This window comes from Mustela lutreola, chromosome 2 (genome assembly GCF_030435805.1).
Source record: "Mustela lutreola isolate mMusLut2 chromosome 2, mMusLut2.pri, whole genome shotgun sequence".
NCBI lineage: Eukaryota > Metazoa > Chordata > Mammalia > Carnivora > Mustelidae > Mustela > Mustela lutreola.
Window position 1 is genome coordinate 4627263 of NC_081291.1, and position 55187 is coordinate 4682449.

General features: G+C 52.1%; 2 protein-coding genes and 2 long non-coding RNA genes across 5 annotated transcripts; 1 reads left to right on the forward strand and 3 right to left on the reverse strand.

Annotated features, from left to right (window-relative positions):
• Positions 1-9580: 9580 nt before the first annotated feature.
• On the reverse strand, positions 9581-13145 carry TNFSF14 (TNF superfamily member 14). 2 transcript variants are annotated; one of them, XM_059159689.1, is made up of 4 exons: positions 12787-13145; positions 11290-11326; positions 10973-11014; positions 9581-10325 (listed from the first exon to the last, which is right to left on the reverse strand). In XM_059159689.1, exons 1-4 carry the CDS (start codon positions 13003-13005, stop codon positions 9898-9900), a joined length of 726 nt encoding a protein of 241 aa, XP_059015672.1. In that variant the 5' UTR covers positions 13006-13145; the 3' UTR covers positions 9581-9897. The 2 variants fall into 2 exon arrangements, with proteins under 2 accessions (XP_059015672.1, XP_059015673.1); XM_059159690.1 differs by lacking the exon at positions 10973-11014.
• An 86-nt stretch (positions 13146-13231) lies between these two features.
• On the forward strand, positions 13232-17428 carry LOC131823392 (uncharacterized). The gene is made up of 3 exons (XR_009350563.1): positions 13232-13288; positions 13362-13479; positions 17002-17428. It is a non-coding gene; the product is annotated as an uncharacterized LOC131823392 (long non-coding RNA).
• A 228-nt stretch (positions 17429-17656) lies between these two features.
• On the reverse strand, positions 17657-50495 carry C3 (complement C3). The gene is made up of 41 exons (XM_059159654.1): positions 50343-50495; positions 49770-49962; positions 49295-49457; positions 49127-49197; positions 47465-47559; positions 47296-47378; positions 47112-47202; positions 46868-46970; positions 46658-46784; positions 46299-46414; positions 46034-46204; positions 45433-45642; positions 45104-45310; positions 44588-44746; positions 44145-44274; positions 43804-43875; positions 43427-43630; positions 40321-40429; positions 39957-40042; positions 34294-34436; positions 33987-34199; positions 31260-31326; positions 31066-31152; positions 30246-30449; positions 29502-29577; positions 29058-29217; positions 28098-28196; positions 24818-24974; positions 23162-23325; positions 22098-22256; positions 21891-21950; positions 21677-21767; positions 21501-21552; positions 19946-20033; positions 19757-19843; positions 19071-19176; positions 18760-18849; positions 18519-18599; positions 18169-18252; positions 17938-18073; positions 17657-17846 (listed from the first exon to the last, which is right to left on the reverse strand). The coding sequence occupies exons 1-41, from the start codon at positions 50411-50413 to the stop codon at positions 17705-17707; spliced, it is 5007 nt and encodes a 1668-aa protein (XP_059015637.1). The 5' UTR covers positions 50414-50495; the 3' UTR covers positions 17657-17704.
• Positions 50496-51482: 987 nt separating this feature from the next.
• On the reverse strand, positions 51483-54016 carry LOC131823391 (uncharacterized). Its single transcript, XR_009350562.1, has 3 exons — positions 53929-54016; positions 52610-53199; positions 51483-52399 (listed from the first exon to the last, which is right to left on the reverse strand). It is a non-coding gene; the product is annotated as an uncharacterized LOC131823391 (long non-coding RNA).
• Positions 54017-55187: the final 1171 nt, after the last annotated feature.

The following is a 55187-nucleotide window of genomic DNA, read 5'->3' on the forward strand; positions in this document are numbered from 1 at the left end:
GTTGCCCAACGGGAATGTGCCTAATATGGGTGAACTTCCCACTTAAAAAACAGTTTAGATGGGTAAGTTTTATGTTGTGTATATTTTACCACAATTAAAGATGCTTAGAGAATCTGACTCTGTCTTTCTTTTTTTTTTTTTAAATATTTTATTTATCTATTTGACAGAGAAATCACAAGTAGATGGAGAGGCAGGCAGAGAGAGAGAGAGAGAGGGAAGCAGGCTCCCTGCCGAGCAGAGAGCCCGATGCGGGACTCGATCCCAGGACCCTGAGATCATGACCTGAGCCGAAGGCAGCGGCTTAACCCACTGAGCCACCCAGGCGTCCCTGACTCTGTCTTTCTTGACCCTCCATCCTTTCTCCCTCCATTTTTTTTTTTAAACCAATCACGAAAAAATCCTGTAGATTTCAGGGATAAGTGTGGGGATTTTGGCACCAAGGAGTAATAAAGAGGCATGAGAAGCCCCAAGCTTATGGAAAGGACAAGCAAAACCAACTACTCCTTGACTAGGGAAAGGGGCAGAAGAAGCAATCAGCTTGAACAACATGGGTTTGGGCTGTGCGAGTCCACTTACAATGCATTCTTTTTTCAATACATGTATCGGAAGCATTTTTGGAGATTTGTGACAATCTGAAAAAACATGCAGATGAACTGTGTAGCCTAGAAATATTGACAAGCTAGGAAGAAGTTAGGTCTGTCAGGAAAGTATAGAATATATATGCAGATTCTGGTCTATCTTACCATTTGCTACCATAACATGTACACAACTCTGTTATAAAATGTTAACATCTATCAAAATTTATGCACATGAACACAGACCACATATGTATGCTATTCACAGTGTATCCTTATGTAGGCATAAGGTGAGTGATGCTTAATATAAAATTACCAATGTATTGTTTTTCTTACTGTTTTATAACTTTGCTTTCAAAGAATTGAAGGAATCGCAAGTCAGCCTATCATCACAGGTGTTTTTTTTTTTTTTAATGCAATAATGTCTCAGATACTGTATCATGAACATGAGAGTAATACTGTCTGTCATTAAAACTTTGTAACAATTCATTCACTAGTGTATAGGCTAGACCACAGTGAGGCAGTGGTTTGGGTTACAGGAGGCCACCACAAAACAATCTTACCACGGCGTCTTTGTTACTAATGCATGAACCATGATCTTCGCAAAGAAATAGGAATTTCTTTTTCATATTATCTTTTCACCTCTGGTGTCTAGTGTTAGTAATATGTACCACATATGCAGTATTTTTTTTTTTATCATATAAAATAACATTGATGGATTTACTGATAGACGATCAGTCTTGTAAAGAGATAATCTAAATTTATGGTATTGATAAATACAGTCCAGGGCTGTACATGTGTTTTCTCTTCCTTATGATTTTCTTAATACCATTTCCTTTTCTCTAGCTTACTTTCCTGTAAGAACACAGTGTGTAATACATAGAACACAGAAAATATGTGTTGATCAATTTTTTATGTTATCAGGAGGCCCAGCGAGAGTAGTCTAGTCATAGTTAAGTTTCTGGGGAGTCAAGTCTCCCAGCGAGAGTAGTCTAGTCATAGTTAAGTTTCTGGGGAGTCAAGTCTCCCAGCGAGGGTAGTCTAGTCATAGTTAAGTTTCTGGGGAGTCAAGTCTCCCAGCGAGAGTAGTCTAGTCATAGTTAAGTTTCTGGGGAGTCAAGTCTCCCAGCGAGAGTAGTCTAGTCATAGTTAAGTTTCTGGAGAGTCATTTCTCCCAGCGAGGGTAGTCTAGTCATAGTTAAGTTTCTGGGGAGTCAAGTCTCCCAGCGAGGGTAGTCTAGTCATAGTTAAGTTTCTGGGGAGTCAAGTCTCCCAGCGAGAGTAGTCTAGTCATAGTTAAGTTTCTGGGGAGTCAAGTCTCCCAGCGAGAGTAGTCTAGTCATAGTTAAGTTTCTGGGGAGTCAAGTCTCCCAGCGAGAGTAGTCTAGTCATAGTTAAGTTTCTGGAGAGTCATTTCTCCCAGCGAGAGTAGTCTAGTCCTTGTTAAATTTCTGGAGAGTCATTTCTCCCAGCGAGGGTAGTCTAGTCATAGTTAAGTTTCTGGGGAGTCAAGTCTCCCAGCGAGAGTAGTCTAGTCATAGTTAAGTTTCTGGGGAGTCAAGTCTCCCAGCGAGAGTAGTCTAGTCATAGTTAAGTTTCTGGAGAGTCATTTCTCCCAGCGAGGGTAGTCTAGTCATAGTTAAGTTTCTGGGGAGTCAAGTCTCCTAGTAAGAGTAGTCTAGTCAAGTTTCTGGGGAGTCAAGTCTCCCAGCGAGAGTAGTCTAGTCATAGTTAAGTTTCTGGGGAGTCAAGTCTCCCAGCGAGGGTAGTCTAGTCATAGTTAAGTTTCTGGGGAGTCAAGTCTCCCAGCGAGGGTAGTCTAGTCATAGTTAAGTTTCTGGGGAGTCAAGTCCCCCAGCGAGAGTAGTCTAGTCATAGTTAAGTTTCTGGGGAGTCAAGTCTCCCAGCGAGAGTAGTCTAGTCATAGTTAAGTTTCTGGAGAGTCATTTCTCCCAGCGAGGGTAGTCTAGTCATAGTTAAGTTTCTGGGGAGTCAAGTCTCCTAGTAAGAGTAGTCTAGTCAAGTTTCTGGGGAGTCAAGTCTCCCAGCGAGAGTAGTCTAGTCATAGTTAAGTTTTTGGGGAGTCAAAAGTTATGTGTGGTTCTTTGGCTGGGTTGGTGAGGGTCAGTACCCCTAAACCTCAGGTTGTTTAAGGGCCAGCTGAACTAGTATCAACAACAAGAGCCAATATTTATTGAACACCTGGTATGTACCACAAACCACTCAACTAAGCACTTGACATGTCTTCACTGTGCTCAAGGAGTGGGTGGGGGTTGCATCATGAGGCCGTGGAGACATTATTATCCCTACTGTACAAACAAAGAAACTAAGAGAGAGTGAGAGGTTTAAGCTACCTGCTTAAGGTCACTCACCAGTAACTGATGAAGTAAAGATTTAGATCAGAAGAAGGAAAGGAAAAAGATCTTAAATTATTATTTCAGAACTATTATCCCTCCATGCATGGAATCTTCAAAGTGACTTCCCATGTTGTATAGCTGGGGAAACAGGCTCAGTCAGGTAGAGGGACATGACGAGGGGAGCACGGGGGAGCCCCTTAGGAGTGGGTCAAGTCAGTCCGCAGGGCCGGGTGTTGGTGAGACGGTCTGAGAAGTGGGAGGCAGGGTGGGGCACGCAAGAGAAGGGTTGGGGGAGGCAGGGATGCCAGACGAAGTCTTGGACTTGAGGTCCTAGGATGGAGGTCCACACACATAGGCTCAGAACCCTTCTGGAGCTCTCACGTAAGGGCAGCCAGGACCTGTAAGAGGGGGACCACCTGCACAAAAACTCATGATAAGGATATTCATGACAGCATGTTGTGTACTACGACGAAACAACCTATGTGTCCATAGATAGGGAAGTGGGTAAGGGAATGGGGTCTATGCATATGCTGGCGGGCCGTGGCGTAGATTTAGGAAAGTGGCTTAGACAAAGGCTCTAGGATTAGAAGTCCCCATAACTTCTTAGATGAAGGACTTTGGGCCAGTTGCTTCACCTCCCCATGCCTCGGTTTCCTCTTCTGTCATAACATTGATACCACAGAGTGATGGTAAGAGTTTAGAGGGATGACACATATCTAGCACTTGGCCCTTGGAAATCACTGAGCAGATCAGGTGTTGAAAGCTTTTTCTATGGATAAGGTCAAGTGGAAGCCTCCAGAATTACTCCCTTCCACACTCTTTGCCAATCAAGGGAGTAAATTGAATGCAGTGTTGCCTCACAATGCAAGGGCAGAAGTTAGTGCTCCTCTTGAAGGTGTAAAGGCATGGTGAGCGGGATCTCTGACCCCTCAGGCATGAGGAACTAGGTCACCTCCCCAGGCAAGCCACCTAGATGAACAGAAGCACTGGCTGAGGGGAGAAGGGAATCCGGAAGGAGTAGTTGGGGAGGGAGATGATGAACAGTTGGAGTTGCTAGATTCGGGGACAGCAGTGGATGGGTCCACTTTCTGACGTGATCGGGCGCGTTCAGGGTGGTATGGCCATAGACTGGGTCTACTTTCTGGATGGAGAGAGACCAGCAAGTCTCCTGCAGTGGCTGCCTCCACGCATGGTGAACCTCTCAACCTCTCTGCAAAGGACATGGACCCAAGTGGCATAGGGACATAGGGACGGACAGTCCTGGATGCCCTGGAGTACCTCCCAGGTCCCAGTGGGGCCAGCTTACTTTTGCTACTGTAACACATTGCTACAAACGCAGAGGCTTAAAACAATGCAAGTCTATGATCTTACAGTTCTGGGCTAACATCAAAGTATCAGCAGGTCTGCATTCCTTCTGGAGGTTCTAGGGGTGAATCTGTTCCTTTGTCTTTTACAGCTTCTGGAGGCCACCTGTTTTCCCCAGGGCTGGTGGAAGGCGGAGAGGGGGTGCATGGCTATGCCGGGGCTGCCATAGCAGACTGAGTAGCTTTAACATCAGAAATGTCTTTTTCCCTCACTTCTGGAGGTTGAAAGTCCAAGATCGAGGTGTCAGCAGGACTGGTTTCTCCTGAAGCTGCTCTCCATGGCTTGTAGATGACCACTGTCTCCCTACATCCTCACGTGGCCATCCCTCTGCGTGTTAATCTCCTCTTCTCATAAGGACACACATCCTATTGGGTTAACACCTACTCTAATAACCTTATTTTACAGGAGGAGCACTTGGCTGACTCAGCCAGGAGAGCATGCAACTCTTGATCTCAGGATCGTGAGTTTGAGCCCAGTAAGCCCCATGTTGGGCATAGAGTTTACTTGAAACAAAAAAAAAAAACAGCCTTTATTTTACCTTAGTTTTCTCTTTAAAGACCTTATTTCCAAGTGAAATCACGTTCTGAAGTACTGGGTACAAGAGTTCAATGTAAGAACGTTGGGGGACACCCTTCAGCACCCATAAGGGGAGAAAGTTCCCATGCTCTGCTTTTTTGAAACACACAGACCTGGAATAGAGGAAGTCCTCTAGAGATATTCTAGGGGCCTTCCAAACCAGAAGAGGCTTGGGTCTTGCTCTTCATTACAGAGCCCAGAGAGGTTGCAGGTCCCCAAAAAGGAAATGACTTGATGGTGTCTCTGGGCAGTTGATGCCACAGACAGCCTCAAAGAACTTCCGGTGCCTCAAGCTGGCTGAAAATCAGCCTTGCGAGCAAGGCTTAGGAGCAGCAGAGAATGCAGCAGTCTTGAAGGTTACAAGTATAAAAGTGGGGGACTGATGGCTCAGAAGCAGACTGGAGGTGGGCACCTGTGTGGACGCGTGGCTTGAGAATCAAACGGATCCCTCCCTTACCCTGGATGCCAGGACACTGCCCAAGCTGCCTGGAATTTTGGCAGTCTTGGGAAAGGAACATGTGGACAGGAATGGTTTCCAACTGACTGATAGTTCTTAGCATCCTGGTGCAAAGGGATCCTTGCACAAAGTAAGTCACATTAAGAATAAAAAAGAAGTTAAATTATTCGCACTCTTTGCAAATTACGATTTATGTATGCCACACGTGTGTCACAGGTTTTGGTTTCCCATAAAGGCGACTCTGATTAAAAGGTTTGAGGCAAACCTTTCTTTCAGAAAGAAGGAAGTCTTACTGACACGTTGATTTTAGTTCCGTAAGACTCTTTTCTGACTCCTGACTTCTAGATCTTTAAGGTAATAAATGGCAATCATTTTTTTAAAAGATTTTATTTATTTATTTAACAGACGGAGGTCATGAGTAGGCAGAGAGGCAGGCAGAGAGAGAGGAGGAAGCAGGTTCCCTGCTGAGCAGAAAGTCCGGTGCGGGGTTGGATCCCAGGACCCTGAGATCATGACCTGAGCCGAAAGCAGAGGCTTTAACACACTGAGCCACTCAGGCAGGAATGACTATCATTTTAAGTGGCAGCAGGAAATGAATACAACTCTGATCTCTTATTCTTCCTGAAACTCATTTATGTTCTCATCTCTGAAAAGTGACTTCATCTCTCTGTGCCTAGAATTCCCCACCCATAAGTTACCATGAGTCAGTCACCATGAGAATTAAATGAGTTATTGTGAATTAATACACTTAGCACAGTGTCTGGCACACAGTAAGTACATCAGAAGTATGACCTATAATTAGTGATCCTCATTGCTTTAAGAGAAACAACCACAGAAGCACGATGCTGAAAGACAACTGACATTCAGACTCTTGTGTGGGAGACAGCGGGGTGTAGTAGAGAATGAGGCTGAGCTGGTGAGCCCATACCTGGGTTGTGGTTCACTCCTTCCAAACTTCCAAGAAAATCCATAAGTTTGGATTTGTCCACAAGTAAAATTTTGTAATGTTTAAATATTGGCTACTAATTTTCCATATTAGAAACTCACTTTGGGGACTCCTGGATGGTTCAGTCTGTAGAGCAACCAACTCTTGATCTCAGGCTCATGAGTTAAAGCCCCACATTGGGCAGGGAGCCTACTTAAAAACAAACAACAACATGAGGCGCCTGGGTGGCTCAGTCAGTTAAGCCGCTACCTTCGGCTCAGGTCATGATCCCAAAGTCCTGGGATGGAATCCCGCATCAGGCTCCTTGCTTGGCAGGGAGCCTGCTTCTCTTTCCGCCTCTGCCTGCTTGTACTCTCTCTCTCTTTCTCTCTGACAAATAAATACATAAATAAATAGTCTTAAGAAACAACAACAACAAAAACAGACATAGTGACTAGATGTGGCTTGCGGATGTAATCATCGAGAAGAATCTGAACTTGAAATGTGCACAGGATTACAGTTTTGCTTACAAAAAGAGTATCTACTAAGGATTGAAGAACTCGCTGTGGGCCAAGCTCTGGAAAACTACTTGAACATTCAAGTCATTTCACCTCACAGATGAGGAAACTGAGGCCCAGAGAGGCCAAGGGTGGATCTTGAGATCAACCAGCTGGGAAGTGGCAGAGTGGGGATTTGAACCCTGGTGGCCTGGCTTCTGCATCCCAGTGCTGGACCACAGTGGTATTTAGCGGGAGGGATATAGCATTATAATATGAGATTCATCAATGACTTATCATCATTATTTTTACTTCTACCGCCTCCAGGTTTTGGCAGGAGATGGAGGGAGAGCAGGGGCTGGGGGAGGGCAGGGATGCAGACCTCAGGTCTGGAGGAAGAGCTAATTGTGGGGGAAGGTGATATTTGAACTGATGTCGGAGCACGGGATGTGAAAGCGGAAATCAAGCAGATAAACTTCTCAGAAGTTGTGAAGTAGGTCAGTGGCCTGGGCTGGGGGCTTCCCGCCCCATGCTCTATCTGAAATCAAGCTGGGTTCTAGATCTCCTACTGCGCCTGCCTCTCCACCTCCAGGGCTCTCTGTGCCTCCTCCCTCCTGCGTTCCCTCCCCTCCCCCTCTTTCCACCTCGCCTCCTAGCCCTCCTCTTACCCGCCCTCTGTCTCCTTCCACCGGCTCCTCCACCTCAGGGCTGGGAGGCCCCTCCCAGGAATGATCTTTGGAGGCTAAACTTAGCGAGAGGTTCCATCCCCAGGCGGAAGTTGGTGGCTGCCGGCAACTTTGTAAATAGGCCGTCCCCACATCTTGGTCGCATCAAAGCCACGGAAATAGAAAAATGGTGACAAGAGTAAAGGAAACTCTAGTAGGGGCTGGGGCTGGGGCTGGGGCTGGGGCTGGGCATTTGGGGCTGCCCCACACCTCCCACCAGTCCTCAAGGGTAGAGAGGCATGAAACTGCGTGCCTTTCTCTCTCTCTCTAGGTCTGGAACGTGCGGGCAACAGCAAGTCCTGCCCAGGTGTGTATATAAGGTTCTGACTCACACGAGATGCCTGGCATAGTGAAAGTGCCTGACAAACGCTGTTCTTAATATTTCTAAATCACTTATGTCACTCGTGCACTTGTGGAGCTCTTACTGTGTACCAAGCACCATAACAAATGTTTTTTTCCGTGCCTGATCTGATGTTCATCTTTACAACAGACCTAGGGTGAGGACTGGCATCACCTCCCATTTTGCAGATGAGGAAACAGAGGCACCAAGGTGGGACTTGCTTGAGGTCACACAGCAGCAAGTGGCAGAGGGAAACTGGAAAGCAGGACCACCTGATTGCAAAGCGTGTTTCCTTCCCCCTGTGCCGGGCAATGTGAGAACAGTATCAACAATAATAACAATAATCCATCCACTTCTGGGGACTGAGCCCTTATCTTTGGGTCCTGGGCAGCAGCCCCTCCCTTTGGCCACACCGGGATACCTGCTCATTTATACAGACCATCTGATTTGTATGGGTCTCATTACCTGCCCCTCCCCCCATACTCCCCCCATGCTCCCACTTGCTCCAAGATTCCAGCTCGCTGGCTAGACCACCACTCTGTCCCCGATGCCTGCCATAGGGGTGCCTGGCAGGAGGGAGCCTCCACTTGCTCAGGAATGGGAGACTCAGACTCGAGGGGGAGGCAGACCTGGGCATGACATCTCTGGACTCCCTCCCGCCCCCACCCCCACCCCCCGCCTCTGAGCTTCCTACATGGAGTTGGGCCAACCGGGTTCAGTTTTCTGATCTGTAAAGTTGTAAAGTGACTTCCACGGGTGATTGCATCTACCCCTGTGCCTCTGCGAGCCACCCTTTCCCTGAGAATAGACAGACCCAGGTGCAACATTTACTATTTATTTCCAAGACCCGTGGTCCGGGAGCCCAGGGCTTCAGACAGAGTCTGGTCCTCATCCCAGGTCTCGGGTGGGAGGAACCTTAGGCTGCATGCGTGTGTGTGTGTGTGTGTGTGTATGTATGTGATGCTGTGTGTGTGATGGGTGTGACCATGACACAGCACGAGGAAGTCCAGTGTGATGATCATGGCATCCCATGTGTCACACTTGGTGTGACTGTACGGCCCCTGTGGATGACTGCGGTTGTGATGATGACTTGGGTATGACTGTTCACATGTGGTTCTCACATAATGTTTGTGACGGAGTGTTTGTGATGCCATGACATGTGTGCAGTTGTGCGAGAATGCGATGCTTTGTGTGTATGAGTGCAGTTGTGAAAGCGATTGTGGGGCTGTGTGATTCTCTGCGACACCCTCGGTGGGTCTGCATTCTCGCTCCCTCCAGGGCCCTCCCCACTCCTTCCTTCTTCCTTTCCACCCTCCCTGCTTTCTCTCTGCAAGCCTTTTCCAGGTGCCTTCCGGGGGCCAGGCCCTGACCTGGGTGCTGAAACACCACCCTGACGTCCTCGTGGGACCGGAATGCGACAGAGCCGGGAGCTGGCCCCTAGGGGATGCCTTGGTAGCGGGAAACCAGCCGCCATGGGAGTAACGACACCAAGGAAATCGCAGATACTACAAAGTCTCTCCCCTCCCGGGAGAGCCGGTTGTCACACAATTACCGGCACGCGGCACACGGGCTGTGCAGAGTCTCTGAGAACAACCTCACAGGGCCAGGAGAAGAGGGGCCATGCAGCTGCGGGCGGAACTTGAATGTGTGACTGTGGCCGCCGGTGGGCCTGGGCTGGGCTGTCCACACGGAGGAGTCTTGATGACTTTCTCCCCCCGGCCGCCCACGCGCATGAGAGTGAGGCTTCCTGTCTTCAGCCAAGTCCCACTCTTCTCTGAATCAAAAACATAAATACCCACCCCTCGCCCCTTCTTCCTGAATATCAGGCAGATTAGCTATCCCCTCATTGGGGGCCTCCAGACCCCCGAGTCCCCGGGGGCTTTGTCTTCAGGACCGCCTGTGGCAGGGTCCCCAGGGTTTCCTTTGTTGCTCGCTGGGTCTGCAGCCTTCGGGGGTGGCTGGGTCCTCGGCCCCTGGAGGTGGCTGCCGAGCTCTTTGCTTGTTGAGTTTGGGGCTCCCCAGAGCATCTCTGAGGTTCCGCTGCCTGTCCGACCCCCGTGATCTGCGGTCAGTCCTTCCTTCACACCATGAAAGCCCCGAAGTAGGAGCGGGTGCCGTCGCGGAGTCGGACCAGGCGCTCCTGGGGCACGCGGACCACCACCTCCTCACCGGCGTCCAGGTGCACCACGCCCCCCAGGAAGCTGCTGTCCCACCACACGCGGGAGCTGGCTCCCCGCGCGCAGGGGGACCGCCGGCTGACCAGCAGCTCCAGCTCCTCGGGGTAGCGGGGCGTGCGCTTGTAGAGGCCGTGGGTGATGGGCAGGCTGCCGCTCGGCCCCGGCGGGCAGCCCACGCCTCCCAGCTGCACCTTGGAGTAGACGTAGTAGTAGCCGGCCCGGGCGATGACCAGGGAGCCCTCGCGGTAGCCGAGGCCCCTCAAGAAGGCCAAGCCCAGCTTCGTCTCCCAGAGCAGCGGGCCCCCGCTGCCCGTCAGGCTGGAGTTGGCTCCTGGGGATGGAGAGAGAGGGGGCCGGTCAGCACGTGCCGGTCTCTGGGTGAGAGAGCCTGACCACCTACCCTACCCCCTTCCCGTTTTAGGCTGTTTGAGAACTTTAGACGTATTAGGTCATCTTTACCCTCACTTTGCAGGGGGGAGGGAAATGGAGACACCCAGAGGCCAAGTCACTTGCTTCTTTTCTGTCCTAACTCGTTTTAACCACCCCCCCCCCCCGCAGGTGGGGAAACTGAGGCATGGCGCAATTAAGTGACTGGCCAAAAGCATGAACACTTGGGAGTGGCAGAATAAAGGCAGGGGAGATGGACGGAGCGCAGTCTGGTCCAGGAGGCTCATCTCCACATCCTCAGTCTCTTGCTCAGGGAGCGGGAGCTATGAGCCGTGCCTCCTCAGGGTGCAGTGAATGAACACGGCCAGAGGCCATTACCACACGGGCGACACCGTGAGCACGGTAAGGGGCTTATTCCTTAAATGAGAGGAGAAGTGCACGGGCGGTGCCTGTGGTCTGGGCTATGCTGGGAACGAAGAGTGATGGCACGCGTGGGCGGATGAGCGCTCTGACAAGCTGGCCGTCCGTCTGTCTGGTCTCCCCAGGACACCCTGCCCCCCTCCCCATGCCAGCACCCGGGGTCCCCCTCACCTGTAAGGTGTGCGGCTGGGTTGGTCTGATAGGACCTCCGCTCTGGAGAGAGAGGGGGAGGGCTGAGCGGCGACTGGAGAGGAGTGGGAGGGTCGGCTGCTCCCCGCACCCCCCGGAGGGGTCATGGAGTCTACCTCCTGGTGTCAACCCCACCCTTTCCGGAGTGGCCCAGACTTCTCCTTCTCGGGCCTGGAGGAGGGGCACCTGCTGGGCTCTGACCAGTTGTGTAAATCACATTGGGCAATGGGCTGAGGGGGCGGGGACAGCGTGGGAACCAGCCTGCCCGGCCCTCCCTGGGGCCCAGGACCCTGACTCACCTTGCATCACCTGCTTCCAGGATTTCGCATCTCCGTCCTGAAAAGGCAGAGGAGCCCAGGGTGAGGGCCTGAGGGGCCCACGCACTGGCATCCTGACTCATGACTGTGACACACGCAGACCACGGGTGCAGACACCACCCAGGCCCACGTGCACAGCCCCGCCCCACCCGGCAGCCTCAGTTTCCCCTCCGCAAATAGACATAGGGATGGTACCTCTCTAGGAGTCAGTGACTTCACGGGTGGAAAGTGTGGGCCAGCATCCAGCACATAGGAAGCACTATGTAAGGGTTAATTCAGTAAGTCCTATGATGGATACATCAGTCTGGACGGCAAGACACGCGGACATCGGTGCCAACGAGTGGGTACGGACACGGGGTGTAGGGCACAGACCTGGACACTAGCGTGACACACTGACAAGGCTCACGTGGACACGTGGACTCAGATACACGGGTGTGTTGTTGATGGGTCCACGCGGGTCTGTGCGCCACGCCAAGGCGTGAGCCACAGACAGGCCAGCAAGTGGACACGCGGGCACGCGGACGGATGCCGGACGGCAATGTGGAGTCACGTGAAGGACGTGCGCGTGTGGCCCTCAGATCCAGGCCCAAGGAGAAGTGACCCGGCGACACAGGACACAAAAGCGAGGTCATGTGGCCGTGGCGTGGGACACAGAGACACAGACAGATACATCCACAGTCAAGGGAAAACTGATGCAGAGGGAGATTCTCACAGACCCAGACCGAACGGGTTGGTGACGGTCCCCACAGTGGGGACCCGGGCACGGCTGGTCGTAATCAACAATGTCAGAGTGCCAGTGCCGGGGGTTACAGACCACAGGACTCTATTAAGAATATAAAACCTGGGGAGCCTGAGTGCCTCAGTGGGTTAAATCCTCTGTCTTCAGCTCAGGTCATGATCTTAGGGTCCTCGGATTGAGCCCCTCATTAGGCTCTCTGCTCAGCTGGGGGCCTGCTTCTCCCTCTCTCTGCCTGCCTCTCTGCCTACTTGTGATTTCTCTCTGTGTGTGTCAGATTTAAAAAAAAAACTTAAAAAAATAAAAAGGACATAAAACCTGCTCTAAGAGACTGATTTTATGGGGGGGGCACCACTAGAAGAAGTGATCATCACAGCACACCAAAGTTGGGTTTGCTCCCACCACAAGCGATCATATCACAAAATAAATGCCTCAGATCAACAGGCTGTACCCCTGAACGGGCAGAATGCATTTATGTCTTGATTTTTAAAAACACCTGTTTTGATGGATTGAACACTTGCCCCTGGCACCACACACACAGTATCCCCTTTCGTTCCCTGGGAGCTGAGCACTCTTATTACCACACCCATTTTACAGATGAGGAAACTGAGTTTCAGAGAGACAAATTGACTTGCTTGGGGCTGCCCTTGGCCTGTCTCCTGTTCTGCACATGCACGCACAGAGAGATGCCCAGTGACACAGGCACCGCGTCCCTGGCCACAAGCCCCGAGGCCCCCACTCACCAGCAGGGGTGTGACCACCGCCCCCATGCGCCAGTGCAGCTGAAGCAGGAACCAGCCCTGGACGGCCAGCCCGGCGGCCAGCAGCAGCAGCAGGAGGCCCAGGCCCAGCTGGGCTGTGCTGCAGGGCCGTCTCCGACGCCTGTGCCCCAGCCTCCTGAATGGAATGTCGGTCTGTCCGTCCACCGTGAACACCGAAGGTCGCACAACTGTCTCCTCCATGCCTGAGCAGATGAGGTCCTGAGACACGCGGGGGGCTGGGCTAGCACGGCTGCGTCCCCGAGGGCAGGGAGGAAACCACAATTGCCCAAGCCTCCTGGGCTTTGCACGCTGCAGACAGGCACCCGTGGGTCCCGGGGCCGCCTTTAAAGCAGGGGTTCAGCCCCTCCCCTTTCCCCACTGGCCCTCCTCTTCTTCCTGTCCCCCCACCCCCAGGCTGGCCCTGTCTCACTCTCACTCATGTGGCCTCTCACACTTTCCAGGGGCATCTGAAGATGTGACTCAGGTAGGGACCGAGCGGGGAGGCCCCAGCTTTTCCCTGCGGCTGCCTCCTTGACTCTGTTACCAAATATTTCTAGATCATCTCCCGTGTGCCGGGCACTGTTCTAGGTTGGAGGGCGCAGCCGTGAATAAGAGAGACCAAAGTCCCTGGTCTTCTGGACTCCTACTCCAGTGGCGCGAGAGACAACGAGCCTGGTAAATAAGAAGACACTCTACAGTGTGTTAGAGGGTAGTGAGAGCGGCGGGAAATACGAGAGTGGTTTCTCTGTGTGTGTGTGTGTGTGTGTGTGTGTGTGCGTGTGCGTGTGCGTGTGTGTGTGCACATGTGTGTGCATGCAAGTTTTAATGGGAACTCACAGTCAGGTGGTGGAACGATTGGTCTGGGAGTTGTCCTGGGGGACGCCCTGAAGTAGCCTGTGGAGCCCCATCTTTTCTCATCTCTCACATCCCACCTTTCAGCAAAGCCCCGGTGACTCAGTCTCCAAGGCAGACCTCCACCCAAGCCTCCCCGCCCCCGTGGGTATACCCACGGTTCCCACCTCGCCCCAGTGCTGTGAACTGTTTGTGTCCCTCCCCCAGTCCTCTGCTGAAGTCCTGATCCTCAAAGTGACAGTATGGGGCGGTGGGGTCTTGGGGGAGGGGACTAGGTCATGAACGTGGAGTCCTCCGGAATGGGATGAGTGCCCTACTGGGAGATCTGCTCTCTCTTTGGGTCTGCAAGCTGGGAAGAGAGCCCTGACCAGAGCCCGACCACGCTGGCACCTGCCTCTCAGACCTCCAGCTTCCAGAACGCTGAGAAATAAATGTCTGTAGTTTAAGGTCCCCCCCCCCCCCCGCAACACTGCCTCCCCCAGCATAGGGGTCTTGTTATAGCAGCCCAACCTGCCGGTTCTGGCTCGGACTCATAGTGGTTTGTGGCTCGACACTCTCTTTCCCTCTTGCCATCTCGTAATTCATTTTATGCCCTCTACCTAGTGTGAGCTTGTCTATTTTATTTTATTTTTTTAAAAGATTTTATTTATTTATTTGACAGAGGTCACAAGTGGGCAGAGAGGCAGGCAGAGAGAGAGAGGAGGAAGCAGGCTCCCTGCCGAGCAGAGAGCCCTATGTGGGGCTCGATCCCAGGACCCTGGGATCATGACCTGAGCTGAAAGCAGAGGCTTTAACAAACTGAGCTACCCAGGTACCCCTATTTTATTTTATTTTATTTTTAATTTCATTTCATTTTATGGAGGCGAAATTCACATAACATAAAACTAACCATTTTGAAGCGAGCAGCTCAATGGCATTTAGGATATTTACGATGTCAGGCAACTCTATCTCCTTCCCAGAGGTCTTCAGTGCCTGGGAAGGTGAGCCCCTTCCCATAAAGAGGCCACTCCCGACCCCGACCTCCGGGGCCCCCCAGCCTCAGGCAACCACTAGTCCGCTTTCCTGCTCTACGGAGTTACCTGTTCAGGACATTCCAGAGAGTTCATAAAAGCATAAACAGGCAATGTATGGTCTTTTGCGTCTGGTTTCTCTCACTGGATGTCCTGTTTTCAAGTTCCATCCACGTCGTGGTGCGTGCCAGCGCTCCCTTCTGTTTCAGGGCTGAGGAGTGTTCGAGTTCATCGACACATCACCTTTCGCTTGCCCGCTCACGCCCTGAGGGATGTTTCTGTTGTTCCCACCCTTCGGCTATGGTGCCAAGCTCTGCCAGGAGCACGTGTGCCCACGTATTTGTCTGGGCACCGGTTCTAGGTCTTTCAGATATAGCCTGGAATGGAACGGCTTCCATTGGCTTTTTTTAAAATAAAAAGATTTTTATTTATTTATTTGACACAGAGAGAGGGAACACAAGCAGGGGGAGTGGGAGAGGGAGAAGCAGGCTCCCCGTGGAACAGGGAGCCCGGACGCGGGACTCGATCCTGGGGGTCCTGGGATCATGACCTGAGCCAAAGGCAGCCTCTTAATGACTGAGCCACCCAGGCGCCCCTTCATCAACTTTTTAAGCACAAATGCCAGTCTTCATCTCTCCCCTGCTTAAAATCTTGCCATGGCTTCCCACTGTGCACCCAGGGGGTTAACCAATTACATCCTATGGACTAAATGCAGCCATTCCCTCTGTCTGCCCAGGAGCAACCCTCCAGAGAGAGCACTATAGCAAGCCACAGGTGCCCGCCCAGGGGGAGCCCCCTCTGTCTGCTCCCCACTCTGCTCCCAGTGTCCACCTCCCTGACCGATGGCCAGCATCTCACCACCTCCCATGGTCTGTACTGTCGTAGAGAGAATCCCAAGCCGACTGTGCTCTGAGCGTGGAACCCCACATGGGGCTTGATCTCATGACCCTGACATCATGGCCTGAGCCAAAATCAAGAGTCGGATCCACCCAGCTGCCTCATCTCTTTTCTTTCTCCTTTCCTCCTTCCTTCTTTCTTTTTCTTTTCTTTTCTTTCTTTCTTCTTTTTAGCCTCTATCTATCAACATCATCTCTCTCTCCACACACACACACACACACACACACACACACACACACAATTTATTTTTAGGAATTGGTTCTTGTTTTGTTTTGTTTTGAAGTAGGCTCCACACCCAACGTAGGGTTTGAACTCATGACCCTGAGAGCAACAGTCGCATGCTCTACTGACTGAGCCAGCCAGGAACCTTAGGAATTTGACTCATGTGATTTTGGGGTGTAGCAAATCCAAAATCCACAGGAGAGGCCAGCAGGCTGAAGATTCAGTTAAGAGTTGATGCTACAGTTTAGAGTCGAAAGGCCAGAAACTCAGGCAGAATTTCGATGCCACTATGTTGAATTCCTTCTTCCTCTGGAAACCTTATCTTTTCTCCTCTTCTGCCCTTCAACTGATTGGATGAGGCCCACCCACATTGTCAAGTGTGGCCGGAAAGTCAATTGACTATAGGTGTGACTCACATCTAAAAAATACCTACCTAGCAACATTTACACTGGTGTTTGACTAGGTTGACACAAGTTTGACACATGGCTAGGTTGACCCACAAAATGACTGTTATTGGATCTAAGGACTATACTGGTGGCCCCACGATAGGCAAGTGTTCTCACATTGCCCTGTTCTCCTTTCCTCTTCGGACATCCTCACTGTGTGAAATCAACTCCATGCTGTCCTTAGAATGTCAGTTTCAAAGACCCTGTCTCCTGTCCATCCTGGGGGACCACAGGTGCTCCAACAAAACAACACCCCATGTGCTAAAAAGAAAGGAAGAAAAGGAATCCCAGGTCAGAAGAAAGGGGAAATCAGCAAGCAAAGAAATGAGAAGAAAGACATCAAGCTGGGTGGACAGGTTGGCTGGGACACTTAGTGAGTGATGAGGATTTTGGAGTCTCCCCTTGACAGAGGTCCCTGCCAATCAGGGTCTGGAGGGGAGGGGGACTCTGGCTGTGAATCTATTTCCCCCATAGTCCTGGAATCAGGAGGTGGGGTTTACAGGACCTGGCGGGTCTTAGGGAAAAGGTGCTGAGAAGGGGCGACTGCAAAGCTTAGGGCTTTTCCCATGACGGAGAGCCGGGAATGGATCCCTCCCTCGAGTCCTAGCGGTGGAATTAACCAGAAGAGGCATCTAGGACCCCACTTCCCCTCGGCGGCCAGTGAACCCATTTGCCTGTGGCTGCTGCCCTCCACACAGCTCTGGGGTGCTGTGACCACAATGCCCCCGCACTCTCCGCCTTTGACCGCTGACTCAGACCTTCCTTCTCAGCTGGCTCCCTTGCTCACTCACCCTGAGCTCCCGTGGAAATGTCGCCCGGCCTGCCCCCTACCGCCCCCTCCTGGGCACCACTGCCCCACACCGAATGCCGGCGAGGGAGCAACCGGGGTTGACCCTTGAGCTGCAGGTGAGACCAGGTGAGAAAGCGGGTGGGGAGGCAGGTGGAAAGGAAGCTCGCGGAGCGTGTGGGTCAGAGCGTCGGTAAAGATACAGGCCAGCCTGCGGCGGGAGATGTCGGCGTGGGCCAGGCGGGAGTGCCCGGAATGTAAGTGGATACTACCGGGGCGTAGGTGGGACCACAGGTCAAGGTTCAGATGACAATATCGGTGGTAGGAACGCGGGTGAGGGTGCCGGCAGGGGCAGGTAAGCACGCAGGTGGGAAGGCTGGGCTGAGGGGCAGGCCAGGCCGGCAGGCGCAGGCTCCCTGGGGAGGGGGGAGGGCACCCTGCCGGGGGAGGGGGGAGGGCACCCTGCGGGCGGGGGGGAGGAGGGAGAGCACGCTGCGGCGCGGGGGGGGGGCACCCCGCAGGGGGAGCGCAGGCAGGAGCCCGGTGCGGCTTCAGGATGGAGCCCAGGGGAGATGCTGGTGAGGGAGCGGGGGATTGCAACTGCCTCTTTCCCGGTCAAAGACCTTCCCACACGGGGAGACACGCGGCAGAAGACTGCAGCTTTATTGTGGGGACGCGGGGAGGGGTCAGTTGGGACAGCCGTAGACGATCATGTCCTCCGCGAAGTTGGCCAACTCTTTGCACTGTTTCTCGTTCTCCTCGTCCTGGCATTCTTCAGCCTCGGGCCACAGCTCGACCCACGTGTCTTTGCCGATGATGTACCTGATGCTGGTGGGGGAGGGGGAGGCAGGACAGGTCAGGGGCAGGGCGGGGCTGGGAGGGCGGGGCGACCCTGGGCAGGCCCCGGGCTGGCACTCACTTGGGTTTCTGTCCCCACAGGTCGGAGGAAACGCCCCACATGAGGTAGCGCTTCCCCTCCTTCAGCTTCAAGGCTTCTCTGCACTTGATGTGGCTGATGAACTTGCGTTCTTCCTTAACCCGCACCTCGTCAGTGCCTGGAGGGCAGGCAGTGGGAGCTGAGCGCCGCAGCGGGAGGAAACTGGGAGGAGGGGGCGGGACTGTGCGGCAGAGGGCGGAGTGCAGGGCTGACCTGATTTGATGATCTGGTCGATGACCATGATGTAGTCGTCAAAGGCGTCCGAGGGCTCCTTTCTGACGAGTCTGGTCTTGTACACTGCGGGGGGGGGGGGGTGGGGGGTGGGTGGGGGCGTGGGGGTCACCCTCACCCACCAGCGCACCTGCGCACATGGCCTCCCCCCCAACTCCCGCCCAAGCAGATCCATGCTGGATCCCAGCCCATCCTGCAACAGTCCCTGCCCCCGCCCAGCCCATCCGCCACACACGATCCTATACGCAGCCACCTAGGACTACAGTCCCTGCACAACCACAGCCACAGACACTGCTGCTCACACGCACTCACGCGTGCAGAAACCCGCTTACCGTAGTCCACGCCCGGCTCGCAGGCCTTGTCCAGCCGGTACTCCTCAGTGACCTTGTCTGCCTGGTGCATGAAGCAGTTCTCTGCGGGGTGGATGAGTGGGGGGCGCGGCTGTACCCTACGTCTCATCCAGGACCCACCACTCCTGGGCCCGTTCCTCTGAGTGCAGTCCCCCCCCTCCACCCCTGAAGGAAGGAGGATCCAGGGGGTGTGGTCACCCCTTCTCCAACCCCCTGTGCTCACCCTCAGCACAGCGACACAGGTCCTGGTGGCAGAGTTTGCTCAGTAGGCCGTCGTCTTTCTCCGGGTGGTAGAACTGGACACAGTTCTCATCTGTGGGCATAGTGGTGCGGAAAGGTCAGAGGGCTCGGGCCTCCAGCCCAGAGAGCCGGGAGGCTTGGATTCCAGTCCCTCAGACCTGGAGATGGCAGGTCCCCAGTGCTGGGGCCCTCGGACCTGGAGATGGTACGTCTCCAACCCTGGGACCCTCAGCAGCCCCCACCTTTCAGATCCCTGGGACCCTCAAGCCCCCAGGTCCCAGGTCAGCTGCTCACCCAGGTTGTAATAGGAGTAGACCTTGACGGACCCAGGCTGGATCAGCCCCACATTGAAGTACTGGTGCACACGGAAGGATATACAGTGCTCCTGCTGATGCGGGATCTGTGCGGAAGGAGGAGGCCGGTCAGTGGGATGACACGGAGGGGAGGCCGGCCCGGGCACTGGGGGTTGGAGAAAATGAAGGATGAAGGCGGGATACGGGTGGGGAGGGTGGAAGGAATCAGAGGAAGCTCTGCCAAAAGATTTAGCAGACTTCAAAAAATTCATGTTCTCGTTCTCCAAGGCTCGCAACTAGTCTGCACTCATCGGCCTCCTTCCTTCCCAAGAGTGGCCATGTGGTTGAGTGCTGGCCAACGGACTGCCATCTATGCCCATAAAAACATCCCGTGCTTAACGATACTGAATACTTATTTAAAAGTTGCTGGGACACCTGGGTGGCTCCGTTGGTTAAATGTCTGCCTTCAGCTCGGGTCATGATCTCGGGGTTCTGAGTTTGAGTCTGGCACTGGGCTCCCAGCCCAGCGGGGAGCCTTCTTCTCCCTCTCCTGGGTTGACCACCTTTTTCCACATGCCCCTTTCTCCACCACCCAGCAGTAGGGACCCCATCTCCCCTAGCCTGGGCCTGGCCTGACCCAGAGGAAGGACAGCCAGCTAGAGGTCAGGTACCCATTGGAGGCTTTACCTTGTCCAGGTAGAGGATGAGGGTGTTCTTATTAGACAGCTTATTGTCCAGCTCATATTTAGAGAAGTATTTCTCGATACCGCTCAACTGGGGGAAGAGTAGAACTTGTGAAAATCCTCCTTAGTCTTCTTCCAGACCCCAGAGTTCTTCCCACTGACCCCAGCCCCCAAACCCACAAGCCCTTCATACATCATTGAGGTCATCAATGTCAGGAGAAAAGCCAGTCATCATGGATATATCCAGGATCGACATGGCAGCATCTGTTGGTCCCAGGTACCTGATTGGGGCAGAGAGAGGACAGTCAGGTCCCAGGGTGGGGTCAGCCCTGGGGGTCAGTTCCTGGACAAGGGGGGGAGTCTGATCAGAGGTTCCTAGTTCCCACATAGCAGCACAGAGCAATATTCGATTTTAGGAAACATTCCCCAAAGGGACTAAGGGAAAGGCAGTATGATGGTCAAGAAGACTAACAGCTCAGGCTCTAGAGCCCAATTGCATGGGTTCAAATCCCAGCTCTATATGACCTCTGATGAGTCCCTTGCCCTCTCCATGCCTCAGTTCTTCTAGAAAATAAAGACAAGAAAATGTTACCATGGTCTAGATCAGTAACACCGGGGTACAGTAATCACAACTGCATAAAGTACAAATCTTGTTTCTAGCTCTCCAGTCCACCAATCGCTTTGCAAATAACAGATGCTCATCACAGTCAATGACCAATCACACCACTTCTTTCAAGTCCATCGGTGCCAACTCACTGGGCCGCCATTAGTGCATGAACTGTCATGCACTGATAGCGTGACCTGTGATTGTGTTAATTCTTTATCAACCCACCTGATGTTTTGGGAAAATGAGTTATTGAAAGAGGGAACTAGCCAACAAAGATGAAAGCACGGCAGAGAAATGAAGACTGGTTAAAGACGGGTACTGCTGGAGGTAAAATTTGAATAGCACACAAACGGAGCTAGAGAAAAAACAGCAGGCTGCGGGAATGTCCCCCCTGCTGCAATTTGAGGGGCCGGCTATGCAGTGGGAGGAACCTGGGGGAACACGAGCCCATCAACACAAGTGAGAAGAATGGCTGTGACCAAAGGTGCAGCTGTCCCAGAGGAAGCAACACTGGCAGAGACGCAGCCATAACTCTTGGGTATCTCATGACACTGGCCACTGCAAGGATTAAGTGTTGGAAGTTGACCTAACTTAGAAGGGAACATGACAATTCACAACTTCATAGGAAGGATGCCTGCTTTATCCATAACCTAAGTTACACAAAGAGGAGGAAGGAGGTGCTTTCCAACCACAGTTCTTTTGATAAGTGTTTTACGAAGGAGAAAAAAAAAATCACTTCCATCACAATGTTCTGAGGTTTTCATTTACAGCATCTTAAACAAATTCTCGTCTTGCTGTCATTTTCATTTCTCTGTATCTTTAAAACCGGCAATATGAGAGTTTTTGATGTTGTGATAAAACACTTTCAAGGTCATGGAACAACTGTAACTTCCCCCATCGATTGTTGGGATTGCTTGTACCGTCTTGCCTCTGTGGCCATGGCTAGTCTCGGACTGCTGAGGGCAGTGAGGGCAGTGAGGGCTGTGTCCGTGGCATCTACCTCCTCGGGGGACTTCACACAATACCAGAGGCACAATGCGCTCTTGGAAAGGATTAGGTACCGCAGATATTATTCGTGAGAAGTCTTGTTATGGACAGAGGAATGGTCAAGATGACCCCCCAGTGAGCTATCGTCACTTACCTGGTACAGATGTTAAGACGCATGGTGCTCTTGGCGTCCTGAGGCTTCTTGCCTAGGAACACAGAAGACAGAAAAATGGGAGGGGGGGGGGTCCTTGGGTCCCGATTCAGGCGGGGGGGCAGACATTAGAATGGGGTTAAGGGAAGGATAACAGGTAGGGGCTTTACTCCATTTACCATCATCAGGGACTCGTTGAATGTTCACCCTGAGGTCAAAGTTCTTGCAGGAGGCTTGGCTTTTGGGCTTGGCATAGTACATTGTCACCACCTGGTGGAATAGTGCGGGCAATGAAGTGTCAGCCCACCTGAGTTGAGAAGGAGAGGGTCGCTCTGGGGCAGAGGGGTTGAGAGAAAGTGGCGGGCCAAGTGGATGTGTGTTCCTGTGTCTTACCGACAAGGTGCCTTCTCCTTTTCCTTTAGCTATCACTTCGAAATTCTCATTTTTCTTGGTCTGCAGGGAGTAGGGAGAAAGAAGAGAGGATGTCGGGAACGAAGCCTTCCCTTGGGTATAGTAATCATCTGCTCTCCTTCCTGCCTCTGGCAAACCCTGGCTGGTGTGCAGGGTGATAGCAAGGAGGGTTTGGTTCGGCCACTGTACCTCTTCTGACCGCAGGAGGCTAGCAGACTCCCAGAGGATGAGGTGCTTGATCTCACTGTTTCGGCTGGGCAGTTTGATGGACACCTCCAGGTTCAAGTCCTTGTGGCGAGGGACATCCTTCTGGTATTGGGCCAAGGCTTGGAATACCATGAAGGTGGCCTAGAACCCAAGAGAGAGGAAGAGACTCAGATCAGAGGGAGAAGGCACTAAGACTGTAGCCTAGGATGCCACCCCCACCCCCAGAGAGGGTAAGGATGAGATTGGGGGTTGTTAGACACTGAGGACATGCTCCACATTCTACAAGGGATAGAGGCTTATACCAGAACTTGGAGACACTGACAACAAGTCTTGTATTCACCAGAAATTGCAGGCATAAGACTGAGGCTGTAGCAATACCGAGAATGTGGCCCAGACTCATCCAGAGGAGAGTCTAAGGTAAGAGTTTGGAGCCAAATGAAAATGTGTTTAGAACCCACTTGTGAAAAAAGAATGAAGTTGAAGCCTGGGGTCACTGACCATATGACCTAGAATCCAAAAGGGATACTGAGAGTATGACTGACAGCTTGCCAGAAAGAAAGGGGGTCAAACCGGAGTCTGAGGTTTTTGAAACCATGGCCTAGAACCCACCAGGGAGAGAAAGGCTGGGAGTCTGGTGGAGCTGAGGACCTTGTCTAGAACCCACAGGAAGACAAGCTAACATGGAGTCGGGTGGAGCTGAGGACCTGGTCTAGAACCCACAGGAAGACGAGCTAACATGGAGTCAGGTGGAGCTGAGGACCTGGTCTAGAACCCACAGGAAGATGAGCTAACAGGGAGTCGGGTGGAGCTGAAAACCTGGTCTAGATACCTGGAGGCTCAGAACACAGCTTGGGGCATTCAGAATGTAGTCTAGATCCCATAGGTGGGTTCACAATTGAAAAAGCCTGATCTCTCAAATCCACTCCAGCCCCTCTGGCTTGTGGGAAAGAAGGACTTCCCCTCAGTCTCAATGTCTTCTCTTGGAGGCCAGTGGGAGGCCAGAGGAAGTAGGCATGCAGGTGCCTGGGGGATATGGGGTCACTTGCCTGGGTGGAGCCATAGCCACCTCCGTAGTATCTCTGCTCATTGAGCCAGCGCACGACAGGAGGTGCAGAGTCAAAGTCTTTGAGCAGCAGCAGGGCCAAGAGGGCATAGGATGTGGCTTCCACACTATAGAGCTTCTGGTTAGGCTCCTCCCAGCGTTCCCTGTCTGTGGAGAGAACCCCCACCGCCCCATGCTCACTGCTCTGTCCAGCCTGGAGATGGCTCAGAGAAAGCTCAGAAGACCACAACCCCTAGACTTCTTGGTGTTCAAGTATCCTTATATGCAAGGCCCTCAACCTGCTGGCTCCGGCCTCATTCTCTTCTCTCATTAACCTTTACTCTTCCACTTGAATTCTCAACTGTACCCCCACTGAGCTATAGGAGATTCCCTAAACTGTCTATTCTCATTATTCCCTCTCAGTCTTTTGATATTCTGTTCCCTCTACTTGGAGAACCTCTTCTCCACTTAACTCCTGTTAATCTCATCCTGCACAATTTGACTTCAGTGGTACCCCAAGACTGGGTGACAGACCCCTGTCTTTCCTTCTGTCTCTCAAAACATCCTACACTCTCTTGTTCCAGCATTATCATGCTCCATAGCAATCTATTAACTCACATCTTTCCTCAACTGGAGTGTGGGGCCATGATGGCAGGGGCTATACTGTATTCACTGTGATGTCCCAGGTGCCTAAGAAAGTAGTTGTGGCAGAGATTGTTATTAAGAACTGTTCTCTCCTCTTCCTGGGCACACAGTTGGACTACATCTCCCACATATCTTTGCAGGCAGGTATGTCCATATGATGGAGCTCTGGACAATGGAATGGGCACTGGCAGTGACAGGGACCCCTTCCATGCCTGGTCTATGTCCTTTGCATAATCCTCCTGACTCTTTCTCCTTCTACTTGGATGGAGTGGGTTCCAAGGACCTGGAGTGGCAGAGCCATGAATAGATAGAGGCTGGGATCTGGGCATTAGTGTATGGAGGAGATCCATCCATGAACAACACACTTCTATTGTGTTAAACCACTTCGGTATATCTTACATCATGTTTCTTGACTATGTTCCATCAATCAGGGCAAACCTGGTACAGATCATCACTGGAACCAATGATTAAGTGCTCACTAGGTGCCAGGCACTGTGATAAATTGCCCATGGCATTATCTTGTCTAATCCCAAAGACCCTTGAGATAATGTTAATGTTAGGACAACAGGAGTGACAGAGCCCTTATGGGATGCTAGACCTTCTACCTGCATTACTTGTTCAATCTTCACAACCACCTACGATGTAAATATCATCTTAAGATGAGGACCAGAGAGGTTCAGTGACTTGTACAAAGTCACACAGTGAGAACATGGCAGAGCGGGATCTGAATTGGGGTCTGTCTGATGTCAGAGCCCACGTCCTTGCTCCTGGGTCATAGCAAGTGCTCAATACACACTTGTTGAATGAAGAAGGCCACGGACCTTCTCGTGGAGCTTACAATGAGAACTTTGCACACCTCAGAGCCACCCACCCAGCATGGCTTAGCACCATCCACTCCAGCTCACCTTGAATCTGCCCATCGCAGCACAGCTTAGCACCCCGCATGCCAGTTCAAGATGGCCTCCCCCAACCCCAGCCATGCATTCCTCTTTTACCTCGTTAGGCTGCCCCTCACCTTTGGCTGTCCTCAGGAATTTTCTGAGGAGGTTTCCCTCCAGCTTGCCTATCTGGGCAAGGGCATAGCCAGCAATGGCCACAGAATAGGATCTCTGCAGGTTCTCGTAGTGGGCTTCAAGATACTGTCCTGCCTTATTGATGCTGCCCGGCAGGCTCTATAAGAAAGAGGATCGAGTACTTTGCTAAGTTGGACATTACTGCCACAGAGAGCTGGTAAGGATCACAAAGGCACCACTTCTTGGGTACCAGGATGGTTTCTGTCCTTGGGACACATCTGTCTTGGATCGATCTTCCCTCTCCCACACCCCCACTGGGTTTTCCAGACATTTTAGTCACCATGAGCTGCCTTGTTGTTGAATACCTAAAAGTTGCCAGGGACAGTTTATATAACCAGCAGTGTCCCGGTAGCTGCTTAAGGCCTCCAGTGTGTGTTTGGGGATAGGGGAGGAGGGTGGCTAGTTTACAGATCTCCAGTTACTGTAAGGGAAATACTCCCACTGTGGTCAGTTTCAAGCTACCACCATGACATGCCTGAACATGGAGTGGAGAAGAGATGTCTCAGGTAGGCACTTGTGAGCTAGTGTGAATGATTCAGCATCCTGCTGGGAGTTCCTCTTGTCTCATCATCAGCTTCCTAGCTAACACTTACTATATATGCCAGCCTATTTTTTTTTTTTAATTTTAAAAATTAACATATAATGTATTATTAGCCCCAGGGGTACAGGTTTGTGAATCGCCAGGTATACACACTTCACAGCACTCACCGTAGCACATACCTTCCCCAATGCCTATAACCCTACCCCCCTCTCCCTACCCCCACCCCCACCCCCACCCCCACAACCCTGTTTGTTTTGTGAGATTAAGAGTCTCTTATGGTTTGTCTCCCTCCTGATCCCATCTTGTTTCATTGATTCCTTTCCTACCCCCCATCCCCCCCAACGTTGCCTCTCAACTTCCTCATATCAGGGAGATCATATGATAATTGTCTTTCTCTGATTGACTTATTTCGCTCAGCATAATACCCTCTAGTTCCACCCACGTGGTCCCAAATGTATGCCAGTCTATTTTTATCATCATTCTTACTGCACAGATGAGAATACTGAGACCCAGAGAGAGGAGGGGTAGAGGAAGACTCGATCTGTAGTGTTTGCGGATTTTCATGGTGTAAATACAACCGTGGCCAATTTCAAACCACAGATGTGGAGGCAGTGAACGCAGAGTTGGGAAGAGGTGGGCAGTAGCACAGCGTCTGATAGTATTTCCACCATATACGTGTGCAAAGAACCTCGAGATGGATGGGTGTACCAAGGATAACGATGAAAGTGAATAATTGGGAAGTGATGAGTTTTGAGTGTTTTTTTTTTACCTGTTTTTTAATGTTTAATGCATCGTCTAATTTACTTAAATGTAAACTTCTATGACTTAATTTTAAAAAAGATTTTATTTATTTATTTGAGAGAGCGAGTGAGAGAGAGAGCACAGGCGCAGAGGGAGAGGGAGTGGGAGAAGCAGGCTCCCGCTGAGCAGGGAGGCCAAATATTGCTGTGTTGTAGTAGAAAATAACCCTTTTGCCTGCCCAGCTACCTCTCCTTCATCTACTTCCGACTTTTGTAGGAACTTTTCTTTCATTTACGTGCCACAATGGAAGTGGCCATATTTGCCAGTAAGATCTACTTCTGGCCTCAGCTGATTGGCCCAGCTGTGATCACATGAGCATGATGGAGCCAATCAGAACCAGTCCCTGGGGGACTCCTGGTTGGCTCAGTCATTAAGCCTCTGCCTTCTGGCTCAGCTCATGATCCCAGAGTCCTGCAATGGATCCCCCATGGGACTCCCTGCTCAGCAGGGAGCCTGCTTCTCCCTCTCCCTCTGCCTGCTGCTCCCCCTACTTGTGCTCACTCTCTCTCTCTATTAACTAAATAAATAAACTCTTAAAAAAAATAAAAGGGACGCCTGGGTGGCTCAGTTGGTTAAGCAGCTGCCTTCGGCTCAGGTCAGGATCCCAGTGTTCTGGGATCGAGTCCCACATTGGGCTCCTTGCTCAGCGGGGAGCCTGCTTCTCCCTCTGCATCTGCCTGCCATTCTGTCTGCCTGGGCTCGCTCTCCCCCCCTCTCTCCCTCTGATAAATAAATAAAATCTTTAAAAAATATATATAAAAAAAATAAAAAAGAACCATTCCCCGGGAATCTGATAGCCTTGATTAGGCTATTCCCCCAAAGAAGGCAGCCAGCCACATTCTGCCCAGCTGGGTAGGTGGCAGAGAAAAAGGAATTATTTGGCACAGAAGGGCCTGGGTTCCTCTTGGGGACTAAAGATTACCCCCCTCCCACCCCGGCTCCCTCTCTTTTCTGGGTTCCAACTAAGGGAGCAGCTGGCTGACGTGAGATCCTGGGCTTCTGGACTTGGTAAGCTAAAGGTCAAACACACTACTCTTAAAAACCCAGGACAAAGCAAATAGAGCAATTACAAAGACTCTCAGAAGCCAATCTTTCTAAGTTTCTCCTCTTCAAAGCCAAAACCAGAGGAAAAGGAAATAGCCGTAAGACAACATTTTTAATCATTTCCCTTTAAGGATCATGGTTCCTTTGAAAATTTCCTAAAAGACAGGCACCTGGATAGCTCAGTCAAACACCTGACTCTGGATTTCGGCTCAGGTCAGATCTCAGGGTCCTGAGATGGAGCCTTGCATAGGGGCTCTGTGCTTAGCAGGGAGCCTGCTTGAGGTTCTCTCTCTCTCCCTCTCTCCCCCATGTTCTCTCTCTCAAGTAAATAAATCTTTAAAAAAAAAATAGAAAGGAAAAGAAAATTTCCTAAAAAGATCTCTCAGACTAAGAAAATGGTCTTGATGTTTTCTTAGCTCTCTGTTGTGAGTTTTCTTTAGGGAAGCAGCAAGGATACAAGGCACTGATCTGGCGGGGGTGACGTGGAAAGTGGGCTTGAGCGGGCTTTGGTTGACATTGGTGAAAACTCTCTGAAAATGGTAAAGCAGGGAGAAAGGACCTGCTCTTTGATCTCTTTGGGTCTCAGTTTTCTCTTCTGTAAACTGGGGATAAGAAGAGTAGCCGACCTCTTGGGCTCTTACAAGGATTACAGGACTTAACCACGGGAAGATCTTAGATGAGCATCCTAGTTAATGACCCCCAAATGCTGGGTGTTATTATGGCCACCGTGGTGGTTGTTATTGCACTGGGGAGGACAGAGAATCACCCAGATGTAACACCTCACCTCCACGGTGGATGTGCCCTGGGTAGGGGAGGGGAGCAGGGCAGACACTTACGTTGACCTGTCCTTGGCAAATATCTTCAGCCTCTTTCAGTGCAATGAGAACAAAGGCTGTGAGGGACACGTCCTTCTCCTTAGAATCCCGGAAGCCACCCTAGAATAGGAAGCAGGAAACAAGGATAGGGTCACCAGTGTGTTCCCATTTGGTGACCAATCCCCTTGCCGGGTGAGTAGGTCAAGGCGGAGCTGAACCTCTCCTCAGCGTCTCCTTAGGAGGCTACTCTCTTCAGTGTTCATTCACTCAGCCCATGTCACTGGTGCTGTGAATAAGATGGTGGGAAAGAACCAGACACTAGCCCAACCCTCATGGAGCTTTCCGTATGGTAGGGGAGACAGACATGAACCAACCAGTTCACCGAAAGATATATCATTACAGACTGATGAGTGCTGTGCAGGAGAAGTGGGTGTGGGAGTGAGAGTGGACAAGGGGAGTGTGACTCAGCTGGGGAGATCAGGAAAGATGTTGCTGGGGGATGATGGCGTTAGCATGCCAGGCGGTGGGAACAGCATGTGCAAAGGCCCTGTGGCAGGAGAGAGCAAGGATCCCAGCAGTACAGATGGAGTATGGATAGGGGTAGGAGGACAGCTGTGAGACTGGACACCTGAAAGTTCAGGCTAAGGCAGTGATTCTCTAACTTATGCATGCATCAGCATCATGCAGGTGGGGTGGGGTAGGGTTTGTCGAAACTGATTCCTAGGCCGTCTCCCTAAAGTTTCCGATTCCATGCACCTAGGGTCCAGCCTGAGGACATGCATTACTAACCAGCTTGCAGCGATGCTACTGCTGCTGGCAGAGTGGAGGGAGAAGGACTTTGGTTTTGCCCTGGACTCTGAAGGCCTCTGGTCTTTGCACTGGAAGAGCGACACTCCAGGCCAAGGGGTAGTGTTTTCTCCTATGTATCCTGGGACTTCCGGGCGCCCCTTCCCCAGCCTGCCCTGAACTCCTGCCTCTTACAATCATCTCTTGGTGAATCACTGGCCCATCCTCATTGAAGATCCCGTCGGGCTTCTGCTTCTCCATGATCAGCCATTTGACTGCCCCACAGAGGACCTGGGAATCGATGGCGATGAGGTCGGTGGCCAAAGAGAAGACCTTGACCACGTAGGCCGTCAACCTGAGGGCAGGCACAGAGCGTGAGGCAGTCGCCTCCGGGATCCAGAGACTGCCATTTCAGCACACCAGTGAGCAGAGAGGGGCAGAGCCTGGCCGGGCTGGCCCCGCTTCTCCCTTCTAAGTGCAGACCCAGCCAGCTTAGCTGCGGGAGGCGCTTGATGACCGCAAGCCACGTGCCTCTACGGGCTGAAGCTCTAGAGCTGGGCACAGGGCTGTGTGGACGAGGCTCCCCGGGACCACACCAGGCCACCCCACCCCGCTCTGTGGGGTATGAGGATGACTTGCCAGGTGCTGGACGCCCGGTCCTTGAAGGCCGCGAAGGCCGAGTTGCCTTGTCGGAAGGCCAGCTGCTGGGTGTACCCTGCAGGGAAGCGAGAAGAGTCAGCCTAGGAGCAGGGGCTGAGTGGGGGCGGTGCCCGGCATGGGTATGTCAGCAAGGGGAGGGACTTAGAGGACAGGGGATCCGAGAGGAAAGAGGGGGCTCAGACAGGAGCAGGGAAGTCTGGGGGGAAGGCAGAGGTGAGGGTGCTGCGATCCGAGAGGGGAGGAGGAGGTTCTCAGAGGAGAGGGGCTTCCGAGAGGAGAGCGGTCTCAAGGGGCTTCAGGGAGAGAGGGAGCTCCCTAGGTCTCAGAGGGGCCCAGGGTCTCAGAGAGGGGAAAGGTCCCCTGGGAGGTCTTTGAGAAGAAGGGGTCCAGATCGGAGAGGGGCTTCGAGGAGGGGCGGGGCCTCGATGGGGGGGCCGGGTCTCAGGGAGGATACATCTTGGGAAGGGGGCTGAAGGGGGGGCGGCTCTCCAACGTGGGCTTACCCTTCTTCTTCTTCTTATTTTTTTTTTAAGATTTTTATTTATATATTTGACAGAGAGATCACAAGGAGGCAGAGAGACAGAGAGAGAGAGGAGGGGGGAAGCAGGCTCCCCGCTGAGCAGAGAGCCCGATGCGGGGGCTCCATCCCAGGGCCGGGATCATGACCTGAGCTGAAGGCAGAGGCTTAACCCACTGAGCCACCCAGGCGCCCCGCGGGCTCACCCTTCTTGATGATTTCCAAGGCGTCCTGCCGCTTCTCCAGGCCGAACTTCTCCCACTGCTCCGTCTGGTCCAGGTAATGCACCGCGATGACGGTGGGCGTCATGCCGATCATGTTTTGCTCCCCACAGCCCGACGGGGTCACGATGAGGTGCTGCAGACGGCCCCCATCGATGGCGTCCTCTGCCATCTGAGCCACCGGGGTCCCTGCAGCCGGGTGGGAGGACCGCGCTCAAGCACCATGGGGTCGGGTGAGGAGGGTTAGGGCTGTGACCCGTGATCCCAGGCTCCAAACAGGCTTGTGCTTCATAGGAGAACTCTGGGCCCTGAGTCCTCTGGTTACACCAGTGGAAAACTAATTCCAGGAGCAATCGTGCTTCATGCTGTTTGCCAAGCACTGTTCTAGAGAACCTCTCTAGTATCTCATTTAATCCTCTCAAGGCTCCTTTGATAGAGGTACCGTTATTCACCTCCTTCGCGGATGAGGAAACCAAGCGTCTCTACCCCAAACCTCACTGCTTGCAAGATGCCTTTCCAGCGACTTCTTTTCCCTTCTTGCAAAACTCCTCCATCCCAGGCATTTAAGTTCCAAAATTTCCTGCCTTTGAACTATACTGTTTCTCATTTAAATTTCTTTATCAGTGTTTGCTGAACTAAATACCGCCTGGGGTCTTCTACCAAACCCATCAAGGAGGTGGCCTGCTGTCCTAGTGGAAGTGGAGAGGGGAAGCACAGTCATAAATAGCCCCAGAATTAGGTGGGACTGTGTTCCCTTCTCCAGGGTTGTGCCCCCCGGGGTCAGGGCCAGTCAGTGGCGGCTCACCTTGCAGGAGGATCCTGGTTTCCAAATCTGTGTCTGGGACTTGGTCGCTGAGGTCTGCCGCACGGATTTCCACTTTCTGCTCTCCCCCTGCCGCGGAAGAGGAGAGAAGGATGCCACCGGCTGTCTCCCACCAGGCCACCACGCCCTCCGTCGTCACCACCGGGGCCTCAAACCCTCTGCTGTGTCTGACTCACCTTTTCCTTTCTCTTCTGGATTCAGTGTGTGAACAGCCACAGTCTGGTTGACTCTGACTCCTTCCGGCTGAACCATGTTGGGATGGGGGATGGCGGGGAGAGGTCAGGTGAATAAAGGAACAGAGACATAACTGGTCAGCAAAGACACTGTCCTTCTGGGGATTACTGTAGCACAGGCACAACGGAATCACCTGTCCTAGCTGTGTGACCGGGAGTCAATTCCTTAACTTCTCTGTGCCTTGGCTTCCTCCCTTTGAAAGAGGAAGCAATGCAAACATCTACTTCCTATGGTCATCCTGGGAATTAATAACCTTGCTAACAAAGTAACAAACCCCTTTGAAAGCTTCCTCTGTGCTAAGGAGCTTTCTTTACTCTCTGGGGTTAACCTTTTACCTTTGCAACAAACCCCGAGGGTTGAGTACTGTTAGTACAACTCCCATCTCAGAGGTGGGGAAACACAGAAAGGTGAAGTCACTGGTCCAATGTCACACAGCTGGTAGAAGAGAGCTGGGTTTTGAACAGGGAAGTCTGGTATTTTTGCGGGGGAGGGGATGGCAGGGGAGGTAGTCAGGCTAAATGTCCCAAGAAAGTCTGTGTTTTTAACTCCGTGCCTTGCAAACATCTCTAGAACTAAAGAATGTGCATAAGGTACTCAGCACAATGTCTGGCATGCAATACGTGCTCAGTTAAAACAGGGGCTGTCTTAGTGTCAGAGTCCCAAAGGATGCTTTCCTGTGTCTACAGAAAGACTTCTGCGGTGGACTGTAGCTGTTAATGCCTTTCCCGAACACAGTCTCCTTTAGGCTGATATTAATGCCTGAATTTTCCTTTGGAGACTAAGTCTCTTCCAGTGGCAAGCTGGTAAATGTCTGACACCCAACTCCCCGGGAAGAAAAGATCCATCTTTTAGCTCTGCTAATTTCCGTGTCATAGCTGCCTTCCAGCTACCAGCACCCGAGTGTGCAGAGCTGGGAAGTTGTGGGCACACTAGCTCTCGGGTGTTGGACCATGCATGCCCTAAGCACCCTCCTAGGTTTTCATCTCATCGGTGCCACACTGAACTGGGGCCCCAGGCCAGAGGGATAATAAGAAATGTGCCCGTAGGGGGCGCCTGGCTGGCTCAGTTGGAAGAGCGAGTGACTCTTGATCTAGGGGTTGTGAGTTTCAGCCCAACAATGAGAGAGAGAGAACTTAAAAAAAAATCTCCTAGATTTATATTTTTATGTATGCTTTAATGGTTAATTATATTCCAGAACATTAAAGTAGTTGAAAAAAAAAATGAGTTTAGGTGCCCCTGGCTGGCTGGCTGGCTGGGATGTATGACTCTTGATCTCAGGCTTGTAAGTTGGAGTCCCATGTTGGGTGTAAAGATCACTTAAAAATAAAATCTTACAAAAAAATATATGAGTTTGGATCCATTAAAGTTGGGAAAGAAAAATTATAATAAATTCTGGTTTGGGTATAAATAAGACATTTCACTATAAAATAGCACTGTCAGTTTTAAAGCATTTGCTTTTCAGTGTTTCAATATTTTTTCAATTACTTTAACATTTTGGGGGAAAATGAACCATTAATCAATTTTAACCATTAAAAAAAGACACATATATGGGGGCCATATTTTCCCTTTAGATTTGGGAAAGCCAAATGTTGGTTGACTTGATACTATTAGATCCTCTCTGTTTAACACTTTGATCTTTTGTTTATCATGAATTTTTTGACATGAATTTTGATTCCTTACAACACTGTATTAAAATGTTGTCTCTCTTATTTATGATCTCACATTTTGCTTGAAAATATTAATAAAAGATGATAGGAGACTTTTATTTTTATTAACGACTTGATCTCCTATTATATTGACCAATGTTTGTCACTGTAGGAAAGAGTAGAAATATAACTGTTAACATATATATTAAGGATAAAAACCATATGTTAAACTAGAAGTTCTTATGTTCTCACATTGTATGTTACTGCTTTCTAAAATTTGTTGTGTGGGACGCCTGGGTGGCTCAGTCAGTTAGACGTCTGCCTTCTGCTCAGGTCCTGATGCCGGAGTCCTGGAATCAACCCCTGCTTTGGTTGGCGGGGGGTGGCTTCTCCTTCTCCCTCTGCCTGCCTCTCTGCCTACTTATGCCGTCAAATAAATATATAAAATCTTTAAAAAAATTTTGTGAAATATGTTTTCTCCAATTTTTAAGGTCAAAAGAAAACTCCTATATACTGAAATGTGTTAAAAATATCATAATCAAGGGGTGCCTGGGTGGCTCAGTCATTAAGCGTCTGCCTTCTGCTCAGGTCATGATCTCAGGGTCCTGGGATCGAGTCCTGCACCAGACTCCTTGCTTGGTGGGAAGCCTGCTTCTCCCTCTCCCATTTCCCCCTGCCTGTGTTCCCTCTGTGTGTGCCTCTATCAAGTAAATAAATCTTTTAAAAAAATCGTATTTGATATTAAATATCAAAAAATTAAAAATTTGATATTAAAATACATTTTCACTTAAAAATGTACCATTGGTTTTTATGACTAAGTTTTTTGGGGCGCCCTAAAAGTCCTCACTCACTGCCCCTAATCCCGGCCCAGCATCTAAACCTATAGGACTCCTAAATTTCCTAAGCTGGACACTGGACACTCTTAGTGTCTCAGAGTCTGGGTCTCCAACCTGGACTGACAGCAAAGGAGAGAGAGAAGATTCTCCTGAGGGACAAGGGGCAGCAGGGGCCCCAAGGACTCACCACGACCTTCAAGGTCTTCTTGACACCATCGCTGATTACATAGTTGTAGACGGCAGCCTTGACCTCCACCTCATGCAGGCCGAGCTTCAGAGGCACAATGATATAAGGCACGGCGACTGAGGACTTGGGTGGGATTTCTATAGTTTGAAGGTAGCGCTTCTTGGCGGTGGCCAGGCTGCAGAAGGCTGGATTGTAGAGCAGTTCCACCCTGACCTGGAGGGGGTGGGGGAGAGTATCAGTCAAGGGCATGTGCCACAGACCACCACCCCCAGCTCTCCATCATGCCTCTGCCACCCCAGGGACCCACCTTGATTTTCATCGTTTCCTGGTAATTGTAGAGCACGGCTCGGATCTCCACCTGCTCGTTACGCACGACAGAGTAGGGTAGCCGCAGGTCAATGAAGAAGTCTTGCATCACCACGACCTCATAGGGGTCAGCCACGCAGATCCCTGCCCGGGAGAGGAGTGTCAAGGGAAGGAGGCAGACGGCCTCACAGTGCTACCCCTGCCTGCTGGAGCTGTGCCAAGTTCAGCCTGTGGTTGTAGAAGGCCACAGACTGAACAGCGTCAACGGTGATCCATTTCCCGGAGGTGGTGGCTGCTGGAAACTGCTGGGATGGGGCTGTTTCCATTTTCTTTCGTTCACAGGTGTGTGCAGGTGGGAAGAACTCAAGTCTGTATCTGTGCTCTCCAAAGTGGTAGCCCAAGGTGGAGGTGGTCACTGGGCACTTGGATTGTGGCTAGCTCCAGTGGGAACTGGACTCCTACTTTTATGTCATTTCACTTCATGCAGATTTAAACTTAACAACTGATGCCTCGTTGTGAATACACCACAACCCCCTGCATTGTACACTTTCAAAGGGTGACTTTTGTGGTAAGTGAATAATATCTCAATGTAGAAAATGATGCTTGATTTAGCGATTGGAAAACTTTTTTTAAAAAAAGATTTTATTTACTTATTTGACAGAGAGAGAGAGAACCCACAAGCAGGCAGAGAGAGGCAGGCAGAAGGGAAGGGAGAAGCAGATTCCCCTGCTGAGCAGAGAGCCCGATGCGGGGCTCGATCCCAGGACCCTGAGATCATGACCCGAGCAGAAGGCAGAGGCTTAACCCACTGAGCCACCCAGGTGCCCCTGGAAAATTTTTTAACGTATGTTTGGGCCAGCTTGGATGGCCAATCTACCTTTTCAGCTGTACATTTTACAAATCCTAAAATAAGATCAAAGTAGTAACAGTGAAAGGCTAGGGGCACCTGGCCGGCTCAGTGAGGGAAGCATGTGACTGCTGATCTCGGGGCTGTGAGTTTGAGACCCATGTCAGGTGAAGAGACGGCTTAAAAGAAAAAGTAAAATCTTTAAAAAAGAAAGAAAGAAAGAAAGAAAGCACTGCCATTGAGATGCTCTGCAGGTATAAAATAAGTACTAGATTTCGAAGCCTTAGTACAAACAGTGGTAAAATATATCATTCATAATTTTGAGATGTTAATAGGTCATTCTTAAGTATTAACAGATGTATCCTTGTAACATTATTATTAGTGTGACGATGGTTCATAGATGTTTACAAAATGAGAGAATGTTTACAAAGTGAAAGAATAAAAAATGTTGAAAGAATAATATTTTGGATATATTTAGTTATGGAAAATATATAATAAAATGGATTTTAAAAAATATTTTATTTACTTATTTACTTGACAGAGATCACAAGTAGGCAGAGAGGCAGGCAGAGAGAGAGACTCCCCGCTGAGCAGAGATTCCCAATTCCGGGCTTGATCCCAGGACCCTGGGATCATGACTTGAGCCAAAGGCAGAGGCTTTAACCCACTGAGCCACCCAGGCACCCCTAAAATGGATATTTTTTCAAGTAGGCTCCATGCCCAGCGTGGGGCTTGAACTCATGACCCTGAGAACAAGAGTTGCACGCTCTGAGAACTGAGCCAGCCAGGTGCCCCTCGCCTACTCCTTTTCTATGGGGACTACCAGAAAATTTAAAATTACATAGCGTGCACTGTATTTCCGATGGACAGGGCCGATATACAGGAAGTGAAAATGATGCCAGAAACAATGGTTATTTGCATTGTCACGGTTACTGCATTAAATTCAAGCGAAAGGGAACGCCTGGGTGGCTCAGTGGGTTAAGTCACTGCCTCCCTCTCAGGTCGTAATCCCAGAGTCCTGGGATCAAGTCCCATTTCGGGCTTTCCTTGCTTTGCCGGGAGCCTGCTTCTGTCTCTCCCTCTGCTTGTGTTCTCTTTCTCTCTGTCAAATGACTAAATAAAATCTTTAAAAAAATTAAATAAATTCAAGCAAAGGGCTGATGCAAGCAACATTTACAAAAACATCATATTGAAAATACTGTTATGCTAAAAAAAGCCAAACAAATAAAAATAATATTACACTAAGACATCTATTAAGATTTTTTGCCTTATTCTTCAGTGGTGAAAAAAAATTATCAGAGGCTTGAACGAAATTCTTATTTCCTAACCCTAACCCTGTTCATTGTCTTTGTGATGTTTGCTCTAATTATGGAGCTATTTACCATTTCTTATCTACTATTTGTTTTTACATTTTTTTGAGTTTATTTTTTAGTCATCTCTACATCCAGCCTGGGGCTCGAACTTGCATCCCCAAGGTCAAGAGTGGCACGTTCCATCGACTGAGCCAGCCAGATGCCCCTGTTTCTACATTTAAAAAAAGATTTTATTTATTTATTTGGCAGAGAGAGATCACAAGTAGATGGAGAGGCAGGCAGAGAGAGAGAGAGAGGGAAGCAGGATCCCTGCCGAGCAGAAAGCCCGACGCGGGACTCGATCTCAGGACCCTGAGATCATGATCTGAGCTGAAGGCAGCGGCTTAACCCACTGAACCAACCAGGCGGCCTGTTTCTACATGTTTAAACTCAAATTTAATTTACTATGGTGTGTGAAACAGCAGCTTTTGCACCATAAATAGGAGGTTCCCTCGAGGAAAGCAAAAATGGTTTTGTTGGATACTGGTTAGCTCGCGCACAAAGTCGCACTGGCTCCCCTCTCCTTGCTGATCAAAGTTGTTGAACGAGAGCAGGAGAGATGAAGGCATGCTTGGCCCAGACTGAACGCTCCCCTTTGGACAAGATGGAAGGACCGAAAGAGAACCAAAAGAGGAACGACTTCTGACACACTGTCCCTGTTACTTTTAAGGCAGTGAGACGGGGCGCCTGGGTGGCTCAGTGGTTTGGGCTGCTGCCTTCGGCTCGGGTCATGATCTCAGGGTCCTGGGATCGAGCCCCGCATCGGGCTCTCTGCTCCGCAGGAAGCCTGCTTCCCTCTCTCTCTCTCTCTCTCTCTCTGCCTGCCTCTCTGCATACTTGTGATCTCTCTCTGTCAAATAAATAAATAAAATCTTAAAAAAAAAAAAAAAAGGCAGTGAGACAACTTCTTTAGGTGATACCGGTACGGCGGCTACGTATTGTTACAGGTTGGTCCAAACCCCCAGAAGGTACAACACCGAAGGGGAGCACTAAGCTATTTATTGGCTACAGTTAATAATAATGTACCCAGGACCACCTGCGGGGCTCAGTGTCGGTGCGTCCGACTCTTGATTTCGGCTCCGGTCATGATCTCAGGGTCACACACACACTCTCTCTCTCAAATAAATAAATCTTAAACAACAACAAAAATAACGTATCCGTATGGGCCCATCAGTTGTAGCAGATGTAGCACTCTAATGCAAATAGAGGTTAAAAATGGGAATTGGGAGAAGTGGTAGGGTGTGTGTCAACTCTCTGCTTTTTGCTCAATTGTTTCTGTACACTTAAAACTGTCTTTTTAAAAATATATTCAGGGCGCCTGGGTGGCTCAGTGGGTTAAGCCGCTGCCTTCGGCTCAGGTCATGATCTCAGGGTCCTGGGATCGAGTCCCACATCGGGCTCTTTGCTCAGCAGGGAGCCTGCTTCCTCCTCTCTCTCTCTCTGCCTGCCTCTCTGTCTACTTGTGATCTCTCTCTGTCAAATAAATAAATAAAATCTTTAAAAAAAATAAATAAATAAAAAATAAAAATATATTCATTAAAAAAATAAAGATGACTGACTTCTGGTGCATGATTTGTGGGATTTGAGGAAGCGTCCCTGTGTGTCCGAAAAGCATTTACCCTTTGGCCTCTAAAATATGTTTGGCTCCAAAAATAACCCACACACATCGGATCTCTGTAATATGCCAGGCACCATTATAAGGGTTTCCTGTGTATTAACTCATAGACTCATCCCAATAACACGGTGAGTAGATGCTATTTCTATTGTGTCCATTTTATGGATGAACACAGAGAGGTTGAGTAACTCGACTCAGGCCACGCAGCTCTCTACAGGAAGACCTGAGATTTGAGCCCAGGCATTTAAGCTTGGGAAGCTCCCTGCTTATAACCTTGACTCTTGAATTCATAGGAGCTCAGGAGTCTGGAATTTCCAGGTTCTGTTGGTTACAATGCTACCATATTTACTCCGAAGCTCTAAGATGGGGTTTCTGGAAGGTTCATCCCCCAGTGGTCTTTGGCAAGTCACCTTCCTTCCCTGGCTTCATATCCTCATTTGTAGGCAAACACTAGTACTACGCACATAGGGTGGTTGTGAGCATTGACAGAGCTAATGTGTGGAGAGTTAAAATTGTGCCTGGGGAGACAGTGACATCAAGAAGGTGTCACAAGGACACAGAGAGCGAAATCCAAAAACCACAGGGCCCTGTAGGATTCTGCACCACATCCTGCCCAGCGGACATTGGGCAACTTCTGCGGGACATTTTGGTGACATGTCACAACGGGGGGGCAGTTTGTGCTAGTGGAATCTAGCGGGTAGAAGCTGTGAATCCTGTTCAACATCCTACAACACCCAGGGCAGGGCCCCACCACAGAGAACCATTCAGCTTGGAACCAGACCAGTGGCTCTACATGCAGCAGACACCCCCTCCCCACCAAGGGACCACATTAAAGTGCAGGTTCTGATTCAGCACGTCAGGAGTGGGGTCCGTGATTCTGAATTTCTAACAGACACCCAGGTAAAGCACCTTTGCCAGATGGCTAGTGGTTCAGGAAATGTGCTTTTTAGGACTGTAGCTTTTGGAGCACCTAAGGGGGCTGAGTCGGTTGAGTGTCTGCCTTTGGCTCAAGGTCATGATCTCAGGGTCCTGCATCAGGCGACCTGCTCAGTGGGGAGTCTGCTTCTCCCTCTTCCCCTCTCCCTGCTCTTCTTCCTCTTGCCTCAAACTCCAGTACGGCTTGGTGCAGCCCTGGCTTCTATTTAAAACGTAGATATTTTGTTCACCATGAATTTTTTTTATGTGAAAAAAAAAATGATTGCATGAAAATATTACTTATCTGGGCATCCGAGTTTTGAGGAGCACACTTAAAATTGGCGCTTAAAGTTAGTGCACCCCTCTCCTTGCTCTGCTCAAGACTGTCAGGGTGGCAGCCCTGGGACAGCCAGGTTTCATAATCCAACCACCGATGTTCCAATCACGCATTTCATTCTGCTTCCTCTTCTGTGTTTTCTTAATCGCTCTACCCACTGCCCAATCGACATCACCCCTCAAGGGTGTTTGTGGTTGCAAATTATTCTGTGTGATATTGCAGTGGTGGATATACATCCTTATAACTTTGTCCAAAACCTATATAGATTGAACCCTAACATCAGCCATGAACTTAGGGTGACGCTGATGTGCCCGTGTAAAAAATACACCGTGCAGGGGTGGGATGCTGGGTATGCGGGGAGGTGGCATAGGGGTGTGTGGGATCTTTGTACCTTCCCCTCAATTTTCCCATGAACCAAAAACCCGCTCTCAAAGTAAAGTCGATCTACAAAAAGCACTGGGCTATGTCACCCACAGAGTAGGATCTGACCCTCCTCTAGCCATCAAGAAATGGAGATCTCTCTGGATGGGATGAGGAAATGCCCAGTGGCCTCGGAGTCCCCGCCTCCGGAGGATGGGACCCCACCACCTTCTCTCACCTTTGTTCTTCGACAAGCTCACAGCCAGAATCTCCCAAGTGGTGATGGAATCTTTCAAAAACACATTCATGGTCTTCGTGGAGATTCTGGATGGGGAGGGAGACGTGGAAGCCTTAGAAGACAGGTGTCCGGGGTGTGGGAGAGAGCAAGGATGGAGGGGTCCCCAGGGAAGAGTTGGAGGGGCTCGTGGCTGGACAAAGGTAAGTAGCCTGACTCTCGATTTTTCTAGGCTGGGTTGTGGGGTTGCACAGCGACTCCAGAAAAGTGGGGGGTTGGGGCGCATGCAAATTAAGTGGATCCAGTCTGGGATGCTGTAGGAACTGGTCTGGGGGGTGGGTTGAAGGGGGGGGTATCTCGGCCTTACCCATTTTTCTCAGGTTCATTGAGACTCTCTACGGTCCACAGCCAGCTCTCAGGGAACTGGCTTCGGGAAATGATCTCCTCTTCCGGAATAATGTCCTCATCCATGTCACCTGGGAGGCAGGGGGTGAGGTGGGGAGGGGAGCGAGGGGTTTAGAACAGACCCATCTCTCCACTGTCCTAACAGCAGAACTCACCCATGGCCGCGCGATGGCTTTGGAGGAGGGCGCCCAGTTGTGTTTAAATTTGTGACTCTTCCCTCCATAAAAACACTATTAAAAATTACATTTTATAGGGCGCCTGGGTGGCTCAGTGGGTTAAGCCGCTGCCTTCGGCTCAGGTCATGATCTCAGGGTTCTTGGGTCGAGTCCCGCATCGGGCTCTCTGCTCAGCGGGGAGCCTGCGTCCCCCCTCTCTCTCTGCCTGCCTCTCTGCCTACTTGTGATCTCTCTCTGTCAAATAAAAAAATAATATCTTTAAAAAAATAAAAAAAAATAAAGGGTCAAATTCCCACAAAGTTTAAAAAAAATTACATTTTACAATTGTATCGGTATGAAGGCAAAAATAATCCAGGCTGGTTATATGATGTACCCCTCCCCCAATTTTCATAGGCTTGAAAGCACACGCTTGAGCCTCTCTCTCTAAGCCCGGTAGCTCCCAGGCCCCGTGCCTGGAGGAAAACGGCAGACTCCACAGACTCCCCAGACCTGATGGTGAGGGGGTGTGGAGAGGGTGACCTTTTCAAGCCTGGCTGACACCATCAGCAAGTAGATGGGGTGGGGGGCTGGAAGAGGGTCCAACCCTGTCTGGACTTTCTTTAAAACATGATGGGCAGACTGTAATTCGGCTCTGGGTCTGCGAAATAAAAAAGGTGAAGCCCGCTGATGCCTCAGTCCACCCACGTTCTGGAATAACCCATCAAAGTGCCTTTGGGGTATGGACACGTGAACAACTCTGTCTCACCCCCAATTGGCTAAAAAGAAAAAAAAAAGTGCACAATGTTAAGGAATGAAAACACCCAAGCGGGGCATAAGCCCGATGCTGGTAGATGGGATATTTTTTGTCTAATTTTCCTCTTTGAGCAAGGATGTCTGTAGCTCACTGGAGTAGAAAGCAGTGAGCCTGGGTTAGTATATTTCACACAGATTGAAGGGAGAGGCCTTTGTTCACGTGCGTTGGAAATCTTTGGTTCTTTTTTAGCGGTGTTGGTGGAGGGAGTGCTAGCCCTCCAGCTAAAAGAATTTATAAATATCTGCCCGCTTTGGCAATGTCTGCCTTTAAGAAGTGACTGCCTATAAAGAGCAAAAAAATTAATAAAAATATAAGTGTGCACAAAAAAAAATACGTGTTCCCACATAAGGGGTTTCAAAAGCAACTGTAAGCGAACAAAGGGAACTTTACAGTGAAGCAACCCAGCACACACGGCCTTAGCCAAGTGACCAAGGATCACATCACCAACAATGGGACAAAATCAAGGTCATAAGGCCCCTGATACGATGCACTAACAAGGCCACAATGTCTCTTTTGTGACAGAGCTGTCGAAAATGCAAAAGCTGAACGTGATTATGAGGAAACACTGAGCCAACCCAAACTGAGGGATGGGCCCCCAAAAGAGTTGGACATGAGAGTCGCTGCACGATGGACTCTCTGATAGGGGCTGGGCAGATCTAAAGATGCTAAGGAGACCCCCACCAGCAAATAGGACGTCCAAATCTGGACCAGATCCTGTTCTTGTAAAGGACGCAAACCCAAACCAGACCAGACCAAAGCCACGTGAATGGGGCTAGAAGGTTTGGTGGTGATGAGTCCACATTAATGTCCTAATTCTGGTGTCTGTGCTGGGTTTTCTGGGAGAATATCTCTGCTTCTAGGAAATCCACACTGAGCTAGTCGGGGGTGGTGGGTCCTCACACAGTTCAGGGGGAAGAAAAGGTTTTTAGGCCTGTTTTCACTTTTTCTGTTGGAGACTATTGAAAGAAAAAAAAAAAAAAGGATTAGTTTTGCTTTGATCAGGCAGCGTACTGCTGTGAAATTTCCTCTTCTTCTTCAGTTTTTAAGCAAAGGTATTCTCTTTACAGGACTTTTCATCCGGTAGTTAATAAGGTAACTTCCCTCTATTTTAAGAGCCGCTCACATGGGCCTTTCTTGGAGCCCAGTTTGAAGGACACAATTTCTGGTCCCCCATGAAAGCAGTGGGATGGGGCGCCTGGGTGGCTCAGTGGGTTAAGCCACTGCCTTCGGCTCAGGTCATGATCTCAGGGTTCTGGGATCGAGTCCCGCATCGGGTTCTCTGCTCAGCAGAGAGCCTGCTTCCCTCTCTCTCTCTGCTTGCCTCTCTGCCTCCTTGTGATCTCTGCCTGTCAGATGAATAAATAAATAAATAACTAAATAAATCTTTAAAAAAAGAAAACAGTGGGATGTACAAAAGAAGGGTTCCAAGGACCAGGTAAAATGATCACCAGGGCAGCGAACGCTCTGCATAAAATGGTTAAAAAGAACAATCCGGAAAGGCTGGGAGGAGCTGGGAATTTGCCAAGGTGACCCTCACAAAAGGTCCTGTGCTGCTCGCCGTCCGCTGTCCCTGGGTTCAGTTTCGCCAGCGCCTGTCCCAGCAGAGAGATTTTTCCCCCAGTCAAGACCCATTTTTAAAAAGCATTTTTGAAAAGGAGGGATCAGGCCTCAGGGGGCTCAAAGCCTCTCAGCAAACGGCAGTTAGACCACGCCAGTCCCCTCGGCTGCTGTGGCCTGCTTTAAGTGGGGTTATTACAAGAGAAATCTCTCTCGGCTTTGCTTAGGATTCATTCAGCCTGAGATGTAAACCTTCAAGTGGGTACACATTTGGTCTTACCCAGAACTGAATGAATGAATGAATGAATGAATGAATGAAAATGAAGCCACAAAGGTTGTTAGGCATTGAGTTAGGCACCTCTTTGGAAAGCACCATAAATTAGTTTTCTTTGGTAAATGCAAGCTGAAAACCCATCTCAGATAGACGCTCCCTTCTGAAGGGGCCTCCTCCCTCAGACAGGCCCCTCCCTTCTCTGGCTTCCCCCATCCGTCCACTCTCGGCCGCACCACCACCCCCCCCGCCCCCCCGCAGCCAGACTCACTCCTGGCCAGTCCCAGCGGGTCGTCGTGGCTGTAGTTGAGCCGCAGCTGGGTGATGTAGTTGCAGCAGTCCAGGAAGGCCTTCACGCAGCGCTCCTGCTCCTCGTGGGTGATGAACTGCGCCCTCCGCTCGCAGGGGTACTTCATGATGTTGTCCCGCATGCCTTGCGTGCAGCACATGCGCACGTCCTTCGGGTACTGGCCGGCTGTGGGGGCGCAGAGCCCGCGTCACGCCCACAGCCCCGGCCTCGGAGCCGGAGGCCCTCGGGACAGACGGGACAGACGGCAGGGAGGCCGCCCCCACGGCCAGCCAGGCCCCTTGGCGGTCCCCCCCCACTCCCCGGCCTGCACAAGGCTCGGAGGTGGCCAGGGCTCCCACCTTTGTCTAGCCTCTTCTCCATGAGCTGGACGGAGCGGCGGCGCCGGGCGGCTGGCTTGGGGCACTCGAGAGCTGAGGGGCAGGCGGACACCAACGGGATGGGTCAAGGACTGATCCGGAGCCCTCCAGGCGCTCCTCCCTCAGACAGGCCCTCTCAGTAGCCACGGGGGAGGGGAACTGTTGCTCCCAGGCGACAGAGGAGGAAACCGAGGCTCGGAAAGCCGGGACTGGCTAGGTGGTGGCCGAGGCAGGACTGGAACCCCGGGCCCCCCACCCCAGCACCCAGCCCTCCAGTGCTCTCAGCCTGAGGGCAGAGGCGCCGCCCCCTCCCTGGCGCTCACAGGTCCTCTGGGCCGTCTGCAGCCCTTTGTTGGTCTTGAGGGCCAGCCCCGCGTCCGAGAAGACCCCGGCGTAGTCCTGCCCGCTGCCCGCCGTGCAGCCGATGTCCGCCTTCTCCACCACGTTCCAGATCTGCGGGGGCCGGAAGCGGTCACGTGCGGGCCTCCAGCCCCCGGGGCGCACGCGCCCGCCCTTCCCTTGGTTCTCCCCCCAGACCCCTCTCAGAGCCGCGAGCCAGCCGGTGGCCTCGAGCACCCCCAGCGTGGACCCGACCAACCGCACTCCCACTGCGCCCGCCGTGTCCGCTCCTTCCAGCGCAGGCCTGACAGCGCTTCCTGTGCTCTCCGCTGCTCCGCGCAAATGCCACCTCAGCCCCAGGCCACCCCTTTGCCTCTGCTGCCTTCTACCCAACCATCGGGGCTGGGGGGTGGGGGGAGGGGCGCACCTTGCTCTGAGTCAGCTTGTTCTTCTTGTTCAACACGAACACCCCCTTGTCCACCGCCACGAGCCCCACTCGGGCCCCCGGGTCACCCTCGATCTGGAGCATCATCTGCTGTCCAGGCAGATACGGCCTTTCGCCCTTCCTAACACCTTTCACCACCAGCTGCGGGGGAGCAGGAGGGGCAGGAGAAGAGGGGTCAGCGCTGCCGGGCGTCTTCTCGGTCAGTCCGGGGGCAGCAGTTGGCAGGAGAGGAAGGGGAGGAAGGGGGAGCCAGAGGGACCCAAGGCTGAAGGCCAGGAGAGAGAGTGTGGGAGCAAGAGAGGCCCTGGGGCTAGAACAGAGCAGTGCCCCCGGAGCAGGGGTTGGGGGGGAGGAGGGGCTGGGCAAGGTCACAGGCAGAGAAGGCTCTGACCCTGGTGGAGAGCCTGCTGGGAAGGCTGGAGAGAGGTGGACGCCGAGGAAGCACCGGCACGTGGGGGGGTCCCAAGATGGGTGAAGGGGGAGCCTTGGGAAGCTTACGGTGCCCATACAGGAGTCCTTGACGTCCACCCACACGGAGTCGGCCACCACCTCCCTCTTGCCGTCGCTGCCGGTGACTGTGTAATAAGCCACCAGGCGGAAGGAAGGAATGAATTGCGGAGTGATTTTCAGAGACATGACGACCGGGTCCTGGCCAGGTGTCCGCTTCTGGCGGCCCACAGTCAAAATCTTCCCTTTGTTCATGATCTGGGAGGGGCAGGTCGATATAAAGATCAGCAAGGTGGGGGGGCGGATGGGGCGACCTGGGATTGGGGGTTCTGGAGGAGCGGCGGGGAGAGGGGTGCCTGGGATCCTAGCAAGCCACAGACCAGGTAGGTGTAGTAGGTGATGGACTGCTCCTGGCTGGGGTCCACTCGCAGGTAGAAATTGACAGTGAGAGTCTCCCCAGCCTTGAGCTCCGAGCGAGGCACAGAGAGATGCAGGTAGTTTTTGAAGTTGCCCATGGCGTTGTAGGGCTGCACTTTCATTTGCCTGGTGGCCTGTCGAAACTCTGGGATACCCTCCTTCTTCGTGCGTACCTGGGCAAGGAAAGAAGGATGAATACTGGCCTCCCAAAGAAGTCCATGTCCTAAGTCCTGGGACCTGCAAATCTGGTACTTTCTGTGGCAAGAGGAACTTTGCCAACGGAATTAAATAAAGGATCAGAGGATGGGAGCTTGTTTTAGATGATCTAGGTGGGTTGAATATAATCACAGTGATCCTTCTAAGATAGCTGAGCAGCCAGAAGGACCCCTCTATGAGAATGAACACATCTCGGTGTGAGTGCAAATATCCTTAAAGGAATGGCATGATTCCCTTATGCAAGTAAAAGGGCCCTCCTCTGCCGGTGTCAGGATGGCTGGGGGCAGAGGGCAGGGACCCTCTGTGCCCGGCTCTTTGCAATGGGGCCCCAGGCGGGCGAGGACTCACAGTGATGGTCAGGGGCTCTTTGCTCTTGGGTGTGTTCATGGTCAGCATGGCCACACCATCATTCCGTGTTGAGGTCAGGTCTTGGTCTTTGGACTCTTGATCTTTATGGGGACTCTTGATCTCCACGGGGATGCCGTGGGCTGGGGAGCCATCAGGGTTTGTCACGAACACCTGTGGGGGCAGGTGGAGGGCACACAAGTGGACCCAGAGGTGGGGCCAGTGCCAGGAGCCGGGTTGGGGGTTACAGGTCCACCCTGGGTCTCACCATGAAGTCAAAGGGCATGGATGGTTTGAAGAACTTGGGTGTCTTGGTGAAGTGGATCTGGTAGGGGGAGGTCACGATGGGGAGCCCGCTGTACTCCGCCTCCACCATGTCGCTGCCTGAGGGGGCCAGCCATGAGGGCAGGCTCCTGGGCCACCCCTCCAGACTGGACCCCGCCTTCCTACTGGGCCTCCCACCTCAGACCAGGCCTCCTTCTCAGACCGAATCCCACCTTCATTCTGGGTTTCCCTCCTCAGACTGGGCCTCCTCTTTCAGACTGGATTCCCCCTTCATTCCGGGCCTCTGCCCTCCAACGGGGCCTCCCCCCTCAGCTGGGCCTCTGCCCTCAGACCAGGTCTCACCTGAGTCCAAGACAACAGTGACCGAAATGTACAAGGACATTCCCACCAAGGCTTCTTGTCGGGAGGGTTCCACCCCGTTTATGAGGACATTTCGGCTCAGCTTGGCCTCCCCAGTGCCATCGTTGATCTGGGGAGGGGAGAGGAGTCTCAGAGAGGGGGAGGGGCGAGGCTGGATGTTCAGAGCGGAGACGGCGAGGAGGAGCAGAGCACCTTAATGCGACTGAGGGACTGGGCCAGAGAAATCCTGTGGTCACCGTCCTGGACCCCAAAGATGACGAAGGCTACTCCATCCACATTCTTCCCGTACAAGAACCTGAGAGGCAAGAGAGTCTCAGATGCTCCTCTCCCGAAAGGCATGCTCAGCGCCTACTCGCTCCTCCTGCAGCTCCCCTGCACCCTCACTTGGTTCTCACCTCACCTATCCCTCCCCCTGGCCTCATTCCCAGACCCTCACCTGGCTGTGATGGTGACCGTCACGCCATTTTGGTTATCGATATAGTAGAATTTCTCTTCAGGCTCCAGGTGAACCTCAAAACTGGGCAGCACTGGGGGAAGAGACATACCAGTAGGGCACCAGCGCTGGGGCCTGGGGTCTGGCGCTGCGGGGACCCCCCACCCAGACACCCTCCTCCTCTTACCGTATTCCTTCACCTCGAACTCAGTAGAGAAGACTTGCTGCGGGGCATCTTCGTAGTGGACCTGGATCTTCCACTGCCCCATGCTGTGGGGAAGACAGGGCGGTGAGCCCCACATGCCCCCACGCCCTCCCTTGGGAAAGGGAACCCCCTCCAGGACTGCATGACATACTTGACCAACTCCGGGATGTTCCAAGACTTTGACAAGATGCCAGCCTGGTTTAGAGAAGACAAGAAGTCCCGCTTGATGGGAACACCGTCTGGGGTCTGCGGAGACAGGGAGGGTGTGTCTCTTCAGAGATCAGGCTTAGCCCTCAGGCTCTCCTCTCCCTCTCTGTGTCTGACCACTCTCTGTGTGTCATGCCTCCTGCTTTTGAACATGGACTTGGGTCAGTCAGCCTGGATTCAAATCCCCGCGCTGTCATTGGTGAGCTGTGTGACCTTGGGCAAGTTACTTAACTTCTCTGTGCTCAATGTGCCCACGGAGAAAAAGGAGATAAATAGAGCCCCTACTTCATTGGCTTGGGATGTGGTTAAAGTAAGCAGGAGTTCACAGTCATCAGGGTCTGTCTGAAGACTAACAATAACCAGCACTTATCACCTCCTTGCTGCAGGAATCTGGGCCACAAAGAATTGCCTGCGTTTGACTCTTTGACCCACACGGATAGCAATTCCACATGGTTCGACCAAGTCCACGTTATTTCATTTGTTGCCAATAATTAAATGTCAGGAGACATCCTGTGGGCAGCTGGCTCTCTGGCTCCTCCTGGAGATGGGGATAATTGTGGAGAATGGATTCCTGTTGGTTTGGGGTGACTGGGACTGGGACTGGGCCGAGGCTGTGCCCTTAGAAGTGTGTGTTCACCGGTTCCCACAAATTCCACTGACTCCCCAAATCAGCTCAGGGCTGTCAGAACCTGGTCCCTGTTCCCTTTGCATGATTTCTCCCTGTAAATTTTAAGTTATTATATGCCAAGCACTGTGCTGGGTTCAGGAGATAAGGTCCTGAATGAACAGATAAAAAAAAAAAAATCCCTTCCCGTGTGGAATTTAGGTTCCGTGGAGGTTGGGGGGGGGCAATTAGCAAATGAATAAATCCAATTGCTAGGATGCCGAGAGGAGATGACAATAAGGGAGAAGAGTCAAGTGTGTGTAGGTTGAGGGGGAAGGAGGTTGCAACTTTACAGGATGCTCAAGGAGGCTTCTCTGTAAAACTGGGACATTGGTGACATTTGAGCAAAGACTTGAAGGGCGCGAGGGGCAAGCAGTGTGGGTATTTGGAGGAAGAGGGTTTTCTGGGTACAGGGGAACAGCCTGTGCAAAGGACCTGAGGCAGGTCCTGCATGGCAGTTGGAGATACAGCAAGGAGGCCCATGTGGCTGAAGCCGAGTAAGGGGAAGAGACAGGAAGGGGACAGGGCAGGTCGCGCAGGGCCTTGGGGACCGCAGGAGGCCTTACAGTTTTACCCCAGGGAGGTGGGAACACCTGGAGGGCTCTGGGTAGAGGAGGGCGGGACGTGAGTTGGATGCTCGCGGGCGCCCTCTGGCTGCAGGAGGCGGAATGAGCTACATAGGTTTTATCCGTGTCACCCCAATCTTCTGATGAGAAGACTGAGGCCCAGGAAGGGGTTCAGCGACCCGGGATTTATCTGGAGCCAGAATCCACGTGGTATCCCTGGATCTCTGCCCCATCTCCAGTGTTCTTTCTGTGTTTGTGCCTCTAACGCATTTCTCTGTCTTTAGGTCTCGTCAGGTGCGCCTTTTCTGGAGTCTCTCTCTTGGTCTCTCCTTGAGTCTTTTCTCGGGGCGTCTGTGGGGCCCTGGCTGGCTCGTACCTGGATGTCGATGATAACACTCCGACCCACCGGCAGCAGGTTGTTGTCCACGGTGAAGATCCGATAGTGGACTGGGAGGGGGTGTTAGAGAGAGGGGGCGCTGGGTGAGGCCCTGCCCCTGCCCACAGCCCGGGCCCCGCCCTCTCCAGCCGCTGCCCCTCCCATTACCCGTGGAGCCGGGCGTGTAGATGGTCTTGTCTGTCTGGATGAAGAGATACCCGCTCTGAGGGCTGATCAGCACCACCTTTTCCACCACGGTGGCCCCAAAGGTTGCCTGGACAGTCACAAAACTCTTTCCCTTCTCTGATATTAAATCCTTGTTGTTGGGGATCTAGGGGTGGACCAGAGAGGGACATTAGGGCTCTCCTTCTGGGCCCCTGGCCCACATCCAGCCCCCAGGCCTTTGGTGGGACCCACAACTGCCCCACCCACCAATAGCCCCTGCGCAGCCCTCCTGCTCTCCCTGGTGTGCCCAGGCTGGGAGACGAGGGCCACTCGGAGAGGCCATAGGGGTCAGAGAAGGGGGACCCAGACAGGGGGCTCAGGATAGGAGGGGCTAATTGAAGGAGGAGTCTCAGGAGTGGGCTCCAAAGTAGGAAGGGCTCAAAAAGGGAAGGGGGTGGACATCAGCCTGTGCACCCACCGTGATGGTGACCGCGCTCAGGTACTCATTGGCGCTGTTCAGCTCGGTTTTCTCGTTGAACAGCACTTGCTTCTTGGCCGGGAAGTCGTGGACTGTGACTGTGACTGCAATTTTCTCTTTCCAGTCGTGGGCCTCCAGCAGCACAGTCTCTTTGCTCCCCAGCCGCAGGATGTTGGGGGTGATCATGGAGAACCTGCCGGAGTGGGCGCAGGCAGCGGATGCTATTCTAAAGACCTGGCATCCCAATCCTCACCCACACATCGTGAAACTCCCAAGGTCTACGCAGTCAGATCTCGAGGCCTCTGAATCACGACTGCGACAGAATCACTGAACACCACAGCACATGCACCCTAAACCCGCAGACTCCTGGTTCGAGAAATGCACACCCCCCATTACAACCCTGAATCCCACAAACACCCAGCTCTTGAACTCGAGCTCATAGGAAACCCGAATTCATCAACAGCCCAACCCACTGACCCCTCTTTCCCCGAATTCTCCTGAGACCTGACCCCACAAACACCCACTCCCAACTTCAGAAGTGACCACGTTTGGGGAGGGGTTGTGACTACTCACAGGGGATCCCCCAGCACCAGGGGGAAGCTGGTCAGCAGCAGCAGCAGACTGGGGCCCAAGGCAGGCCCCATGGTGCCCAGGGACGAGGAGGGACAGAGGGACTGATGGATGGAGGGAGAGGCTTGGGAGGGAATGAGTAGAGGCGGTGAGAGGGGGCCTTTTATCCGGCTCCTGCCTTCCCCCACCCCCACCGTAGCCCAGCCCACAGCTCCCGTGGCCTCCCCCTCCCTGGGGCTGCCCCAGATTTCTCAATACCGTTTCCTAAGCTTTTCAGTCCCTGGGGCCGGTGTGTCCTGGGGTAACTAACCCAAGGGCATGTCCTCCTACAGCACAAACACACCTTCCCTTTGCCATGGCCTCCCTCAGGGTCAAGGACAGCTGGTGAAACTATTCTCATTGTACGTACGTAGTAGTAGAGGAATACCGAGGACCAGAGAGTCCCCCACCCCAGATATCGGGGCCCGATCCCCAGTCCACTTCTGGCCATGCGTTTATTAACCAAACCCTTCCTACCAGTCCATCTCTACGCTGGTAGCGAAAGCCCTTCCTCCATGCTTGGATAAGGCTGGGGGGGTGGGGGACAGAGTCCAGCCCAGACACTCTGTGCCCCACTCTTCTTCCCAGTGGAGAAGAACCCTGGTGCTTGGAAGGTCAGGGAAGGTTTCTGAGAGGAGAGGATATGTCAGCTGGGCTTTGCAGTATGTGTAGAAGTTTGCTATGCAGGGGAGCATGCTTTTTAGGGCAAGGGGAGCCTGGAACTCTCATCACCTACTCTCGTCAGGTGACAGACATGGCCTGAATGACTATGATGATTTAAAAAGTCATCATTGGGGCACTTGGGTGGCTCAGTGGGTTAAACCTCTGCCTTCGGCTCAGGTCATGATCTCAGGGTCCTGGGATCGAGCCCCACATGGGGTTCTCTGCTGGGCGGGGAGCCTGCTCCCCCCGCACCCCCCGCCTGCCTCCCTGCCCATTTGTGATCTTTGTCTTTCAAATAAATAAATAAAATCTTTTTTTTTTTTTTAAGTCATCATTGAGCAAAGTCTCCATTGCTAGCTTTTTTGGTCTTATATCAACATTCTCTTAATCTGTCATTATTACTATTATTATGAATTATATTTAGTTTTTTGGTATGAATACCTGATATCCTCAAATGGTTCAACGGCTAAGAGATGCAAGGAGGTGTACAGGGCAAAGGTCACTTTCCTCCTTTTCCTGTTGGCCAACTTCCAGGTCTCAAATATCACAGTACGGTTGAACTTCTGGTTCCTTCCAGAGGCACCTTACGCATTGGTAAGCGTTGGGGAGTTTTGAAAACAAGTGATCAGTGTTCTCTGCGTCCTGTACTTCCGGGTCTCCCTGCCTGGGTCACACCTTGCTTTTTCACAAACAATGTCCCTTAGAGATTGTTTAATATCAGTGCCAAGAGAGCCTCCTGTTCTTTGAGGCAATCGCCGCACGTGTGCGAAAGGAACCCGCCTTTCCCGCGGACCGAGTTGCATGGTTACGAGCCGAGCCGAGTTTTCTCCAGTGAGTCATGTTGAGCCTGCCACCCTTTCTAGTAGTGGTCAACTTTGGCCACCTGACGAATAGCCACCCCGAGCCTCAGTTTCCCCAGGTAAAGTGAGGTTATCGATGGCGCTCACTACGCGGGGTCGCTCTTGCCATGAAAGCACGTAACCCTGGATCAAAGGGGACTCATGTACGCGAATAATCTCGCCAGATATTTCTGTATTTCCCTCCATGACTGTATTGATTTACATTCTTGCTGACTCTGCAGGAAATTGCTGATTTCCCCACTGCCTCGCCATGACGACCTGTTGGCAAAGCTTTGCATTTTTTGCCTGGGCGTCATTTTGATGTGCATCTGTTGGATTCCCAGCAAGCCTGTGCATCCGGGGTAAGGGGTTTGTGAAGTCCGGGGTGCAGTTGGCAACTGGTTTGGAGGGTCCCCATCTCTGAAGGGCTGGTTTCCAGAGTCCAAAGGAAGGGGTTAAAGGGGAGCTCCGTGCAGACTTCCTGTAAACCACGCTCCTTTCCTGGCTCTGCTGGCATGCCTGGAGTCGGGGGAGGCGAGCAGAAACAGAACAAACTTGGCCCCTATCTGTTTTGATTGCAACACCCTTTCTTTGGAAGAAGCAAGGAGAGGGCAATGCCTGCTTACTGTCCAGAGTCGAGAACAGACTTCTGACACAGGACGGGGAACCTGCTAGGATCTCCCAACCCCCCATCCCTCCCTCTATGCCCTTGCTCTACCCCAACCCTACCCTAGTTCCTCGATTAATCACAGCCTTAAACATTGGCGCTCTTTGACCGTCTTGGGCAGGTGTTGCTGCTGGCCTCTGCCTCCCTTCCAGGCCTGGTGCCTTCTTTCCCTGAGTCTCCGTTAATCCTGCCGAAGGACTGGATCGGATGGATGATAGCTCCTGCTGTTTTGACAAGGAGAGGTGCTAAGATGCTTCAGAGCCCTGGGCTTATACACTTTATGCCCATGGTGGTGGATGTCTGGGAAGGGTCCTGTCCCCGATTGCTAGGAAGTGACCAGAGCGATGAAGGTAAATGCAGAACAGCGTTTGTTAGGAAAGAATTCTCTGAGGCTTCTTCCTGGGGTGGGCACTTCTGCCCAGAAGTGCAGGAGGATGACAGGCAAGATAAGGCAGCAGGGGAGACAGAGGAGGAGGCTTCGGGATGGGACTTCTGGTCGGCTGGTGCACCCTGCCCAGCATTCCACGGAGGGAGGGAGGGAGAACCAGGCTGCCTGAGCTGGGTGCGGTTGGTTTCTGGGACCAACAGAGCATTTGCTGTTTATCCGCACAGTGCAGACGGAGCTGGGTGTCCTGGGTCACGTCAGGCCACCCTAGCTGGAAGGGCAAGGAGAGAAGAAGGAGAAGGAAGTGGCCATGAATTCTGGGTGGGGGGAGGTGCTCCCCCCCCCACACCTGCTGGAGTGCGGGTTACCTCCCCGCCTCCCCCCGCCCCTCACCTCTGACCCTTCAGAGGCACTGTCGGGCCCAGGAATGGCAGGGACTACCGCTCCCTCCTGGCCTCCCACTTCCAGAATGGGGTCTTTGCTATACTGCTTTCTGAGAATTTCCCTCCGCTCACCGTGCAACCCGAGCTTCCCCTTCTCACTACTTATTACTCATTAACTTGAAAGTAAACTTGGCCTGGTTGAGTCTCCTCTGCCCCTTGACTCCTTTTCCCCCGCCCCCACCCCCGCACCGCCTCACTCGCAGTCTGCAGAGGCCCCCTCTAGCCGCGCCCCCCCACCCCCACCCCCGCCCCCGCCTTGGAGGATACAGGGCCAGAGGCTTTTGACCTCCCAGCCCCAGTTCCTAATCTGTAAACTGGACCATCACAACCATGGAACTTCTCTCTGAGTCTTGGGGTGACAAGCTGGTGGCATCAGCAGACAGAATGCTCAGCCTGGTGTCCCGCACACCTGGACTGTGTGTTTATTTTTCCAACACCTGCTCCTCCCGCTTCGTGCCTTACTTCCGGGACAGCCCCGCCAGGTCCGCAAGCCAAGGTCTCCCCTTCCTCCGTGGCCCCTGCATTCTCTGTCCCAGTCTGTCCCCTCTCTTACCCCTGTGGTCCGCGGTTTCCCTGCTGCAGGCTCATTGCTTCCAGACCACATGCTCTACAGCAACTGGGGACCTTGTCTAAAAACCCAGATTCGCAATCCTACGGCATCGTGATGTCGAAAACAGGAATACGCAGGAACGAGGCGAAAGGCTCCGTGAGACCCAGACGCAGCGCCTTATCCCACCAACCTTGTTTTGCAGACCAAGAAACGGAGGGCTTTGACCACTTGCACAATATCCCCCAGCTGGCAAGAGCTGGGGTCCAGAGTTCATGTTCCTAAACTGTATGAGCTTCTGACCGCTGCTGTAACAAATGACCATAAACTTGGTGGCTGAAAATAACCCCTTTATTATCTTACAGGTCTGGGGGTGGGGGCAGATGTCTGCAATCAAGGTATAGGCAGGCCTGTGTTCCTTCATTTCCTTCAGGAGGCTCCAGGGGAGGAATCCTCTTCCAGCCTTTTCCGCTTCTAGAGGCCACTCCACTCGAGGCTTGTGGCCCCTCCGTCCCTCCAGCCCCACAGTACACTCCTCCGGGCAAGTTTTCTTGTCCCCCTCCGTCTCGGATGGACCTCTTGCAAGGATCCTTGTGCTGACACTGGGCAATCCAGGATCACCTCCCGTCTCAGGGTCTTTCACTGAATCACCACTGCAAAGTGCCTTTTGTCACAAACTATGACATTGGCAGGTTCCACGGACTGGACGCGGACATCTTTGGGGAGCCACAACCCTGCCCAGCCCCGCACTCGCGGGGAGTAAAACCTCGATCCTGTACAGCCATGTCCTTCCCTGCATTGAACTTTTCCTCAGCTTCTGCAGGCACCGGTTAGAAGTCCAACCGCGTCTGCGTCCTGGGGCTTCTGCCAGCTTCTCCCCCCCTCCCCCTGCCCCTTCCCAGCTCCAGCCAGCCCTGCAGTGGGACTGCCAGGCTATTCTGGGCTCCTCTGCCTCCACGTAACTTCCTCAGTCTGCAATGCCTCCCCACTTCCCTGTCTGGCAGGGCTATTTATTCACCTGTGCCCGTTAAGCTTGCTTCCGTTTGCAGGAAGCCTTGACCCCAGCCCAATTTTCTACCCATTGTCCCCCGCCTGTGCCCCCCTCCCCAAAGAAGTACCTCCCAGAGTTCCAAAAGGGGCTCTGGGCACTCTAGCTGAAGGGTGTGCTGGAACAGGAAGGGGAGAGCCCCATCTCCAGAGCTGCCCGTGTGTGTGTGTGTGTGTGTGTATGTGTGTGTGTGTGTGTGTGTGTGTGTCGCGCACAC

Coding starts and splice junctions, on each gene's coding strand:
- TNFSF14 (XM_059159689.1), bottom strand. CDS start 13,005: ATGGAGGAGACAGTTGTGCGACCTTCGGTGTTCACGGTGGACGGACAG. Junction 11,015..11,289: donor CTGGAAGCAGGTGATGCAAG/GTGAGTCAGGGT, acceptor CTCTCTCTCCAG/AGCGGAGGTCCTATCAGACC. Junction 10,326..10,972: donor CCCAGCCGCACACCTTACAG/GTGAGGGGGACC, acceptor CTCCATCCCCAG/GAGCCAACTCCAGCCTGACG.
- C3 (XM_059159654.1), bottom strand. CDS start 50,413: ATGGGGCCTGCCTTGGGCCCCAGTCTGCTGCTGCTGCTGACCAGCTTC. Junction 46,205..46,298: donor CCATGCCCTTTGACTTCATG/GTGAGACCCAGG, acceptor CTGCCCCCACAG/GTGTTCGTGACAAACCCTGA. Junction 19,844..19,945: donor ACATTGATGACCTCAATGAT/GTATGAAGGGCT, acceptor CTCTTCCCCCAG/TTGAGCGGTATCGAGAAATA.